Source organism: Aegilops tauschii, chromosome 7 (assembly GCF_002575655.3).
Source record: "Aegilops tauschii subsp. strangulata cultivar AL8/78 chromosome 7, Aet v6.0, whole genome shotgun sequence".
Classification (NCBI taxonomy): Eukaryota; Viridiplantae; Streptophyta; class Magnoliopsida; order Poales; family Poaceae; genus Aegilops; species Aegilops tauschii.
Genome location: NC_053041.3, coordinates 438,849,222 through 438,921,147, shown reverse-complemented (window position 1 = coordinate 438,921,147; position 71,926 = coordinate 438,849,222). Strand labels below are relative to the sequence as shown.

The following is a 71,926-nucleotide window of genomic DNA, read 5'->3' as shown; positions in this document are numbered from 1 at the left end:
TTAGAGTCATGCTAGTTGAGTAGTTGTGAATTTGAGAAATACTTGTGTTAAAGTTTGTGATTCCCGTAGCATGCACATATGGTGAACCGTTATGTGATGAAGTCGGAGCATGATTTATTTATTGATTGTCTTCCTTATGAGTGGCGGTCGGGGACGAGCGATGGTCTTTTCCTACCAATCTATCACCCTAGGAGCATGCGCGTAATACTTTGCTTTGATAACTTGTAGATTTTTGCAATAAGTATATGAGTTCTTTATGACTAATGTTGAGTCCATGGATTATACGCACTTTTCTTCCTTCCTTCCACCATTGCTAGCCTCTCTAATACCGCGCACTTTTCGCCGGTATCATACACCCACCATATATACCTTCCTCAAAATAGCCACCATACCTACCTACCATGGCATTTCCATAGCCATTTCGAGATATATTGCCATGCAAGTTTCCACCGTTCCATTTACTATGACACGCTCCATCATTGTCATATTGCTTTGCATGATCATGCAGTTGACATCGTATTTGTGGCAAAGCCACGTTCATAATTCTTTCATACATGTCACTCTTGATTCATTGCATATCCCGGTACACCGCCGGAGGCATTCACATAGAGTCATATTTTGTTCTAAGTATTGAGTTGTAATTGTTGAGTTGTAAGTAAATAAAAGTGTGATGATCATCATTTTTAGAGCATTGTTCCAAGTGAGGAAAGGATGATGGAGATTATGATTCCCCCACAAGTCGGGATGAGACTCCGGACTAAATAAATAAAAAAAGAGGCCATAAAAAAAGAGAAAAGACCCAAATAAAAAAAATAAAAAAATGAGAGAAAAAGAGAGAAGGGACAATGTTACTATCCTTTTACCACACTTGTGCTTCAAAGTGGCACCATGATCTTCATGATAGAGAGTCTCCTATGATATCACTTTCATATACTAGTGGGAAATTTTCATTATAGAACTTGGCTTGTATATTCCAATGATGGGCTTCCTCAAAATGCCCTAGGTCTTCGTGAGCAAGCGAGTTGGATGCACACCCACTTAGTTCCTGTTGTTGAGCTTTCATATACTTATAGCTCTAGTGCATCCGTTGCATGGCAATCCCTACTCACTCACATTGATATCTATTAATGGGCATCTCCATAAGCTCGTTGATACGCCTAGTTGATGTGAGACTAGCTTCTCCTTTTTTGTCTTCTCCACAACTACCATTCTATTCCACATATAGTGCTATGTCCATGGCTCACGCTCATGTATTGCGTGAAGAATGAAAAAGTTTGAGAACATCAAAAGTATGAAACAATTGCTTGGCTTGTCATCGGGGTTGTGCATGATTTAAATACTTTGTGTGGTGAAGATAGAGCATATCCAGACTATATGATTTTGTAGGGATGACTTTCTTTGCCCATGTTATTTTGAGAAGACATAATTGCTTAGTTAGTATGCTTGAAGTATTATTGTTTTTATGTCAATACTAAATTTTTGTCTTGAATCTTTCGGATCTGAATATTCATACCACAATTAAGAGAATTACATTGAAATTCTGCCAAGTAGCATTCCACATCAAAAATTCTGTTTTTATCATTTACCTACTCGAGGACGAGCAGGAATTAAGCTTGGGGATGCTTGATACGTCTCCAACGTATCTATAATTTTTTATTGTTCCATGCTATATTATATTCTGTTTTGGACATTAATGGGCTTTATTATACACTTTTATATTATTTTTGGGACTAACCTATTAACCGGAGGCCCAGCCCAGAATTGATGTTTTTTGCCTATTTCAGAGTTTCGCAGAAAAAGAATATCAAACGGAGTCCAAACGGAATGAAACCTTCGGGAACGTGATTTTCGGAACGAACGTGATCCAGAGGACTTGGACCCTACGTCAAGACATCAACCAGGAAGGCACGAGGTAGGGGGGCGCGCCTACCCCCCTGGGCGCGCCCTCCACCCTCTTGGGCCCCACGTTGCTCCACCGACGTACTTCTTCCTCCTATATATACCTACGTACCCCCAAACTACCAGATACGGAGCCAAAAACCTAATTCCACCGCCGCAACCTTCTGTACCCGTGAGATCCCATCTTGGGGCCTTTTCCGGAGCTCCGCCAGAGGGGGCATCGATCACGGAGGGCTTCTACATCAACACCATAGCCTCTCCGATGATGTGTGAGTAGTTTACCTCAGACCTTCGGGTCCATAGTTATTAGCTAGATGGCTTCTTCTCTCTTTTTGGATCTCAATACAATGTTCTCCCCCTCTCTTGTGGAGATCTATTCGATGTAATCTTCTTTTGTGGTGTGTTTCTTGAGACCGATGAATTGTGGGTTTATGATCAAGTTTATCTATGAAAAATATTTGAATCCTCTCTGAATTCTTTTATGTATGTTGGTTATCTTTGCAAGTCTCTTCGAATTATTAGTTTGGTTTGGCCTGCTAGATTGATCTTTCTTGCAATGGGAGAAGTGCTTAGCTTTGGGTTCAATCTTGCGGTGTCCTTTCCTAGTGACAGTAGGGGCAGCAAGGCACGTATTGTATTGTTGCCATCGAGGATAACAAGATGGGGTTTTTATCATATTGCATGAGTTTATCCCTCTACATCATGTCAACTTACATAAAGCATTACTCTGTTCTTATGAACTTAATACTCTAGATGCATGTTGGATAGCGGTCGATGTGTGGAGTAATAGTAGTAGATGCAGGCAGGAGTCGGTCTACTTGTCTCGGACGTGATGCCTAAATACATGATCATACCTAGATATTCTCATAACTATGCTCAATTCTGTCAATTTCTCAACAGTATTTTTTTCACCCACCATAATACTTATGATCTTCGCGCCTCTGGCTCGAGCGCTGCTCTGGTAGTCTTGTTATTTGCTTCTTCTGCCCCGCCAAGCATGGCCGCAGGCGTGGCTACAACCGCCCGTGCACAAGTAAAGAGGTACAGAAAAGGCCCCTTCTTTTGTACACCAACACAAAACTTGAAAACTTCACAACACAAAACTCAACACAAAACTCATAAGATCCGTTAGTATAATAAAAGAAATCACCACTTTAGGTACTGTTGTGAACTCATTATAAATTTATATTGGTGTTATATCTATTGTATTCCAACTTCTCCATGGTTCATACCCCCCGATACTACCCATAGATTCATCAAAATAAGCAAAGAACAAATAGAAAACAGAATAGTCTGTAGTAACTAGAATATTAATCATACTTCTGTAACTCCAAATATTCTGAAAAATTAGTACAACAGAGGCAATTCAATGATGAATCTTGTGTAAAACAATTCAGAATTTTTCCACGCTCCAGTGAATTTAAACAATTCTGTTACTGGACGCAAAAGTTTATGTTTTTCAGCAAACCAAATCAACGATATACCAAAGCATCCCAAAGGTCTTGCTTGGCTCAAACACTAATTAAAACACCAAAAACAAAAAGCATAAAAATAAAATTGGGTTGCCTCCCAACAAGGGCTATTGTGTAACGCCCTAGCTAGACATAAAACTTAGATCTAGGTATTGTCATCTTTGGCATGCAAAGTTGCAAACCATAAGTAGCCCTCATAATAGATTCATATGGCAACTTAATTTTCTTTCTTGGAAAGTGTTCCATGCCCTTCCTTAATGGAAATTGAAATCTAATGTTTCCTTCTTTCATATCAATAATTGCCCAATCGTTCTAAGGAAAGGTCTACCAATAATAATAGGACATGTAGGATTACAATCTATATCAAACATGATAAAATCTATGGGCACATAATTCCTATTTGCAACAATAAGAACATCATTAATCCTTCCCATAGGTTTCTTAATAGTAGAATCCGCTAGATGCAAATTCAAGGAACAATCATCAAATTTATGGAAACCTAGCCCATCACATAAAGTTTTCGGAATAGTGGAAACGCTAGCACCCAAATCACACAAAGCATTACACTCATAATCTTTAATTTAAATCTTAATAGTAGGTTCCCACTCATCATAAAGCTTTCTAGGGATAGAAACTTCCGACTCAAGTTTTTCTTCAAACAATTTCATCATAGTATGAAATTTATGTTTAGTAAAAGCTTTATTTTGATTATAAGCAGGAGGTGAATTAAGCATGGATTGCAACAAGGAAATACAATTTATCAAAGAACAATTATCATAATTAAAGTCCTTGAAATCCAAAAGAGTGGGTTCATCGCTACTTAAAGTTTTGACCTCTCCAATCCCACTTTTATCACTTTTTCATTAAGATCTTCACCCTCCAAATTATTGGGACCCCTTCTAGCTAAAGTTGACTCATCTCCAGTTCCATCTTTATCAAGATTTATTTTAGCAAACAAAGATTCAATAGGAGTCACACCAATCACTTTAAGATCTTCATCATTGTTTAAAGACTCCGGTTTAGCGGCCATCTTATTTACCAAAGTGGTTTGCTTATCGGAAATTTGGCCTACTAAATTTTCAATATGAGAAAATTGAGATTTGACACCATAAATTTCTTTAGTAACATCATCAAGCTCTTTATTAATATATTCCATCATGGTTTTTTGTTCCTTAAGTTCGTTCCTAAAGAAACTACTATGCTCAAATTGTAAGGACATAAAGATTTCTGCATTATTTTCAATATCTTCCAACTTCCTATAGTAAGGATCAAAACTCTTGGGTTGAGCCATAAGGGCAAGCAAGCAATCTAATACACAAGCAAATGAAAAGATGAATGAAAGAAGGGCGAACATAAAGGCAAATATTTTTATGTTTTTCTGAAAATGTTTTAGAAGTGGGGGAGAGCAAAACGAGAGGCAAATGGCAAATAATGTATGTGCAAGAGATGAGAGTTTGTAATGGCTACTTGGTAGGCTTGATGTAGAACCTCCCCGGCAATGGCGCCAGAAATTCTTCCTGCTACTTCTTGATCTTACGTTGATTTTTCCCTTGAAGATGAAAGGGTGATGCAGCAAAGTAGAGATAAGTATTTCCCTCAGTTAAGAACCAAGGTATCAATCCAGTAGGAGGCACAAGCAAGTCACCAATCTATGCACCTGCACAAACTAACAAACACTTGCACACAACACGAAAAGGGGGTTGTCAATCACTTCACAGTCACAAACAAGAGTGAGATCTAACAGAGACGAGTATAAAAGATAAATAAAAGAGCAAACTAAAGTAAATATAAATAAATTGCAGCAAGGTATTTTTGGGCTTTTTGGTTTATAGATCTGAAAATATATGATGGAAAATAGATCCGGGGGCCATAGCTTTCACTAGAGGCTTCTCCCTTGAAAGAAAAAATACGGAGGGTGAACAAATTACTGTTGAGCAATTGATAGAAAAGTGCATAGTTATGACGATATCTAAGGCAATGATCATGAATATAGGCATCACGTCCATGACAAGTAGACCAAAACGATTCTGCATCTACTACTATTCCTCCACACATTGACCGACTCCTGCCTGCATATAGCGTATTAAGTTCATAAGAACAGAGCAACGCTTTAAGTAAGATGACATGATGTAGAGGAATAAACTCAAGCAATATGACATAAACCCCATCTTTTTATCCTTGATGGCAACAATACAATACGTGCCTCGCTACCCCTTCTGTCACTGGGTGAGGACACCGCAAGATTGAACCCAAAACTAAGGACCTCTCCCATTGCAAGAAAAACCAATCTAGTTGGCCAAACCAAACCGATAGTTCGAAGAGAAATACAAAGATATCTTAATCATGCATAAAAGAGTTCAGAGAAGACTCAAATAAAATTCATTGATAATCTGATCATAAATCCACAATTCATTGGATCTCAACAAACACACCGCAAAATAAGATTACATCGGATAGAACTCCAAAAACATCGAGGAGAACATGGTATTGAAGATCAAAGAGAGAGAAGAAGCCATCTAGCTACTAGCTATGGACCCGTAGGTCTATGGTAAACTACTCACACTTCATCGGAAGGGCAGCAAGGTTGATGTAGAGGCCCTCCATGATCGAATCCCCCTCCGGCAGGGTGCCGGAAAAGGCCCCAAGATGGGATCTCATGGGAACATAGGCTTGCGGCGGCAGGAAAGTATTTTGGTGGACACTTCTGATGTTTGGGGAATATTTGAGAATTTATAGATGAGGTGGAACTAGGGTCAGGGGACTCCTAAGGGGCCCACAAGCCAGGGGCACGCCCTGAGGGCTTGTGGCCTCCTCAGGACTCTGCTGGCCCTCTCTCCAAGTCAGGTAGGTGTGTTCTGGTCCAAGAAAAATCATCATAAAGTTTTATTCTGTTTGGACTCCGTTTGATATTCCTTTTCTATAAAAGTCAAAAACAAGCAAAAAAACTGGCACTGGGCTCTAGGTTAATAGGTTAGTCCCAAAAATAATATAAAATAGCATATTAATGCATATCAAACATCCAAAACAGATAATATAATAGCACGGAACAATCAAAAATTATAGATACGTTGGAGACGTATCAGGCCCCACAAGACCAGAGGGCACATCGTGGGGGTAAGGCGCGCCCCCTAGGCTTGTGGCTGCTTGGTGGGTCCCCTGCTGATGTTTCTTTCGCCAATAATTTTTATATATTGCAAAATAATTCTCCGTCAATTTTTAGGTCAATTGGAGTTGTGCAGAATAAGTATATCTGATATAGCCCTTTCCGGTCCAGAATTCCAGCTGCCGGCAATCTCCCTCTTCATGTGAAACTTGCAAAATAAGAGAGAAAAGGCATAAGAATTATACCATAATGTGAAATAACAGTCCAAATTGCAATAAGTATCAATAGGAAAACATGATGCAAAATGGACGTATCACTACCTCTGTAACTTACTATAAGATGTTTTATCACACTACGATAGTGTCAAAAAACATCTTATACTATATGTATTGTATTAAGTTACTTAATATAAGATGTTTTATCACACTATGATAGTGTCAAAAACATCTTATACTGTATGTATTGTATTAGGGCATCTCCAAGGTGGACCCGTAAACCTCCCGCAACCGTCCGGACCGCGCTGTCTGGACCGCGGAGGCCATTCAACGCAGTCTTGTATTGGTCCGCGGGACGGTCCGGACGCGATTTCTCCCGCAAAAAGAAGACAAAAGTGCGGGAGGTTTGGGGGAGTCCGGACACGCGAAACGTACGAATCTGACACCCCAAGCCCACCCAAAACCCTTCCCGGACCCGCGACTCCATCCTCCCCATTTTCTCTCCTTCCTTCTTTCTCTCTTGCAAACACCATAGCTCCACCATCCCGGCCACCACGCCACACCCTTGCCAAAAATCAGCGTCTCCGTCACCTCCGGCGATCCAGCAGGGCTCCCTGCCGCTTCTCCTCCATCTTCATTCAACCCCCTGTACTCCGACCGCCCCACAAGGTACCATCCTCTACCATGCCCGGCAAGTGTTCGATGAATCACCGGAGCTGAAAACAGTTGTCCCTTCTTGTTTGTAGCAATGGATTCCGATTCGGAGTGCATATATGAGCAGTATGTTGAGTCCTCCGACGGCTCGTCGGACGAGGAGGAGTACTCCGATGAGATGGTGATGATGCAGGCGGTCCGTGAAGACGCGGAGCGTGCGGAGGAGCATGTTCTCAATTTCAAGGGCTCGGTCAAGGGTCATCGAGTGCTCAACCGCAACAGGGCGCACGGGAATTTAACACTGATGGCCGACTACTTTGCCCCCGATGCACTATTCGTTGACCATTTCCGCCGGTGTTTTCAGATGCGCAAGACTGTCTTCGATCGTTTGTACCATGGCGTCCGGTCCTACGATGACTACTTCATCCTGAAGAAGGACGGCATGGGAACAAGTGGCTTCTCTGGTTACCAAGTACACGGCCGCACTCCGGATGCTTGCATATGGCACGGCCGCTGATTCGTGGGACGAGTACCTACGGATGTCTGAGATCACATGCGGAGATGCCATGGTCAGGTTTGTAACTGTCGTGGTCGAGGTGTTCGGACCTCGATGCTTGTGAGAACCAACTGTGGCAAACACCGAGAGCCTCCTGATAATCTCAGAAGCAAGAGGGTGCCTAGGTTTGCTTGGATCTCTTGATGTGCATTGGAAATGGAAGAATTGCCTGAAGGCTTAACAAGGGCAATAACAGGGTCATGTTAAGAAGCCCACCTGTCGGGGGGATGGACCCCGGGCAGGCAACGGAACCTGGATCCTTTTTAAAAACATCGGGGCCAACAACGCCCCTCAATCCGGCACGCCCTGGTCGGCTTCCCAGCACAACCCGGCCAGCCGGCTGGTCCCAAGAAGCCAACTTCTATCGACAAGTATGCATGGGTACAGTGCGCCCCCTTTGCCACCGCCTGGGGCGGGCGGCGTCTCTAAGGCGCAGCCCTGTAGCAGGACGGCGAAGTTGTCCCATGACGTCCGGCAAGACATGCCGACAGTAACCAGCAGTCGGCCGTACCCGCGCCCGGCGGCCCCGGTATGGCCCGCACCCGATGGACCCGGCGCGACCCGCATCCAGCAGACCCGGCAGGCCCGGCGCCCTGGCGGCCCCCACTGTCGGCTCCTAGACGCTGACACCAGGGCCCCGCGCCCATGTATCTTTACCATTGTAACACTGGGAGGTCGGCCTATAAGACCCCCCAGGAGGCCTCCATGCACGGGGCGATCACTAGTCAACTCTCCAGCCACACACACACACTCACATCCATCCACTCGGAGAAGGACCAGCCTATGCACTGGCCTGCCTTCCTTCCTTCCCAAAACAGCTCTAGGAGCAAACTTGTACCATCTTCATATAAATCACACTCGGCAGGACTAGGGGTGTTACCTCTCCGGAGAGCCCCGAACCTGGGTACGACTTGTGTCTCACGCTCGCTCGTACCAACCTCTCCTCTGGAGCCCACCGGTTGCCTCTTGCCTATCCCTCTCTTTAGCCATCCCATGGCATTTGCCGTGAGCCCACCACGACGCCACCATCATTCTTGAAACAGTTGCATCACAGGATCTTTGGATTTGGCACGCTTTCTTTAGCATGCACGGGTCTCACAATGACATCAATGTGCTGCAACGATCGCCATTGTTTGCGAGGCTGACTAAAGGGAAAGCTCCTCCTTGCCACTATACTGTCAATCAACATGAGTACAATATGGGCTACTATTTGGTTGACAGTATCTATCCTCCATGGGTTACCTTTGTCAGCACCATCTCAAACCTAGTTGGCTAGAAAAAGGCTCACTTTGCCCAAACACAAGAAGCAGCTAGAAAGGATGTTGAGAGAGCATTTGGAGTTCTTGCCCATTTTGCGGTTGTTTGTGGACTTGCAAAACAATGGGATCCGGAGACCTCGTGGAAGGTGATGACATGTGTGATCATGCTCAACATGATCGTCGAGGATGAGGGTGATGATGCTGCCGCGGCTCTGGAATTTGAGAACCTGGGTGATCCTATCCAACTTCCGGACCAGAATCCGGCCACATTTGAGGAGTTTATTCAAATGCATCAACAAATTTGTTATCGACCACCTCACGAGCAACTCAAGGAATATCTGGTTGTGCATCAGTGGACGGTGAAAGGGGACAACAATGTTGGGATGTAAAATATTTAAACTTTCTTAAATTTAAACTAGTGCTACATGCGGTAATTTGAACTTATGTGCCCTTTGCATGCGGCTACTTGATCGTGCATACTGGGGGGGGGGGGGGGGGGGGGGGATCCGGAAGACCGGATGTATGCGGCTACGATTGGACGTCGATCTCCCGCATTCGTGTCCGCGGATGGTCCCGTATCAGCGAACGAATGCGGGAGGTTTTTTTCGGGTTGCCATTGAAGATGCACTTAAGTTAGAGTCCGAGCCAAACAGGGAGTGTAATTAAGCATTTTGCAACCACATGGCACGCGTGGTAAGCGATCTAAAGGGAAATCAAGCATTTTGCAGGCTTGCAGTGTATTCATTCCCGGCGACGACTGCAATGCTGTTTGTTTTGTACTCCTATGTGAAGTTCTTGTGAGGTACCTCGTATTACAGCACGAAGGTTCTGCCTCGAGTATGATCCACAAGAGATGCAATGTACAACGTATTTTTCAAACATCTCAGTTGCGAGGACTAATCAAGGATTAAGTTTTTTTTTAGGGGTAACTAATCAAGGATTAAGTGATGACACATCCTTCAGGCCATCCCAAGTATGGATCGGTTCCGTGGGCTGGGGGCGTGCGTGGCGAAGTCCATGGAGCGGTTCCTTGGGCTGGGCACGACGCCTCCGTGGCTCGCGAGGTCCACGGACCGGTTCCTGGGGCTGGGCGCCACCGGCGCGTGCCCGCCGATCTCCACCACGCGGTTCCTCGGGGTGGGCACCGCCAGCGCGTGCCCCGCGAGCTCCGCCGGTCGGTTCCTGGGGCTGGGCGCCACCGGCCCGTGCCCCGCGAGCTCCATCGCGCGGTTCCGCGGGCACGGCACGCTCACCGTGAAGTCCTGCGGCGGCTTGGGGCTCACCTTGGTGTCCCCCCGCGCCCACTTCTTGGTGCTCCCCCGGCGCATCAGCACCTTGATCAGCTCCCCGACCTGGTCCCGCGGCGCCTTGCCGGAGCTCGTGCTCGCCTTCTGGGCCGTCTCCGTCTTCTCCTGGTCACCGGCGACCTTCACGTGTATCTCCTGCGATACGTGGGCGTCGATGGGGTTGCTCATGGAGATGGCGGGCACGGACGCCTCGGTGTCCAGTGCCGCCTTCTCGTCGTGGTCGGCTTTTTTGAACCTCGCCGTCGTGGCCAGGGTTTCGACGGCGCCGATGACCAGCTCCGCCCTCGCGCAGACCTCCAGGAGCATGGAGGCGGCGCTAAAGAGCGGCAGCGCCTCGATGAGCGGCGGCGTCGGCAGCTCCGTCACGGCGTTCTGCTCGTGCTCTGCCTCTGATATTTCGTCCTCTCCTTCTTCCAGCACCGTGGCCAGGCACCTCAGCTTGTCCCTCAACTCCTGGGCGGTGGCGTTCATGTCCGCCACGACGAGCCCGAGGCGGTCGGACCGCGTCATCGACGTGACAGAGCCCGAGGCCTCGCGGAGCACGGTGGCCAAGTGTCGGCCCAGGGCGAGGCAGGTGCCGGCAAGGTGCTTCTTGACGTGTGCCGGCGTCTGGGCCTCGGAGCCGACGCAGGCGGCGAGGGCGTCGATGCAGTAGGCGCAGCAGCGCATGGCGGCGCCGACCTTCTGGTACTGCCCGTAGGGGTGCCGGAAACCGAACTTGCCGTGGCCGGGCTCCCATTTGGCCAGGTTGGCCAGCGAGTCCTCGGACGCCTTGGCGTTCAGCACTTGCTTGTACCCATTCGACTTAGCGGAGAGCGCCCGCCTAGCCGGCTTCTCTCCGGCGTCGGCGTCGGGGTCACAGAAGTAGTCCTCGACGCAGCCCTCAGCGGCGGCGGCGATCTTGTCCATGTTGCGCGCGACGAGGACGTGGAGCTCCTGCCCCGCCCAGACCGGGAAGACGAAGGTGCAGACGGCGAAGCAGATGAAGGCGCCGATGGCGATGGTGGTGAGGCGCTGCTGCGCCATGAACACCACCTCGTCGGCGCGGTACCCCGACACGGAGACGAGGCAGTAGGTGAGGATGAAGACGGTGACGCCGTAGTCGAACTTGGCCTTCATCGTCGGGATGAACCGGGAGAAGGTCGCCACCGCAGCTGCACGTACGTCGGTCAGATCCATGAAAACAGAGTGATACGTAGCAGTACAAAGGTCTTGTATTGCCGGTGAAGTTATACACATCAATCAAGCAAAGCAACGTACCCATGATGAACATGGAGCCGGTGAGGACATAAGGCTGGAACTCCTTGCCGGACTGGCTGGCGACCCAGTGCGCGCCGAGGGCCAGCGCGCCGCCGGCCACCGTCGCCATGGCCCTGTTGAGGCCTTTGTACAAGCAAGCGCCTGAAACAAACCCATCCACATTAAGTTAGCTCTTCCACTCCACACCTTACCATGGCACGCCGAGGACCGAGGAGGAGTGTTGCCCAGTTTACGTACCGACGGTGTACTCGAAGACGACGACGACGGTGAGCACGGCCCACATGGCGTTCCCGCCGGTGAAGTCATAGAGGGGGTGGACGTAGTAGAAGACGGAACAGAGGGCGAGCGCGAGGGCCACCTTGAGCCCGTGCACCACCCTCCTCGGGTCGTCCGCGCCGACCTTCCACACCATCCTGCCGAACCCGGCCACCCTGTCCCTCGGCGCGGCCATCCACGACAAGAGCCACGACCACGACCGCCCGCCCTTGACGCCATCGTCCTCGCCGGCCGCCGGCACGTCCACCCTCCACTCGGCACCGTCGCCGCCGCCGCCGTGGCCGGCCTCTCGCTCAGCTGTCGCCCCAGCTGCCATGCTCGGCTATCAGTCTATGCTTTGGTTCAAGTGTTGTTGGATCTTGCCTTGGATGATGGATGCAGCAGCATGGGTCGAGCGAGGGCTTATATACGCGACGGAGGAGGGTTATAAAATGCGGCGCCTGACGTGGCGCACATTGATGTGTGTCAGTGTCACGGTCACCACCACACTTAGGGATAATGCGCTCCGTTTATTGTAAACAAGTTCGTGTAAACCACTTGGTCACAAAGAAAACATGACGAGCCAAGGGGACCAGCGATGTACGCCTTTGTTAATACTCCCAGCCTTTGTTAATACTGCTGATGAGTTCTCATCTCATAAGAAAGTGCATGAGTTGAAGCCAACACAGGTCAAATGGTAAAGAACCAGCAAGTGTGTGTGTGTGTATGAGTTACCAAAGAGATGTACTAAGATCTGCCGCAAGAACACACACAAATGCAATGTTGAAGATGATGGCAGCGTCTAAAACGTGTGCATGTGTGGTATACACTTTAGGTCTGCTTCACCGGTTGTTCGTCACGTTATGTGGATGGATCGGCGACGACACCGGTTTAGATTTGGGGAATGAGAGCACTCCACATAATGGAGTTTTGTAGGGGTGAGTGATGGCTTCGAGTGGTTTGATGTATGTTCTTGTTAGACTTTGATGAAATAATAAATAAAGATGACCGCATGCATCACTTGATGCAGAAGCTAGGGGTTTAAACCTTGTTTTCCCAAAAAAAAAAGTTTTCCTCAGCACAAGTACCAGCAGAACACCAATGCATGAAAATTCAGTTATGGTAGAAAAAAGTCACTCAATCTCTGATCTTGCTTTGGAGTACATCGTTACCATGCACCATTGTCTCTTGTGCAACTAGTGAAAGTCTTCACATATGTAGAAACTGCATCCAGCATGCTATTTCGATCAAAGGCAACGACCAGCTGGCCAACCTACATCTGGACACGAGTATGCAACACCGCGAATAACGGATCTGCTGCACGCAGTCACTTTATACGGTAAGAGGCATTGTGTTGCAGCATCCTCAAGGAACTGAGCGTGTTCAGAAAAATGCAGCATTATGCACTGTATCGTCGTTACTGATATTTTTCACCAACTTGGATAGAGCCACACTTTTGGCAACACATGACAGGGATGTGCGCATGCGCTGTTTTAGTGTTAGGTGTGCATATATTTAGCTTCGATCCGTTTGCTTTACCACCGTTATTTCTCAAGGTGTAGCTGATTCAGACATTCAGTCAGAATAACATATGTACCAACACAATATTGAGTCGAGTAAAATGAGTCTATGCAACACGTGCCCGTTTCGATCCTCGATGCCTGTGAAAAATGACTCCATGCAACATTATTCTATTGACTCCTGCAGGCAAACATTGCATAGAGTGACCAACGCGGATTTCTCAGAAATCACGCGGTCTTGCCTGGTACTATAACAAGCAAAAACATCTTGGAGTGACACTGCTGATCGGATCCACGCGCTGACGCGCGTGACTGTGCTAGATATTCCAGATATGCAATTCCGGCACAGATACAGAGATACCATATCCTCCCGCGTCGTCGCAGAGATCTCGCAGGCCGAGACGGGGGGAGGCAGGAGGCAATGGCTGGTGGGGTTGGGTAGCCAAAGAGCTAGCAACAGCTTATATTTTTTGTTGTTGCCGTACGTCTCATCTCATCTCATCGTGGATCTCGTGCCTAATCTGAGGTTGACGAGAGCTGTGCGGTACCGCGACCACGCTGAAAGCTGAATAAAACTATTGCTTATTGATGATTTGGTGCGGCATACAAGAGTATATAAGAGGTTACAAACCGATTTGGGGTAGGGGTACAAAACTGACTTGGACTAGAAGTCGTATACCATAATGACTACTCTAACATCCCCCCGCAGTATCAACGGTAGGCTCGACGACGTTGAGACTGAAACAGATATCTTGAAACGGCTTAGTAGGCAGTGCCTTGGTGAAAATGTCAGCAAACTGAGCCGTAGAGGGAACATGAAGCACCCGAACCTGACCAAGAGCAACCTTTTCACGAACAAAATGAATATCAATCTCAATATGCTTTGTGCGTCGGTGTTGAACTGGATTGCTGGTCATGTAGACTGCTGATATGTTGTCACAGTAGACAATAGTGGCCTGCTCAATAGGTCTATGTAGCTCGGAGAGTAACTGCCGAATCCAGATTGTATCTGCAACGGCATGTGCCACAGCGCGATACTCAGCCTCGGCCGACGAACGTGAGACTGTAACCTGTCTTTTCGAAGACCAAGAAATCAAATTGTTACCAAGAAAAACACAAAAACCGGAAGTGGACCTTCGAGTGTCAGGACAACCAGCCCAGTCTGCATCAGAGTATGCGGTAAGCGAGTTTGGAGAAGAATTATTAAGGTGGAGACCATGATTGAGAGTTCCTTTTAAATACCGAAGAATGCGTTTAACATGATTATAGTGAGGAACCCGGGGATCATGCAATAGTGACATGCTTGTTGAACAGCAAAAGAGATTTCAGGACGAGTAATGGTGAGATATTGGAGAGCACCTGTTAGGCTACGATAGAGAGTAGGATCGGAAAAGGGTTCACCGGTAGCCGAAAGTTTAAAACTAGTATCGACAGGAGTGCAAGATGATTGACAGTCAAGCATACCAGCACGATTAAGAAGATTAAGAATATACTGGCGTTGGGAAAGAAAAAGGCTGGAGGAATCTCGAACAACAGCAATGCCTAAGAAATGATGAAGGAGTCCTAGGTCAGTCATAGAAAATTCATATCTAAGAAGAGAGACAATATGATCTAAGAACTTTTGAGAGGAGGCGGTAAGAATGATATCATCTACATAGAGAAGTAAATAGGCAGTGTCAGAAGTTTGATGATACACAAAAAGAGAGGTGTCGGAGAGAGATGGAGTGAAGCCTATTGTTTGAATGAAGGAGGAGAAGCGTTGAAACCAAGCTCGTGGGGCCTGTTTAAGACCGTAGAGAGATTTCTGAAGAAGACATACATGAGTTGGAAAGGATGGATTTTCAAAACCCAGAGGTTGCTGGCAGTAGACAGTTTCTTGAAGGGAACCATGGAGGAAAGCATTTTTCACATCAAGTTGGTGAATGGGCCATGAAGAGGAGACAACAACACTAAGAACGGTGCGAATGGTGCTAGGTTTAACAACAGGAGAGAAGGTTTCTTCGTAATCAATTCCTTGTTGCTGAGAAAAGCCACGACAAACCCACCTGGCTTTATATCGTGAGAGGCTCCCATCGGAGTGGAACTTTTGGCGAAAAATCCATTTGCCAGAAACAATATTTGTATTGGGAGGACGAGTAACAAGTTGCCAGGTGTTATTTTGAAGTAAAGCATTATATTCTTCTTGCATGGTAGCGGCCCAATTGGGATCAAGTAGAGCAGTTTTGTAATTCTTTGGAAGAGAAGTGAGAGATACGGAGGTATGAAGGTTTAGGCGGTCTTGGGGTTGATGAAATCCTGATTTGGCCCTAATACGCATGCGATGATCATTAATCGGGGCTGCTGTAGGAATAGCACGAGGGGGTAAGGTGGGTACTGGTGAGTCCGGCGCAGCGGAAGAGTCAGACGAAGGAGTAGGGCTGGGTGGTGGAGTGGGAGCAGGGCTGGGTGGTGGAGTGGGAGGAGGGGCTGGGGGTGTTGGGGAGGGAGCAGGGGTCGGGGGTGTTGGGGACGTCTCGGGTGGGGTGAGTGTATGGTTGGGATTGGCTATGGTGGGTGTTAATGGTGGTGGTGATAAGTTGTGTTCGGCAGGTAGGGGAGTATATAGTTGGAAAGGACGGGGGAGAGGGGGTGTTTGCGGAGCTAGGGGTGTTGGATGGTGTAGTAGTGCGTTGTGAGAAAGGAAAAATGTGCTCAGCAAACGTGACATGACGAGAGACATGAACATGTCCGGTGTGAAGGTCGAGACAGCGATAGCCTTTGTGCTCGTCAGAGAAGGCGAGAAAAGCACATGGGATAGAGCGTGGTGACAATTTATTTGCAGAAGTGGCGTAGGCATTGGGAAAATAGAGACAACCGAAAACACGAACCGCGGAGTAGTCGGGGTGGGAAAGAAAGAGGGAATAATAAGGAGTAGTGTTGGGTTTAGTTTTAGAAGGTCGAATATTTAGAAGGAAGGTGGCCATGTGTAGGGTTTCAGCCCAAAACTTGGGAGGCATAGATGATTGAATGAGGAGAGTGCGAACTATATCATTGAGGGTGCGAAGAGAGCGTTCTGCTTTACCATTTTGAGGGGAGGTGTAGGGACATGAGAACCTAAGCAGGATGCCATGTTGTAAGAAGAAAGTACGATTTTTAATGTTATCAAACTCGCGACCATTGTCACATTGGATAAAGCGAATTGGGAGGAAGAAGTGAACAGACACATAGCGTTGAAAATTAAGGAAAAGAGAATGGACCTCGGATTTGTTGCGTAGAGGAAAAGTCCAGACAAAGTGGGTGAAATCATCTAGGATAACAAGGTAGTATTTAAAACCCGAAACACTTGCAATGGGAGAGGTCCATAAATCACAATGTATTAATTCAAAGGGATAAGTGCTACAAGAACTAGAGGAACTAAAGGGAAGACGCACATGTTTGCCTAATTGACAAGACTCGTAAAACACAGAATTATGAGAGTCCCTATTACATGGTATGGTAAATTCACTAAGCATAGAAGCTAAGACGGCGGGGTTGGGATGGCCCAAGCGACGATGCCAGAGATCGATGGAGGCCAACATGGATGTTGGAGGGGTGGCGGCAGGAACTCCATTAAGAGAATAAAGATCACCGGAGCTATTGAAGCGAGCGATCTCGGCCTTGGTCAGTTAATCCTTCACAGATAGACCAAAAGGGTCAAATTCAGCCAAAACTAGATTGTCGCAAGTAAATTGACGAACAGAGATAAGATTTTTAATGAGGGCGGGTGCAACTAGAACATCGCGAAGTAAAAGAGGTTTGGTGGAAGAGGGAAGTTGAGCCTGACCAACAATATATAGGAATAGATGATCCATCTCCAAGGATAATGGAAGGGAAAGGAGATTTAGTGCAAGAAGATAACCAATTATTAGATGCAGACATATGACTAGAGGCCCCTGAATCAAAGATCCAATCCGTACCTGAGTTTCCTTGTGCAGCAAAGTTATTCATGGCCTGGAGAAAGGCAGCTTGATCCCAACTCGGCGTCGCAGGTGAGGGTGGCGTCGGAAGCAGTGCCGGCGGATACGATGGTGAAGGCAGTAGGGCCGGCTGGGGAGTGTAGTAGGCATTGGCCGGCTGTGGTGGGGGTGACGTCGGGAGCAGGGCTGGCTGAGGTGTGTAGTAGGCGCCGCCGTCGGTGCTGTAATGACCATAAGGAGCATACGTCGGGGCGGCGTGATAGGCATTGGCCGGCTGTCGGGGGTTGAGAACCCCGGGAGCACCAGTAGGCGGCCGAAGGCCGGGTTGCCAGGCACCTGAGTATGCCGGCGGAGCACCGAGGGTGGACGGAGCAGACCAGGGCATGGGCCATGCTTGAACAAGCCCCGTCCAAGGATCATGAGGAGGCCGCCATGCAACCGCAGATGGAGCACTGGTGGGTGGTGCAGGACTCGGTGCTGGTGATGTCGTAGGCGGAACCGAACGAGTCGGCGGCGGCCTGTAGATAGGGTTTTTGCCACGGTAGTTCGGACTAAGACGCCAGCCTGGGGGCGGTTCAACAGATGACAATGCAGACGGCCCGGCGGCAGGAGCCGGCCTGGAAGGCGGCGCTGGTGTAGACGACAGAGGAGGACGAGCCGCAGCATGAAAGACCTTGGGGCGAGAGTCCTTGCGAGCTTGTGTTTTCGCCGCGAGTTGTAGCAAGGAACGTACTTCAGCGAAGGTAGGAGGGGGCCGTATCATCGGTATGAACGAGGCTTGCTTGTCAAAGTCTTCGCTGAGGCTGACGACGACGATATTGATTAGCTGTGAGTCGTTAACTGTATCGCCGAGTTCGCGGAGCTCATCGCCAATGGTCTTAACGCGCTGGCAGAACAGGTTCACCGGGGCGTCTCCTTGCACCATATTGCGAAGCTCGGTGTGGAGAGCTTTTTTCCGAGCGTCGGTATTGCTTTGGAAGAGCTGACGGAGGGAGTGCCAGATGTTGGCAGCGATGGCGCCGTCGTGATCGAGCATGTTGAAGATCTCGGTGGTGATGCGGGTGTAGAACCACTGGACGATCGCGAGATCGTATTTCAACCATTGCGGATCGTCGGGGAGGGGAAGACAGTTGGCGGCGACATGCGAGCGCAGGTTGCAGCGGCTGAGGTGGAGATCGAAGAGATGTCTCCAATGGTAGTAGTTGTGGGCGGCGAGATCAAGAACTATGGGGATGTAGGGGCTGACGTCGGAGATTATGTCAGCAAGAGATATTGGTGCGGCGAGGATGGGTGCAGGGTAGTTTTGTGGAGCTATGGTGAGGGCCGAGAGAGAAGCGGCCGCGGCGTTGGCCGCCTTGGCGATGAGTGCGGCCCGGCGCTCGAAGTAGCCGGGCGGCGGCGGCGGCGGCGGTGGCGTTGGCGGAGCCATACCCTAAACCCTGGGATCGGTATCTGATACCATGAAAGCTGAATAAAACTGTTGCTTATTGATGATTTGGTGCGGCATACAAGAGTATATAAGAGGGTACAAACCGATTTGAGGTAGGGGTACAAAACTGACTTAGACTAGAAGTCGTATACCATAATGACTACTCGCGTGTCTAACACACGCGAGGAGGACTCGCTTTCTGTTTCTGAGCAAAGCGCGCGCGCGCGCGCGACCGTGGCCCGAGTGCGAGCAGTTGACGCGGATCATGGCGTGGGCGTGGAGTGGTTGGACCTGAACTTGTACCATGCCGCCCGATCGCGCTTCGGCCTGGTTTATTCTAGTCTCGTGGGATCCACCCTGCATGGGGTTGTTTTGGTGCGGTCTGGCTGGGTTTATCTCCCCGGAGAACCCCGGTCTCCACGACGCGAGATTTGTTTACAGCAGAAATGTTTGCTAAGATTCCCCGGCATTTTGGAGATACGGACGCCCAATACAGCTAGCTACTCCTGCAGCGTTGAAGCACGTTACGAAAGGGCGCGTGACTTTTAAGTTTTAATATACGCATTTATTATTATTATTACTAATAACACAGAATTATCTGGGTGATGTGCGCACCCACTGACAGAAATGAGTTAGTAGCTTGATTGGTGTTGTTTTCTGGCTAATCTGACGTCCGCCTTCCTTTAGTTAGTTAGTTAACATCTAACGATTAAATTCATTGACACGTCTATATTTTATTAAGAACTAAAAGGCCCATACAACATCCCGAATTCTCATGCTCACATTTTGCAATCAACCAAAGACTTCGTTATTCTTACAACATGCATTTCGCAGTCGGCCGACAGTACATTCCCTATATAGTTTCATTTCTTTTAGAGATATCAAGGCGTTCATTTCCTTGCATTTCGCTTCGTTTATGGTTTCCGCAACTTGTAATGAGGTTGCAAATGCCCTTGCAACGGTTGGTGTCAAAATTGCGGTCGAACCCTGATTGTGCACAGCGTTTTGGTTGATGGAACTGTTCAGTTTCTAGCTAAAAAGAAATCACTGTTTCTCAGCCAACTGAACTAAGTTTTATTATTTACAAAGGACTAGCCGTTTATCCAACTGAAAATAAGTAACATCATCTATAACACTAAGCTCCTTAATTTTAAAGGGCTCACAATCAATTGAGGTCTTCAATTGAAATTGGGTCACCCGATTTTGACCGGATCAACAATTTCTCAAAACTCTCCCATTCAATTCTTTTATACTATACACTATGCTTCATAATTTTTACGGTATCACAATTAATTGAGATCTTTAATTTAAATTGAGTCGCTCAATTTTGACTGGTTCAACAATTGCTCAAGGAGCTCTCCCATTCAAATATTTTAAGTTACTATTGTTTCCTAATTTTGAAGCTCTTCAATTCGATTGAGGTATTCAATTATTGAGCCAATCCTTTTCCAAATCAACCAGCAGCAACCGGCCTCTAAAAATATATCAATCCTACGCACTCTCTCACCACCTAGAGAAAAGAAACGTCATCATGTGATACTGTAGCACATATATAGTACATGCAACTATCGACGCAGAAATTTCCCCACATAAATATGAGTTTCTTACCAGATAACACAGAATCACATCGAGAAAGACCCATCAAATCATCAAATTATATAAAAAACACTATTATTTTTTGGAAATTCAAATTCCTTTAATTTTGACCAAGTTTAGAGCCAAAAATTGTCAACATCCACAATATTAAACAAAAAATGGAAATTCATTTCATGATGAATCTAATTATACCAATTTGGTATTATGGACTTTGATATATTTCTCTACAAATTTTATCAAACTTAAAAAGGTTTGACATTTTAAAAATGTAATACGTCTTATATTTTGAAAAAGAATGAGTAATGTTTTTAAGAAACCCAACAACACCAACGACGCAACAAAGCACGCCCAACCCTTCTAGTACATACTATGTTGGATTTTGTCTGCCAATCTTCGTGTTGCTCTCTTTTTCAACCGATATCTTGCGTGATTTCGTTCGTGGACTTTGCTGGGCTAACTTGGTTTGTTTCGGCCAGTTGGCAGCTTTGTGTGTCTGTGAGAAATAGGAAGATGCAATTAAAAAGAGAGATACAAAAAAGGAAGATGGAATTGGTCAAAAAAGGAGGAATTTGGGATGGATAAACACTCCTAGTACTTTCTCAAGAACATCACTGTGTCTCATATAGTAGTCTAACTTTGTTGTGAACGACATCATCTCTCAGGCGCCAAGGCCTTCACAGAACTAGCATAAATTTTTCCCTCATCTTACCTGAGCAAATACTTAAGCTTTGCAAGACCCAATCTAGGGAGAAGGGTGTGATAGATTTGTCTTCCGGCAATTTCCATATTTTACTTATTTCCTCTCGAAGAGCTCTCTTTTTGTTCAGACAACAATAGCATGATGTGCATTTTCAATAGCAGCTCCGCATAAGTTGCATATACCATTCAATTCAAGAGTCCTCTCGTGCTTGTTGTCCTTCGTAGGGAGAGGATCAGTGGTAGCCCTCCAGTTGAAGATACAGATTTTATGTGGGGCCTTAGCCTTCCAGACTAGATTTCACAAGCTCTCCCTACCATTACTGGGATTTTCTGAGGAGCCTTCTCTAGATCCATCCTGCAAAGAAACTCCAAGCTTATAAGCACTCCTAACCGTGAAGATATCGTTCTTCTCTTAATTCCAAGCCATAATGCCTACCATTGGTTTTGGGGGAAGTTTGATCTTGTATATTTCTTCTGCGTCAAAATTATAGAACAATTGGTCAATGATCTGCTTGTTCCACTCATTTGATTGTGGAAGCAACAATTGGTTTACCCATCTTAGACGACATATATTCTTCATGTAATGTATGGAAAGGCTGGACTGCCAAGGTATCCAATTGTCCCGAAGGATTTGTATACTCTTTCCATTTCCCGCTCTCCATACAACTCCTCTTTTCAGGACTTCAAGCCCATATTCAGTTCCTCGCCACATGGGTGATGCATCAGAAGTGAAGACCATGTCCAACAAATTTCCTTTTGGGTAACACTTTGCTTTTAGAACCCTAACATAAAGACTATCAGGTCTTTGGACAAGTCTCCATGCTTGTTTTGCGAAAAGAGCTTGGTTGCAAATATGCACAAACCTATCCTACCCACACGCTTTGGTTTTGTCATCTTCTCCCACCAGTGCACTCTTTTTTTTCTCTTCATCCCCCCACCAGAAGTCTCGCATGCACCAACTTCTCATATTTTTCACAAAAGCCCGCCCTCATTTTGAATATGCTCATGCTATGAGTAGGCAAGGCTTGAGCAATAGACTTGACCAAAATGTCTTTTGCCCCATAGGACATTAATCTTTCTGCCTAGTCCAAAAGTATTTTTATGAAACTCTCAAAGATGGGTTGGAAATGAGAATCCTTCATCTGGACTTTAGGGGTAGGAAGACCGAGGTACTTTTCCTCAAAGGTAATCCGGTTGCAAATGATGTTAAAGGGAAGTAGAAGTAGCATTAAGTTAATATGCAGTATACTAGCCCGACCCCCATGTTGATGTGGTTGGATGTACTAAGCCGCCTGAGAATCACATAAAGATCAATGTCGATGCTTCTTTCATTGCATCCACGAGATTGGCTGCGATGGGAGCGGTTGGCATGGATAGTTTTGGTGATATTGTCTTCTTAGTGGTTTTTCGTTTTCATGGATGTTCGGATGCAGAGGAAGCTGAAGTACACGCCCTATCTTTTGGCCTCAACCAGGCTCGTAAACTAGACTTGAACCAAGTGCAACTGGAGACCGATTGCATCGCTGTTGTGGCCACTGTGAATGATAGTAATGTTAGCAGGGCGAGCTGGTGGGCTTGTTAGGACAATTCTAAGGATATGACTAGGGAGTTTGGAGCTTGTTCTGTTTCCAAAGTCCATAGGGAGAGCAATGGACGCGCATGAGAATGTTGCCTATGCTAGAGTGTGATAGAGGCAAAGGTGTCCCGATGTTTCGATGAGATGGTGGCTATCGTTTTCTGTGGGAGTCGACCTTGACGATCCGACTACGAACGTGCGAGACGTCGCGCCTTAGCAATCGCTAAACCAACTTCCGAGGGTTATTGACCACGCCGGAGCACGATCAACCTGACCACGAGGGCCTGTTTCCTGCGAGCAAACGAAGAACAAGCAAGAAACTAAGATTGCAATCTGAATATTGCGAATATAAGAGGAAAGCTTTGTTGATGAAGGTGGGGTTCTGTGACGTCTTGGTCTGGTCGTTGAACACAAACGAAGTACGCGAAGTTGCAACTATGGCAAACTTTTGATCTAAACAAAACCCAAAGTCTAAACGATGCCCTAGGGGCTGTATATATGGAGGAAGAGGGGGGGATTTCGTGGCCCTTGGAGGAGGGGTCCGAAACCCACCCTAACTCTTGTTTCCCCACACATACGGACTCTAAAAACAGCCTATATTGAAGTATTTCGAAATTACATGGGCCTGGCCCAAAATAAGGTGACGCAGCACCTAGAATAGCCTCTGGACGAAAATTATGAAGTGGCATCTTGTATATTTCGTCCAAGGATTCATGCACTCATTATGGTGGCTTCAAAGTCCTGAAATCATCACTTGAAACTCTGTTCTTGTCTCCCTTGCGCATGCCATCCACTCCATGCTTGTTCTTGCTCCAATGTTCATCATTCTCCAAGCTGGGCCCTTCATTTGTAAGCAAAACAAATGTATCCAATTTAGGCAGCATCATACTCTCATGAACATTAGAATCATTACCAAGAAACGAAAGTACCTGGTAATTTAATTGGCGTGCGCGAGCTCTAGTAATCGGTCCAGTATGTATAGTAGCAGGGGTTGTAGGTGTAACAATGGTATTGATGTCCTCATCATCCTCCCCTTCTTGAAATGAAGTCGTCCTCGACGGAAGCTCATCTTCCTCACCTAAATAAGGCTTCAAATCTGCAATGTTAAAAGTGGGACTAACCCCAAAATCTGCAGGCAGCTCAAGTTTATATGCATTATCATTTATTTTCTCTAACACCTTGAAAGGACCATCAGCACGTGGCATTAGCTTTGATTTGCGCAAATTAGGAAATCTATCCTTATGCAAATGTAACCAAACAAGATCTCCATGTGCAAAGACAACATGTTTTCTACCCTTATCTCCAGCAAGTATATATTTAGCATTCATACGCTCAATGTTTTCCTTAGTTAACTCATGCATTTTTAAGATCAATTCAGCACGTTGTTTAGCATCAAAATTAACCTTCTCCGAAGATGGAAGAGGCAACAAATCAATGGGTGCACGAGGTATGAAACCATACACAATTTCAAAAGGGCAATTCTTAGTAGTAGAATGCAACGAACGATTATAAGCAAATTCAATATGAGGCAAGCATTCTTCCCACATTTTCTTATTATTCTTCAAAACAGCCCTAAGCATAGTAGACAATGTTCTATTGACTACTTCAGTTTGACCATCAGTTTGGGGGTGACAAGTAGTACTAAAAAGCAGTTTAGTCCCCAACTTAGCCCATAAACATCTCCAAAAGTGGCTAAGAAATTTAGTATCACGATCTGAAACAATAGTATTTGGCACACCATGCAAGCGAATAATTTCACAAAAGAACAAATCAGCAACATTAACAGCATCATCGCTTTTATGACATGGTATAAAGTGTGCCATTTTCGAGAACCTATCCATGACAACAAATATGCTATCCCTCCCCTTCTTTGTTCGAGGTAAACCTAAAACAAAGTCCATAGATATATCCTCCCAAGGAACACTAGGTACAGGCAAAGGCATATATAAACCATGAGGATTGAGTCGTGACTTAGCTTTTTGACATGTAGTGCAGCGAGCAACAAAACGCTCAACATCCCGTCTCATCTTTGGCCAAAAGAAATGTGTGGCAAGTATATCCTCCGTCTTCTTCACGCCAAAGTGTCCCATTAGTCCTCCTCCATGCGCCTCCTGCAACAACAAAAGACGAACGGAGCTAGCTGGAAGGCATAGCTTGTTAGCACGAAAAACAAATCCATCGTTAACGACGAACTTGTTCCGTGTTCTACCTTCTTTACAATTCTGCAATACATCTTTAAATTCAGCATCATGCACATATTGATCTTTGATGGTCTCCAAACCAAATATTTTAAAGTCAAGTTGTGAAAGCATAGTATAACGACGAGACAGAGCATCAGCAATAACATTTTCTTTACCCTTCTTGTGTTTAATGACATAAGGGAAAGTCTCAATGAATTCAACCCATTTAGCATGTCTACGGTTTAGTTTTGCTTGACTTTTAATGTGTTTCAAAGATTCATGATCAGAATGTATAACAAATTCTTTGGGCCATAAATAATGTTGCCATGTTTCTAAGGTCCGAGCAAGAGCGTATAATTCTTTATCATAAGTAGAATAGTTCAGACTAGGCCCACTCAATTTTTCAGAAAAATATGCAACAGGTTTGCCATCTTGTAATAACACACCTCCTAATCCAATTCCACTAGCATCACATTCAAGCTCAAAAGTCTTATTAAAATCAGGAAGTTGGAGTAAAGGAGCATGTGTCAACTTATCTTTCAATATCGTGAAGGCTTCTTCCTGTGCGGTACCCCAAACAAAAGGCACATCCTTCTTTGTAAGCTCATTGAGAGGTGCAGCAATGGTGCTAAAATCTCTCACAAAACGCCTATAGAAACCAGCGAGCCCAAGAAAACTCCTCACTTGTGTGACCGTTTTGGGCTGCGGCCAACTCTCAATAGCTTCAATCTTGGCTTTATCAACTTCAATTCCCTGTGGAGTAACAACATAGCCAAGAAAAGATACTCGGTCGGTGCAAAAGATGTACTTTCCAAGGTTACCAAACAAACGTACATCACGTAGAGCAATAAAAACAGGACGTAAATGTTCCAAATGTTCTTCCAAAGATTTGCTATAAATCGGTATATCATCAAAATAGACTACCACAAATCGTTCAATGAAAGCACGTAAAACTTCGTTCATGAGTCTCATGAAAGTACTAGGTGCATTAGTTAACCCAAAAGGCATGACTAACCACTCATATAAACCAAACTTAGTTTTAAATGCTGTTTTCCATTCATCTCACAATTTCATACGAATTTGACGGTATTCACTACGCAAATCAACTTTGGAGAATATTGTAGAGCCACTCAATTCATCAAGCATATCATCTAGCCTAGGAATAGGATGACGATAACAATAGTAATAGTATTAATGCCTCTACAATCAACACACATACGCGATGTACCATCCTTTTTAGGCACTAGTATAATAGGAACAGCACAAGGACTAAGAGATTCGCGTATATAACCTTTGTCGAGCAGCTCCTGTACTTGACGCATAATCTCCTTCGTCCCCTCTGGTTTGGTACGGTATGGTGCACGGTTGGGTAGCGATGCACCGGGAATTAAGTCAATTTGATGCTCAATCCCTCGAATAGGTGGTAATCCCGGTGGCATGTCTTGTGGGAAGACGTCAGCGAACTCCTGCAAAATGTTAGTGACAGCAGGGGGCAAAGAGGAAGGCACGTCCTCGAATGAAAATAATGCCTCTTTGCACACAAAAGCATAGCAAACAGATTTACTAAAATCTAGCTCATCAATATCAGATTTGGTGGCAAGTAAACATGCACTTTTCAATTTAATTTCAGAAGCAACACCAGATGGTTTATTATTAGGCTTCATTTGTTGCTCAAATTCTTTTGCCACAATCTGATTTTCACTCTTATTTTTCTCCTGTTTTGCTTTATTAGCTCTATTAATATCATCTTTCAAAATGGAATCAGGAGTCATAGGAAGCAAAGTAATATTTTTATCCTTATGAACAAGAGTATACTGATTGTTTCTACCATGGTGTACAGAATTTTTATCAAATTGCCATGGTCTACCAAGTAATAAGGAACATGCTTGCATAGGTACCACATCACAATCAACATAATCAGCATATGTAGAGATACTAAAATGCACACGAACAGTACGTGTTACCTTAACCTTGCCGCTGTTGTTTAACCATTGGATGTAGTAAGGATGTGGATGTGGTCTTATGGTGAGAGATAGCTTCTCCACCATCTCCATGCTAGCCAAGTTGTTGCAGCTCCCTCCATCTATGATGACGCGAATAGAACGTTCCTTCACAACTCCCTTTGTATGGAACAAATTATGCCTCTAATTTTGCTCAGCTTGTGTAACCTGCACACTCAAAACACGTTGACCAACTAAGCATTCATACCTGTCAGCATCTTCAGCAGCCATGTATTGTGTCTCATGATCAGAATCATCTCCACGGTGTTCTTCATGTGCAATAAGAGCCAAAGTCTCCTCATCATAGTCACTAGCGGACTCATACCCACCATCCTCAGTAGCAATCATCACACGCTGAGATTTGCATTCTCTCGCAAAATGTCCTCTTCCCTTACAACGACGACAAATAATATCACTTGTGTGCCCTGTTGACGCCATGGAAGAAGAAGAGCTCTGCGCAAGCCCGGCAGGTGTGCTCTTGGCAGAGAGTGGTGGTTGTGCATGCTTTCTTGTATCACGGCTGGAGGTGGCACCTGATGGAGGTGATGGTGCAGTGGAAGTAGAGGATGCACGTGGTGTCCATGATGAAGGTCGACCTGCAGAAAAGTTAGTTCGCGCCAATGCCTGTCGATCCTGCACTTCACGTTCAGCTTTACAAGCAAGATGGAATAAACGAGTGATATTATTATACTCCTTATACTCCAGAATGGTCTGAATCTCTCTATTTAATCCACCCATAAAACGTGCAAGCATAGCTTTATTCTCCTCAACAATACCACATCTAATCATGCCAGTTTGTAATTCCTGATAATATTTTTCTACAGAATTTTTTCCTTGTCGTAAACGCTGCAATTTTGAATTAATTCACGTTGATAATATGGTGGAACCCAACGAGTACGCATAGCAGTTTTCAAAGCAGCCCAAGTAGCTGGAACAGGATATAATCTACAATGTTCAGACCACCAAACACATGCAAAGCTAGTGAAAGCACAAACAGCAGCAGGAACACGTCTCTCCTCAGGATATTGTAAACATGTAAATTGTTGTTCAGTTTCTAACTCCCAAGTAAGATATATATCAGGAACATATCTACCCTCAAATGGTGGAATATTCAATTTCAGTTTAGGGAGATGGTCATGATCTCGTACCTGAGGGGGAGCCCTAACATTGCCATTATTTGCATGTGGACGACCTGGTGGTTGTGGTGCTGGTGGTTGCACGTAGTTCTGATTTTGATCAACCTCATCCTCGTAATCTCCTGCGTAATCATCCTCCGCATCAGCAGCAGGAGCCACAGAAGTATCAACAGCAACACCAACAGTTTGGCCAGGCTGAAGAAGGACACGGCTCGCTCGGCGGAGGGCTGTTTCGCGACGTGGAGGTAGTAGTAGTAGTTGTTGTTGTTGCAGAGGTGCGGCAGGTGCAGGCGGTGGTGGAAGACGCACAAGCAGTTCATTAAATCTGTTATCGAGCTTTGTTTCGAACGTCTTCTCAAGGCCAGTGATCTTCTCCATGGCCTCTTCAAAATTGTTCAGCACATCTTGCACCTGTTCAGTCATCATTTGCTGAAACTTATCATGAAGCTCCTTGTTCGTTAAGTTCTCCCAGTCAATCTCGTCAGCTTATGATCCTGGCATGGTTAGCAGCAATAGAAACACACAAGAATATGATCCTACAGACTACTAACAAGTGGTGGTGGTGGTGGGTGTCACAAATTCGTCAAGCAAATCTCAAATTCTTACCAGTTCTTACCCAGCAGCAGGCGGTGATCGGCAACCGCTGTAGTCAAAACTCTCAAAGCTTGGATAGAGCGATTACCAGGGAGAGTCAAACACACGACGTAGATGTATGTGGAGCTGGGAAGGCTTATAATATGGTAGCAAAAAGGGTCAGCAATAATCAATTCAGAGATGCAAAGTTGAATAAACGCTCAACGACGGTACTGTGCTGGTCCTAGGCTAGACCGTGCTAGAGACGCGAGCTTAGAACACTAACAAAATCACGGCGCTGCACGTAAACAAGGGAAAAGCACACTCTGGAATTTTTTTTCGCTCTATTTTTTTTGGCGCTCTTTTTTTTGCGCTCTTATGTTTTTTTTGCGAAAAATCAATATAATGGCGAGTGTCTCAAAACTCTTCCCAAGTCAAACTAACAGGATGGGCATGAAATTTTTTTGACTTTTTTTCCCGGAAATCAGGGCAGCGACGACGAAAAAGTGTGATAAAAATCACTATGATGGCACGTGGCTCAAAAGACTCAGAAAAGCCTAAAAATAGGATAGAAAAAAATATTTTTGGTCGCCGAAATTTTGGCCTAAAAACTGCCCGGGGGTCTCCAGACTTTTTCTTTTCTTTCGAGACCTACTCAGGCAAGGAAACACGAAACAGAAAAGAGATGGATCTCAAAAACAAACCTAATATGAAAAGAACTCGGATTGGTGGTGGATATATGGTGGTAGGATATGGCAGCGGTGGTGGTATATGGTAGCGGTGGTGGTATATGGATACGGATTGGTGGTAGTATATGGATACGGATTCAGAGCGGTGGCGGATAAGCGGTGGTGGTAGCTGGCAGGGCCGATGATGATGGTGCGGCGGCGACGTGACAACTTATGACCAGAACTCGAAACTATAAAAGACTAGACTCTAAGACCAGCAACTTGACACGACGATGCAACCGCAAATTCAACAAAGCAAAAACCCTAAAAAGATTATGCAAAGGCTCAGATTGGTTCGGATATGATGAATTAACCCTAATTTTTTTGTGGCTTTTTCGTGGATTGTAGGTATGAAGAACAGACTCGGCCTAAACTACGAAAAACTGTAAAATCTCATCGAGCAACCTGAAAATCGGATACCACTTGATAGAGGCAAAGCTGTCCCGATGTTTCGATGAGATGGTGGCTATCGTTTTCTGTGGGAGTCGACCTTGACGATCCGACTACGAACGTGCGAGATGTCGCGCCTTAGCAATCGCTAAACCGACTTCCGAGGGTTATTGACCACGCCGGAGCACGATCAACCTGACCACGAGGGCCTGTTTCCTGTGAGCAAACGAAGAACAAGTAAGAAACTAAGATTGCAATCTGAATATTGCGAATATAAGAGCAAAGCTTTATTAATGAAGGTGGGGTTTGTTAGAAATATGCCCTAGAGGCAATAATAAATTGGTTATTATTATATTTCCTTGTTCATGATAATCGTTTATTATCCATGCTAAAATTGTATTGATAGGAAACTCAGATACATGTGTGGATACATAGACAACACCATGTCCCTAGTAAGCCTCTAGTTGACTAGCTCGTTGATCAATAGATGGTTACGGTTTCCTGACCATGGACATTGGATGTCATTGATAATGGGATCACATCATTAGGAGAATGATGTGATGGACAAGACCCAATCCTAAGCCTAGCACAAGATCGTGTAGTTCGTTTGCTAAGAGCTTTTCTAATGTCAAGTATCATTTCCTTAGACCATGAGTTTGTGCAACTCCCGGATACCGTAGGAATGCTTTGGGTGTACCAAACGTCACAACGTAACTGGGTGGCTATAAAGGTGCACTACAGGTATCTCCGAAAGTGTCTGTTGGGTTGGCACCAATCGAGACTGGGATTTGTCACTCCGTGTAAACGGAGAGGTATCTCTGGGCCCACTCGATAGGACATCATCATAATGTGCACAATGTGACCAAGGAGTTGATCACGGGATGATGTGTTATGGAACGAGTAAAGAGACTTGCCGGTAACGAGATTGAACAAGGTATCGGGATACCGACGATCGAATCTCGGGCAAGTACTATACCGGTAGACAAAGGGAATTGTATACGGGATTGATTGAATCCTTGACATCGTGGTTCATCCGATGAGATCATCGTGGAACATGTGGGAGCCAACATGGGTATCCAGATCCCGCTGTTGGTTATTGGCCAGAGAGTTGTCTCGGTCATGTCTGCATGGTTCCCGAACCCGTAGGGTCTACACACTTAAGGTTCGATGACACTAGGGTTATAAAGGAAGTATGTATGTGGTTACCGAATGTTGTTCGGAGTCCCGGATGAGATCCCGGACGTCACGAGGAGTTCCGGAATGGTCCAGAGGTAAATATTGATATATAGGAAGTGAGGATTTGGCCACCGGAAGTGTTCCAGGCATCACCGGTAATGTACCGGGACCACCGGAAGGGTCCGGGGGTCCACCGGGAGGGGCCACCAGCCCCAAAGACCTACGTGGGCCAATAGTGGGAAGGGACCAGCCCCTAGGTGGGCTGGGGAGCCTCCCACCAAGGCCCAAGGCGCCCTCAAGAGGAGAGGGGGCAAACCCTAGGAGCAGATGGGCCCTAAGGCCCACCCTAGGTGCGCCCCCCTCTCTCCCCCTTGGCCGCCACCCAGATGGGATCTGGGGGCTGCCGCCACCCCTAGGGAGGGAACCCTAGGTGGGGGCGCAGCCCCTCCTCTTCCCCTATATATACTTGAGGTATGGGGGCTGCCCAACACATGATTTGCTCTCCCTCTTGGCACAGCCCTACCTCTCTCCCTCCTCGTCTCTCGTAGTGCTTGGCGAAGCCCTGCTGGAGTACCGCGCTCCTCCACCACCACCACGCCGTCGTGCTGCTGCTGGACAGAGTCTTCCCCAACCTCTCCCTCTCTCCTTGCTGGATCAAGGCGTGGGAGACATCACCGGGCTGCACGTGTGTTGAACGCGGAGGCGCCGTGGTTCGGCGCTTAGATCGGAATCAACTGCGATCTGAATCGCTACGAGTACGACTCCTTCATCCGCGTTCTTGCAACGCTTCCGCTTAGCGATCTACAATGGTATGTAGATGCACTCCCCTTCCCCTCGGTGCTAGATTACTCCATAGATTGATCTTGGTGATGCGTAGAAAATTTTGAATTTCTGCTACGTTCCCCAACAGTGGCATCATGAGCTAGGTCTATGCGTAGTTTCTATGCACGAGTAGAACACAAAGTAGTTGTGGGCGTCGATTTTGTCAATTTACTTGTCGTTACTAGTCTTATCTTGATTCGGCGGCATCGTGGGATGAAGCGGCCCGGACCGACCTTACACGTACACTTACGTGAGACAGGTTCCACCGACTGACATGCACTAGTTGCATAAGGTGGCTAGCGGGTGTCTGTCTCTCCCACTTTAGTCGGATCGGATTCGATGAAAAGGGTCCTTATGAAGGGTAAATAGAAATTGGCATATCACGTTGTAGTTTTTGCGTAGGTAAGAAACGTTCTTGCTAGAAACCCATAGCAGCCACGTAAAACATGCAACAACAATTAGAGGGCGTCTAACTTGTTTTTGCAGGGTATGCTATGTGATGTGATATGGCCAAAAGGATGTGATGAATGATATATGTGATGTATGAGATTGATCATGTTCTTGTAATAGGAATCACGACTTGCATGTCGATGAGTATGACAACCGGCAGGAGCCATAGGAGTTGTCTTAATTTATTGTATGACCTGCGTGTCAATGAAAATGCCATGTAATTACTTTACTTTATTGCTAACCGTTAGCCATAGTAGTAGAAGTAATAGTTGGCGAGACAACTTCATGAAGACACGATGATGGAGATCATGATGATGGAGATCATGGTGTCATGCCGGTGACGAAGGTGATCATGCCGCGCCTCGAAGATGGAGATCAAAGGCGCAAGATGATATTGGCCATATCACGTCACTTTATGATTTGCATGTGATGTTTGTCATGTTTACATCTTATTTGCTTAGAACAACGGTAGCATAAATAAGATGATCCCTCACTAAAATTTCAAGAGACGTGTTCCCCCTAACTGTGCACCGTTGCGAAGGTTCATTGTTTCGAAGCACCACATGATGATCGGGTGTGATAGATTCTAAGGTTCGCATACAACGGGTGTTGACGAGCCTAGCATGTACAGGCATGGCCTCGGAACACATGCGAAACACTTAGGTTGACTTGACGAGCCTAGCATGTACAGACATGGCCTCGGAACACAAGAGATCGAAAGGTCGAACATGAGTCGTATAGTAGATGCGATCAACATGGAGATGTTCACCGATGATGACTAGTCCGTCTCACGTGATGATCGGACACGGCCTAGTTTGACTCGGATCATGTATCACTTAGATGACTAGAGGGATGTCTATCTGAGTGGGAGTTCATTAAATAATCAGATGAACTTAATTATCATGAACATAGTCAAAAGGTCTTTGCAAATTATGTCATAGCTTACGCTTTAGTTCTACTGTTTAAGATATGTTCCTAGAGAAAATTTAGTTGAAAGTTGATAGTAGCAATTATGCAGACTGGGTCCGTGAACTGAGGATTGTCCTCATTGCTGCACAGAAGGCTTATGTCCTTAATGCACCGCTCGGTGTGCTGAACCTCAGCGTCGTCTGTAGATGTTGCGAAACATCTGGCATACACGTTTTGATGACTACGTGATAGTTCAGTGTGTGATGCTAATGTTTTAAAATTGTGGCGACAAGACGGTTTTGAAACGCCGCAAAACATATGAGATGTTTCAAAGACTGAAATTGGGATTTCAGACTAATGCCCACGTCAAGAGGTATGAGACCTCTGACAAGTTTCTTAAGCCTGCAAACTAAGGGAGAAAAGCTCAATCGTTGAGCATGTGCTCAGATTGTCTGAGTACTACAATCACTTGAATCGAGTGGGAGTTAATCTTCCAGATGAGATGGTGATGGTTCTCCATAGTCACTGCCACCAAGCTATTAGAGCTTCGTGATGAACTATAACATATCAGGGATAGACATGATGATCCATGAGCAACTCGCGATGTTTGACACCGCGAAAGTAGAAATCAAGAAGGAGCATCAATTGTTGAAGGTTAGTAAAACCACTAGTTTCTAGAAGGGCAAGGGCAAGGGCAAAAGGGATACTTCATGAAACAACAAATCATTTGCTGCTCTAGTGAAGAATCCCAAGGTTGAACCCAAACCCGAGACTAAGTGCTTCTGTAATGAGGGGAACGGTCACTGAAGCAGAACTACCCTAGATACTTGGTAGATGAGAAGGCAGGCAAGGTCGACAGAAGTATATTGGATATACATTATATGAATGTGTACTTTACTAGTACTCCTAGCAGCACCAGGGTATTAGATACCGGTTCGGTTGCTAAGTGTTAGTAACTCGAAATAAAAGCTACGGAATAAACGGAGACTAGCTAAAGGTGAGATGACGATATGTGTTGGAAGTGTTTCCAAGGTTGATGTGATCAAGCGTCGCATGCTCCCTCTACCATCGAGATTGGTGTTAAACCTAAATAATTGTTATTTGGTGTTTGCGTTGAGCATAAACATGATTGGATTATGTTTATCGCAATACAGTTATTCATTTAAGGAGAATAATGGTTACTCTGTTTATTTGAATAATACCTTCAATGGTCTTGCACCTAAAATGAATCTCGATCGCAGTGATACACATGTTCGTGCCAAAAAGATATAAAATAGTAATGATAGTACCACATACTTGTGGCACTGCCATTTGAGTCATATTGGTATAGAACGCATGAAGAAGCTCCATGTAGATGGATCTTTGGACTCACTCATTTTTGAAAAGATTGAGACATGCGAACCATGTCTGTTGGTATATATGCATGAAGAAACTCCATGCAGATGGATCGTTTGGACTCACTTGATTTTGAATCACTTGAGACATGCAAATCATACCACATGGGCAAGATGACTGAAAGGTCTCGTTTTCAGTAAGATGAAACAAGAGAGCAACTTGTTGGAAGTAATACATTTGATGTGTGCAGTCCAATGAGTGCTGAGGCACACAGTGGATATCGATATGTTCTTACTTCACAGATGATTTGAGTAGATGCTGAGAATATTTACTTGATGAAACACAAGTCTGAATTATTGAAAGGTTCAAGTAATTTCAGAGTGAAGTTGAAGATCGTCGTGACAAGAGGATAAAATGTCTATGATATGATCATAGAGATATTTGAGTTACGAATTTGGCACACAATTAAGACATTGTGGAAAGTGTTTCACAATTAATACCGCCTGGAACACCACAATGTGATGGTGTGTCCGAACATCATAACTACACCCTATTGGATATGGTGCATACCATGATGTCTCTTATCGAATTACCACTATCGTTTATGGGTTAGGCATTAGAGACAAACGCATTCACTTTAAAAGGGGCACCACGCAATTCCGTTGAGACGACACCGTTTAGAGAAACCTAAGTTGTCGTTTCTTAAAAGTTTGGGGCTGCGATGCTTATGTGAAAAAGTTTCAGGCTGATAAGCTCGAACCCAAAGGGGATAAATGCATCTTCATAGAATACGCAAAACAGTTGGGTATACCTCCTATTTCAGATCTGGAAGCAAAAGTAATTGCTTCTAGAAACGGGTCCTTTCTCGAGGAAAAGTTTCTCTCGAAAGAATTGAGTGGGAGGATGGTAGAGACTTGATGAGGTTATTGAACCGTCACTTCAACTAGTGTGTAGCAGGGCACAAGAAGTTGTTCCTGTGGCACCTACACCAATTGAAGTGGAAGCTTATGATAGTGATCATGAAACTTCGGATCAAGTCACTACCAAACCTCGTAGGTCGATAAGGATGCGTATTACTTCAGAGTGGTACGTAATCCTGTCTTGGAAGTCATGTTGCTAGACAACAATGAACCTACGAGCTACGGAGAAGCGATGGTGGGCCCGGATTCCGACGAATGGCTCGAGGCCATGAAATCTGAGAGAGGATCCATGTATAAAAGCAAAGTATAGACTTTGGAAGAAATACTTGATAGTCGTAAGGCTGTTGGGTGCAGATGGATTTTAAAAGGAAGACAGACAATGATGGTACGTGTCACCATTAAGAAAGCTCGGCTTGTCGTTAAGATGTTTTCCGACAAGTTCAAGGAGTTGACTACGATGAGATTTTCTCACTCGTAGCGATGCTAAGAGTCTGTTGGAATTGTATTAGCAGTTACTGCATTATTTATGAAATCTTGTAGATAGGATGTCAAAACATTGTTTCCTCGACGATTTTCTTGAGGAAAGGTTGTATGTGATACAACCAGAAGGTTTTGTCAATCCTGAAAGATGCTAACAAGTATGGAATGCTCCAGCAATCATTCTAAGGACTGGAGTAAGCATCTCGGAGTTGGAATATACGCTTTGATGAGATGATCAAAGATTTTGGGTTTATACAAAGTTTATGAGAAACTTGTATTTCCAAAGAAGTGAGTGGGAGCACTATAGAATTTTTGATGAGTATATGTTGTTAACATATTGTTGATCAGAAATGATGTAGAATTTCTAGAAAGCATACAGGGTTATTTGAAAAGTGTTTTTAATGGAAAAACTGGATTAAGCTACTTGAACATTGAGCAATAAGATCTATAAGGATAGATAAAAAACACTTAATAGTACTTTCAAATGAATACATACCGTGACAAGTTTTTGAAGGAGTTCAAAATAGATCAGCAAAGAAGGAGTTCTTGGCTGTGTTACAAGGTGTGAGTATTGAGTAGGACTCAAGACCTGACCACAACAGAAGAGAGAGAAAGGACGAAGGTCGTCCCCTATGCTTTAGACGTAGGCTCTACAGTATGCTATGCTGTGTACCGCACATGAAGTGTGCCTTGCCATGAGTTAGTCAAGGGGTACAATAGTGATCCGGGAATGGATCACATGACAGCAGTCGAACTTATCCTTAGTATCTAGTGGACTAAGGAAATTTTCTCGATTATGGAGGTGGAAAAGGAGTTCGTCGTAAAGGGTTACGTCGATGCAAACTTTGACACTAATCCGGATGACTCTGAGTAGTAAACCGGATTCGTATAGTAGAGCAGTTATTTGGAATAGCTCCAAGTAGCGCGTGGTAGCTGCATCTACAAGATGACATGGATATTCATAAAGCACACACGGATCTGAAAGGTTCAGACCCGTTGACTAATAACCTCTCTCACAAGCGAGATATGAACAAACCCCATGGGTGTTGGATTCATTACAATCACATGGTGATGTGAACTAGATTATTGACTCTGGTAAACTCTTGGGTATTAATCACATGGCGATGTGAACTAGATTATTGACTCTAGTGCAAGTGGGAGACTATTAGAAATATGCCCTAGAGGCAATAATAAATTGGTTATTATTATATTTCCTTGTTCATGATAATCGTTTATTATCCATACTAAAATTGTATTGATAGGAAACTCAGATACATGTGTGGATACATAGACAACACCATGTCCCTAGTAAGCCTCTAGTTGACTAGCTCGTTGATCAATAGATGGTTACGGTTTCCTGACCATGGACATTGGATGTCATTGATAACGGGATCACATCATTAGGAGAATGATGTGATGGACAAGACCCAATCCTAAGCCTAGCACAAGATCGTGTAGTTCGTTTGCTAAGAGCTTTTCTAATGTCAAGTATCATTTCCTTAGACCATGAGATTGTGCAACTCCCGGATACCGTAGGAATGCTTTGGGTGTACCAAACGTCACAACGTAACTGGGTGGCTATAAAGGTGCACTACAGGTATCTCCGAAAGTGTCTGTTGGGTTGGCACCAATCGAGACTGGGATTTGTCACTCCGTGTAAACGGAGAGGTATCTCTGGGCCCACTCGGTAGGACATCATCATAATGTGCACAATGTGACCAAGGAGTTGATCACGGGATGATGTGTTACGGAACGAGTAAAGAGACTTGCCGGTAACGAGATTGAACAAGGTATCGGGATACCGACGATCGAATCTCGGGCAAGTACTATACCGGTAGACAAAGGGAATTGTATACGGGATTGATTGAATCCTTGACATCGTGGTTCATCCGATGAGATCATCGTGGAACATGTGGGAGCCAACATGGGTATCCAGATCCCGCTGTTGGTTATTGGCCGGAGAGTTGTCTCGGTCATGTCTGCATGGTTCCCGAACCCGTAGGGTCTACACACTTAAGGTTCGATGACGCTAGGGTTATAAAGGAAGTATGTACGTGGTTACCGAATGTTGTTCGGAGTCCCGGACGTCACGAGGAGTTCCAGAATGGTCCGGAGGTAAATATTGATATATAGGAAGTGAGGATTTGGCCACCGGAAGTGTTCCGGGCATCACCGGTAATGTACCGGGACCACCGGAAGGGTTCGGGGGTCCACCGGGAGGGGCCACCAGCCCCAGAGACCTACGTGGGCCAATAGTGGGAAGGGACCAGCCCCTAGGTGGGCTGGGGCGCCTCCCACCAAGGCTCAAGGCGCCCTCAAGAGGAGAGGGGGCAAACCCTAGGAGCAGATGGGCCCTAAGGCCCACCCTAGGTGCGCCCCCCCTCTCTCCCCCTTGGCCGCCACCCAGATGGGATCTGGGGGCTGCCGCCACCCCTAGGGAGGGAACCCTAGGTGGGGGCGCAGCCCCTCCTCTTCCCCTATATATACTTGAGGTATGGGGGCTGCCCAACACATGATTTGCTCTCCCTCTTGGCGCAGCCCTACCTCTCTCCCTCCTCGTCTCTCGTAGTGCTTGGCGAAGCCCTGCTGGAGTACCGCGCTCCTCCACCACCACCACGCCGTCGTGCTGCTGCTGGACGGAGTCTTCCCCAACCTCTCCCTCTCTCCTTGCTGGATCAAGGCGTGGGAGACGTCACCGGGCTGCACGTGTGTTGAACGCGGAGGCGCCGTGGTTCGGCGCTTAGATCGGAATCAACTGCGATCTGAATCGCTACGAGTACGACTCCTTCATCCGCGTTCTTGCAACGCTTCCGCTTAGCGATCTACAATGGTATGTAGATGCACTCCCCTTCCCCTCGGTGCTAGATTACTCCATAGATTGAGCTTGGTGATGCGTAGAAAATTTTGAATTTCTGCTACGTTCCCCAACATGGTTCTGTGACGTCTTGGTCTGGTCGTTGAACACAAACGAAGTACGCGAAGTTGCAACTATGGCGAACTTTTGATCTAAACAAAACCCAAAGTCTAAACGATGCCCTAGGGGCTGTATATATGGAGGAAGGGGGGGATTTCGTGACCCTTGGAGGAGGGGTCCGAAACCCACCCTAACTCTTGTTTCCCCACACATACGGACTCTAAAAACAGCCTATATTGAAGTATTTTGAAATTACATGGGCCTGGCCCAAAAATAAGGTGATGCAGCACCTAGAATAGCCTTTGGACGAAAATTATGAAGTGGCATCTTGTATATTTCGTCCAAGGCTTCATGCACTCATTATGGTGGCTTCAAAGTCCTGAAATCATCACTTGAAACTCTGTTCTTGTCTCCCTTGCGCATGCCATCCACTCCATGCTTGTTCTTGCTCCAATGTTCATCATTCTCCAAGCTAGGCCCTTCATTTGTAAGCAAAACAAATGTATCCAATTTAGGCAGCATCATATTCTCATGAACATTAGAATCATCACCAAGAAACGAAAGTACCTGGTAATTTAATTGGCGTGCGTGAGCTCTAGTAATCGGTCCAGTATGTATAGTAGCAGGGGTTGTGGGTGTAACAATGGTATTGATGTCCTCATCAGTATGTATAGTAATGGGGATTTTTTTGTGTTAGCTGCCACAAGTTCTGAAGCATGTCATTGCTTTGTTTATTGATATAAATAAAGCTCTCCCTTATCCTAAAAAAAGGAGGATCTTTTTTTAGGAAGATGCGAAGTGGAAAGCACCAGGGTTATATACTACATGTACCAATAAGTAACTCAGTCTCCCCTCTGGGTGGTGCGAGGAGGTGGGCTGGCTCAGTACTACTGGCTCGAGGTATTTTTCCCTGTGTTTCTCTTATTGGTTTTCACTATTTGCATCGGTTTTCTTTGAGGGTTTTTCCTTTTTGTTTTTCCATTTCCCCTTTTCGTTTTTTTGGTTTCCTTATTTTTTCCTTCAGTTTTCACCTGTATTTGGTTTTCTTCCGGGTTTTTTCCAACACATGTCTATTTTTTCATACATATTGTACATTTTTTATACATCAAAAACATTTTTATACATGTTTAAGATTTTTCAAATACATGATTAAATTTTTCTTTCAAATATATGTTTTAATGTCTACTTTTTTCATACACATCGTATTTCTCATATACATCTAAAATATTTTTCAAATACATGTTTTCAACATTTTTTGAATACGTGCTAACCAGATTTCAAATACACGTTCAAATATTTTTTGGAGGAAGCATTTTCTTAAACTATGCAACCCTTTTTTAAAAATTGTACATAGCATTCTTTTAGAATATTAGAATTTTTTTGAAAGGTGTGAACATTTTTACCAAATGCATCATACATTTTGTTTGGATGGTACAGTTTTTTTTGTGAATTACACGAACTTTTTTTACAATGTTTTTAAAATGTCACATGCAATCTTTCAAATTGGGTGAACACTTTTAAAATGGCACAAACACATTTTTTAAAGTACGCTAACAATGCTTTTAAACCGTGTTAAAAAATTGAACTCGATGGTTTTTGATTTATTTGAAGTAATTTTAAGTATTAGCATATGTATTTAGAATTTTTTGTTTCAAAATATGAAAATAAAATAAAAACAAAGCAAAATGAACAAGGTGCTACCTGGGCCGATCCAATAATAGCGCCGGGAGGGCGCCCTTGAGCCGAGTCCTCCTTCGGCCTTGCAACAGCGAAATCACTAATTAAGGAGTACTCGTTGGAAGGAACACTCCACTTTCCCTGGTCGCGACAAGTGGCGTACATGCAGCGCGCCACTTGTCGCAACCTGGAAGTTTTCCCTTTTTTCGTAGATCCGTTTATTCAAAACGTTTTATCTCTTAAACCGTGTGTCCAAATCTCGAACTGTTTTCACCATTGGATTCCTCGCGTCGAGATCTTGAAAACTAGATCCCATGTTGATAGGTTTTGACAAACTTTTTTTTCCACGAAAAAAACCGGACAAAAAACCGGGCGAAAAAACCGAACCGGGAGCACGGTTTTTTTCCCTTTCCGAAAGAGGCACGCCCGTGCCTCTTGCGAAATCACAACCGTACCTCTCGTGGAAGCAAAACCATGACTTTCGTGGAAGGAAAAAAACAGAAAACGCGTTTTTTTTTTGTTTCTGAGAGGCACGGCCGTGACTCTCGCGAAAGCACAACCGTGCCTCTCCCGAAAGCAAAACCGTGACTCTCGCGAAAAAAAAACAGAAAACGCGTATTTTTTCCCTTTCCGAGAGGCACGACCGTGACTTTCGCGTAAGCACAACCGTGCCTCTCGCGAAAGCAAAACCGTGACTCTCATGAAAAAAAAATAGAAAACGCGTTTTGTTTTTCCCTTTCCGAGAGGCACGGCCGTGACTCTTGCGAAAGCACAACCGTGCCTCTCGCGGGAAGCAAAACCGTGACTCTCGCGAAAGGAAAAAACAGAAAACGCGTTTTTTTTCGTTTCCGAAAGGCACGGCCGTGACTCTCGCTAAAGCACAACCGTGCCTCTCGCGGAAGAAAAACCGTGACTTTCGCGAATGGGAAAAAAAGAAAACGCGTTTTTTCGCGGAAAAAAATTTCAATTTTTTTTATCGAAAAGCTAAGAAGGACCAGGGGAAAACCAAAATGTCGAAAAAACCCGGAAAAAAACCGTTTAAAAGCCGAAAACGCGTGCGAAAAAACAAAAAAAAATCCGAAGGAAGCGTCCAGAGCGCGACACGTGGCGAATGGCTGAGAGCGCGCCAAGTGACGCTGATCGTTGCGAGGCTCCCGAAGGAGCGCTCGTTAACTAGTTGCTCCCTTGCAACAGTCAATACATAGCTGCTCTCAATGCAAAGAGACCTGAATCCTATTTGACGCCTTCTGCGCCAGTTAACGTGTACTTGGTACACGGCGCCTGCAGACCTGTGAAATCGGCCGGCCCATCTATGCTTTGTACCGGGAGAAGCTGGTCCCGGTTTTGGGAAGCATCCAGAAGCTTCAGGCTTTCGGAAGCTTTAAACATTTGTGGATTATGAAGTAGGAAATTTTATTTTTTGGCCAGACGGAAGTAAGGACGTTTCATATGAGGATGGTTGTTAATGATAGATTTTCTAAGGAATCTTGGAATCTAGTCCATGTATATGGTGCAACCAGTCAAGAGGCAGGCAAAAAGCTAAGAACACTAGAAGAAGGTGATCGCTCAGCTAAAGACCTAGTTCAACTAGAACAACAGTAGGGAAAGCGGGAGAGGCCACACTCCGTAGCTTTGGTCGTCGCACTCTTAATCCGCTGAAAGTAAATGATGAAATTAGACAAGCTGAAAATGCAAATAAAAGACGGGCATTTTTTTTTTTTTACTTGAGGCGGCAGAGACTTGGAGATCCCTACTACCGTTAGAGATTAAGGAGAAAACAAGTGTTGGGTAGGCTTGAACTGAATTTCGAGTCCTTAGTAAAGTTGATGCCATGCAATGGACAAACAACTCTGGCACAAGGATAACAAGATAAGAGGACACATGCCAGGATTGTTCAACTACACATGCACGGAGATAAGGTAATAAAATTATCAAACATTTGCTCATGCCATAGCTGTGGAAATAAGATAGCGGTAGATAATTAATAGTAGCAGTAGCAGGGTACAACAGCTAAGGGGAAGGACAAAGCTTGGAAACCTGATGAGAGCAACCGGTAGATTGAATGAACATGATCAACGAGGCTAGTAAGTCCCAGCCATCATGAATATCCTCTGTAATTGCTCCATGAATTCACATGATGCAAAATGATCAGTTCAGTTCGATATTTATACCTTTTTTATTTTGAAAGATGTAGTCACAGAAAACTTGGCACCATTCCTTATTCCAAGCAAACTGTTCTTGACAGACAGTATTCATTTCACTGTTTTCACATAGCCTACTACTGCTCGATCCCATTTGTCCCAATGGCATGGCATAATGGCATGTGACAAGCGGAAAGTGTTTTGCAGAGGTGCCGCTCTGATTTTTCATGCCATCGGTGACTCCCATGCTCCTGTTATCATCCAACCTGTCATGCAAACTGGGATTGTCGCTGCAGACAGTTAATACTGCTGTGCAAATATGTAACTGAAAACAATGCTTGAGATGACAGCCCGGGAGATACTTCAACACAAACTTTAGTGCCACAATCGTGTCCTTTAGCGTGCCTAAGCACTAGGCGACAAAAGAACGCCTAGCCTAAATCATGGTAGGCATGCGCTAGGCAGTGGCAAAATGCACAATTAACACCCCTAGCGCCTTTTTTCCTTGCTAACGAGTATATACCTAGATAACATTCAAATTTCAAATAAAGAAAGAATGTAAGGCAATATAAACAATGTAGAGACGGTATGTACATATAGAACATTCAGTTTCCAGATAATGTAAGAAAGCTAAAGAAGAAGAAATCATGTTGGCAGATGCTGCCACTCAGACACAAGGAAAAAATACACAATCAGCGGACCACTGTTCCTGTGGGAAAAAAAAGTAGAATCACAAGAGCACAATGGACAGATAACGATCCAGGTATTTAGTCATCGTATGAAGAGTGAGGAGCAGCAGTACAACCAACATCAAATGGATCCTCTGACCCACAACAATGCCAGTACTGGAGCACTTTGCCTGCACCCGGAGTATCCATGGTCCCACCAGAATGGACACTTTCAAATTTTCTCTTTGTTTCCCCTGGAGTGGCAGAAATGAACCATTTAGTTCTATGTAGGTCTCGAGGACAAAACAACTCAACTTGTATGCCTCTCCAATCGAAATGGTAAAAGGGTGCTCATGACAACTTCGGCGATAATCACAATCCACAAGTCATAAAGTTTTCTAAGCAAAATGCTAGTATCTCAAGACGATAGAAGGCCAGCTAAAGCTACAAGAATCGAACAAAACAAGATCGACATTGTGTGCAAAATGAGGCCCAACTTAACCCTTATGCTAGCAGTTCTAACAAAAGAACAAGTACTGCTAGATAAATTTGAAAACTCTTCGCGAAAGATGTCACATTTAGTCCGGATCATATGGACGGCTACTGATTACTCGCGAATCATGGTTTCGAACTCACTGGGCAGTACAATTCATTTACAAAGACAGGGCTATCTGGTGTAGATGAATCCTCACCAACTACTGTGTCTGAAGATAAGCAGATAGCTATGGGAGAGACGATTTCTCACCTCCAAAGTGGGCCGTGTGGTAGCGGCATGATGAAGGGTGATTCGCAGCCGGGTCGTACTGCTTCTTGCAATTCTTGCAGGTGCGGAGCACGGGGCCGCTGACGCCTCCTACGGCGACCGACACCGACGGCCGGAAGTGGCGGCGGGGGTTGATCCGGGAGGTGGGGAAGGGCCGGCTGGGCGCACGAAGCAGCGGCACACGCGCGAGTGGCGCGGCCATGGGCGGCGCCGGCGCAGCGACCCGGGCTCTGGGGAGGGACGGTGGAGGCGGAGATAGAGGAAAGACCTGGAAAGTGATGGCCCGGACGCCGACTGAATTTGTTTTTCTGTTTTGTACAGTGTGTTAAGCTCCATGGAGCTCGGTTTTGAAAAATTCGAATTTCATCAAATTTCATACTTTCTACGTTTCAAAAAATTCTAAAAAAAATACAGATATACATGGAGGCATAACACACATGTGTGTAAATTTTCAGGGCAAAATACATTGAAACTAGGGCTGTGCAAAAAAGACAAATCTGGGTCTTTTTAACACATGATACTATTCATGCTCTCAGACCATGAATTTGTTTTTTTACATGTCACATTTCAGCGTTTTTCATCCTGAAATTTTACACACAACACATAACATCCTTGTTTACTTTCACAATTTTTTTCGGTTTTTTTTAATCAAAAGGTTTGATTTTGAATATTCTTTTTTAAAAAAAAGGCCTCCATGGAGGCCGAGAGCCAAACGTCTGTTCTCGTGTTACAAACTAGTACTACTCGCCTGAGTCCCCTCCGTTCCAAAATACTTTCTGTTTTAGTTATAATCTGTGGAGTGCTCATTTTTTATATTTTGAGACAAAGTACTCTTCCGTTCATAAATATAAACGTTTTAGATATTACAACATAAATTACATACGGACTGAAATAAATGAAGAAATATACTAAAACGTGTCTACAATACCTGGTTCAAAAAAAGTTATGATATCTTATATTTGTGAAAGGAGGGAGTAAATAATAGGCAATATTGATGAAAAATTGCTTCCCCGGCGTGCTGCTCTGATCTAGGGCACTAAAACCAACCGTGTTTACGGCCCTTGACCCCTCTGCACCACAAAATGAAAGGGGGAGGTCTTGATGGCCCAAGGTTGAAACGAATAGGTTAGGACATCTCACTACCTTTGTTATCAAGTGTCATAAAATGTCCGTAAATGTATATACCGATGTGTTTGGACCTTTTTTGCCATCCAACACAGTACTGCATACGTCCGCGGATGAGTTTTGTGCGCCTGAGTTCCTGCAAACCGGCCACAAAGTAGGGAAAGGTTTGGGGGAGTCCAGACCTCCGCCAAGGACTCCGACAACCTGTACCCACTCAAATCCCCTCTCCCGGACTAATCATCCACGCTAGATCGTTTTTTGCGTCAAACATAATGCCCAAACTTTAACATGCCCATCTTAACAATGAAAGCTGTGAGATGCCCCTTGGGTGATCATCGTGCCCCCTGCTGCTACTCACAAGACCACAACCGCCCCACTCTGCCTCTACTATCAGTGGCAATGAGAATGATGAACCCATCGTTACCCCTTCCCCTCAACGTTCCGTTCCGTCCAGTCATCCCCTCAGGTGGTACATGTGTTCAGGCGACAATGCCGCTGCAAGCAAAATGCATGGCGACGAACAGGAAAAGACTTACATTTAGACCATCTTACTATCTTAACAGGTAAAATGGCAGAAACTGGTCTAATGCTACCATTAGACAAGCATAGTTGGAACTCCGCTTCAAAGTTGTTTATTTACTGCTATCATTCAGGACAGCTTATTTGCAAATGTCTTCACAAACTGAAGCAAGAAGCTACAATAAGCCTGGGGCGTCTAAATAGAGACCTCGTCGGGAACTTAAGGATTGCACGCTTCTCATGAAGGACGATATCCTCTTCGGGTCCTTGCTTATACCGTCAGGAGAGCATATTCCACTGCTAACATCCACACCATTTGGTTTTAGAGCGGAAGCAGCTTGGCAAACATTGTCCGCATGAAGGCCTCCTGCTAGCAGCCAGCCGTTCTTGCTTTTCACCGATGGCATTCGAAAATTGTCCCAGTTGAATCCTTTGCCGCTGCAAGCAAATACGGAACGATTTAATCAGACCTATAGATTCCACATCAGTATATGTTTTTGGTTCCAGGCAATAAAAATTTACATAGCGGTAACTATTCATTCCAAGTGTGAAGGAAAAAATATTTTTGAGAGTATATCGAGGAAGCATACACATGAGTGCGCATCCAACACGCGCATTAGTACTTTTTGCAGAGGCACGAGGACCTTACTTGTCACGGGTCACACGCTTTGCCATTCAACACACAACAGTGTGAAATATGTTTAAGCTTTAAAGATATCACACAATATCTGCCCTATAAACCAAATCCCCGCTACTTGAACTACTAAAACACAAGAGAAATTATCGTAAAAGAAAATATTGCCATTGTTTGGTGAGTAACTGGCATGTTAGATAAGAGCTTCACTAGTCTCCGTTGTTAACTAGTACAACAACAAACATCAGGATACCAGAGAGTACGACAACCCAATGAGCAACATTATGTACCTTCCACCCTCTGCACTGTCCACCAAAAACCAGTCAATGTCGTATTCTTCACTGGGGGGGGAATTGATAAGTTTTCCGTCCGCGTCAGCATTAAGAACATACACAATTCGGTTGTTCTTGGCAAGAGCAGGAACTAGTGCCCGAGAACTATCTCCATGAAGCTGTGTCAAAGCAACTGATCGGTAAAGACTAGCACAACAAGTCACCATCGTACTACCAAGTAGTAGAGAGTAGCAGCAGGGGAAATGTACCTGAATAAGTTGAAGGTTGCATGAATCGGCTACTCTTAAGATGGTCTCTTCGTCATCATCGACAAACACACCAACAGCTTCAGCCCCATATGACTTTGCTACTCTGGATATTTCCTTCGCTTCTGACCGTTGGACAGATCGTTTGGACTTGGGCCAAAGAATCATCCCGATAAGTTTAGCTCCAGCCTTTGCAGCGAATTCTGCATCTCTAGCAGATGTGATGCCACACATTTTGACTATGGGCTCGTTTCTCTCCACACCCTCGGCACTGGATGGCAATGAAATGGAAGCACTGGCTCGTTTGTTGGACGAATATTGCATTTTAATTAGCGGCAACCTTGGACGCCCTAAACAATAAAATGAATGTGAGAATTGGGCGCCGCCGATAATCCTGGTGGCGCTGCTGGAAGTTCCAATTTCTAATGCTACAACCAACAAGTGCTAAAGTTGCAGTAACCCAAAAGCACCCAACAAGGCAGGATGAATGAATGAATGAACAGCGAAGGGCCGGAAAAGGCTCACATTTGTTTGTAGGCGTAGCGACCCGCAGCGGCTGCTTCGTTGAGAACGCTGTCGCCATCGCTGCTGCACAGCACAATCAAAGGAAAGTGAAAGGTTTTGGGTCAGACAAACGGCGTGCAGCGGGCAGAACGCAGCGGCAGAAGCATTTCAACGAACAGGTGGCGTGCACCGTGGATGGCCAGAGGTTTCTGGCAGAAACAAGGGGACGAACGAACGGACCTGAGGAGGGCCAGGAGCCGCGGGCGAGCAGGAACGCTCGAGCACCTGGCTGGGCAAGCTGCAATGGCGGTGCGAACGGCTCTGGTCTGCGGTCTCTCCACGGCGTGGACGAGCGACGAAACGGGGAAAAGAGGATGAGGAAGGAAGGAACAGAGCGGCCCGGTGCAGCCGCCGCCCACCTACCGCTCTCTTGGTTGAAAACTTGAAATTGTCCAACGATCAAAAATACACTTATTACGTACTACTAGAATCACGTGGCTGAACTTGTCTCTGTTCCAAAAACATGTACAGCAGACATATCTTATCTCAACAAACACGTACAATTATCCAGTGTGGGCTAGCCTATTTCTTTTCTTAGAAGAAAAGGGAGGCACCTCCCCGGTTTCATTACTCGAATGAAATCCCAAAGTCGTGCCATACGTCAGCTCACTAAGAGGAGCAGTTTAGCGGGGAAACGAAAATGAAAAGAGTGCAACGACGCCATTACAATAAAACGCTACAGACTTATGAATGTCCATCAGCATAAGAACCTAGGCACAGATCAACTCCTGGGAGGCCTTGCGAGTCTTCAGCGGAGGGTGAAAGTGCAATCATGCCCGTACCTCATGTTTTGATGTTGATGACAATATACATATAAGGGACTAACTATGTTTGTCAAGTAAATCTCAGGTGTTAGTTTTCGGTTCATCAAAGGTGTGTGGATCATGAGCATACGAAGTGGTTTTACTCAAGGATGAAGTATTAAAATGATTTTATATTTTGTTTTTTTGAGTATAGGATCCCACACTATTAAGAGGAGATCGATAGGGTTAGTAAAAGACTTGCTCTTGCCAAAAAAAACTCCTACCCAAAGCTCATTTGATCTATCACTACTCTCTGGCTCATTCTGCCCTTGGGAGTGGCGGATGTCCAGGCTTCGGGCCGGATGTCCGGGTTGCTCCCTGGATATCCGGCTCATGCCCCGGATATCCGGCTTTAACCCTCTTCATGTCCAGAAGGTTTCTGGTTCCACGCCGGATGTCCGGGTTTTCGTCGGATGTCTGGGCCCTCCATGCCGCGCCGGATGTCCGGGCCCTATCCCGGATGTCCGGCCTCTGCTACCTGTGGAACAACTGAGGTTCTGTAACCTTCACTACTGGAATCAGCTAATTTGCCATCTGCCAGCTCTTTGTCGTCTGCTAGCTGACGACAAAGAAGCTCTTTGCCATCAGCTACCCAAAAGCAGACGGCAAAGAAATGGCAGACGGCAAAGAAGCTCTTTGCCATCTGTGAGCTCTTTGCCGTCCGCCAGCAGACGGCAAAGAATCTTTGCCGTCCGCTGGCAGACGGCAAAGAGAGAGGTGGCCCTCACCCCCCGCCCGTTTGGAAAAAACTTAACGGCCCAGCAGACGGCAAAGAGGCAAAAGGGCGGACGACAAAGAGAGGCGGACGACAAAGAGGACACTACCTAACGGCCCGTACCCCCCCCCCCCCGCCCGTTACTCTGTTCTCTCCTCGCCGACGCGCCCCGCCACCACTTCCCACCCCACCGCCGCCGCCGCCCGCCGCGCGCCGCCGCCCCCACCACTCGCCGCCGCCCGGTCGCCCCACCGGCCCCCCGCCCCGTCGCCACTGCCGCCCGGCGCCGTCGCCCCACCACCCGTCGCCCCCGCCGCCCCGCCGCCCCCGCCGCCCCGGGGCCCCGCCGCCCCACCGCCCCGTCGCCCCCCGCCGCCCCGGCCCCCCGCCGCCCCGGCGCCCCGCCGCCCCGCGCCCCACCTCCCCGGGCCCGGCCCCCCGCCGCCCCAGGCCGCCCCCGCGCCCCGGCCACCTCCTCCACCGGCCACCTCCTCCACCGCCCCGCCCCCCTCCTCCACCGGCCACCTCCTCCACCGGCCCTGCCCCAGGTGAGCCCCCCTCCTTTTTTCTGTTTTTTTCCTTTTTAGTTTTAGTTTTAGTTTAGATTTAGATTTAGTTTTAGTTTTAGGTTTAGTTTTAGTTTAGTTTTAGGTTTAGATTTAGTTTTTTTTTCCTTTTTTTCTGTTTTATTAGTTTTAGGTTTATGTTTAGTTTAGATTTAGTTTTAGTTTTAGGTTTAGTTTTAGGTTTAGTTTAGTTTGAGGAAAGAAGAAGAAGAAGAGAAAAAGAGGAGAGGAGGAGAAGAAGAAGAGGAAAAAGGAAAGGAAGAAGAAGAAGAGGAGGAGAAGAAAAAAGAAGAAGAGGAAGAAGAAGAAGAAAAAAGAGGAGAGGAGGAGAAGAAGAAGATGAAAAAGGAAAGGAGGAAGAAGAAGAAGAAGAAGGAAAAAAAGGAAGAAAAGGAAGAATAGGAAGAAGAAGAAAAGGAAAAAAGAGGAAAAAAACCCGACCCGACACGGCACCCCGACCCGACACGGCACCCCGACCCCAACCCCGACCCGGCACCCCGACACGACACCCCGACCCCTAGACCCCGACCCCGACACCCCGACCCCGACCCCGACACCCCGACCCCGAGCCTGACCCGACACCCCGACCCCGACACCGACACGGCACCCCGACCCCGACCAGGCACCCCGACCCCGACACCCCGACCCCGAGCCTGACCCGACACCCCTACCCCGACACCGACACGGCACCCCGACCCCGACCCGACACCCCGACCCCGAGACCCCGACCCCGACACCGACACGACACCTCGACACCGACACCCTGACACCACACCCACCCTTACCCCGACACCGACACGGCACCCCGACCCCGACCCGGCACCCCGACCCGACACCCCGACCCCGAGACCCCGACCCCGAGCCTGACCTGACACCCCGACCCCGACCCCAACTCCGTCCTTGGAGTTCTTTGCTGGCAAAACTTCCCGGGGTTTGTCACGTTGCCTGGTGAGGGTCGGCTTCCAGAGCTTGGATTGAGCTGGGAGCACTACGTGGCTGCCCCGGCCCCGCCGGATGAGATTATCGACGGTGTCGTGTGCGACACGAGGGCAGACATGGTGATCAGAAAGTTCTGGGTAATTTCTCCTTTACACATTTAAAAATCTTCAACTAGCTAGTTATTAATTGTACTAATCAATATTGTCTCATTTGATTGCAGACATTCTACAGGTGTGAGGAGGGATACGAGGAGGACGCGGCACATGTTATCGAGAACGTCTGCAAGCGCCTACTCCAGAACTTACGGCACGAGGCTCGGGTGCAGGCTGTTCGAGACTACTACGCCTTGCGTGGTATCAAGAAGACCAAGCCGGCGTGCCGCGATAAGTTCCTGAGTAAGGAGCAGTACATGAAGGTAATTCTTAAGGCCTTCTACTTAAGTTCCTTCATTTAGTAATTCTTAGCCGTAGCGCTCAAGTTTCTATTTGCTAACTTAGGCGCCTCCGAGATGGTGTGCGGATTGGATGGATTGTTGGGAGGTGTTGGTCGATGAGTGGTGCTCAAAAGAATGGCTAGCCCTCCACAACGAGGCCAAGGACAAACGTGCCCAAATGGAAGGTGTGCCACACCATCAAGGCAGCTCCAACTTATATCAGTTCGGGCGCAACTGGGTATGTGGTTTGCTTCATGATTCATGCAATTCATTCATCATGCTAGCTTGAGCCCTTTAATTACTAATTTTCATTGTTTCTCTCTTTCAGGCACGCCACAATAAGGTGGATAAGGTGCCAGAGGTGTATGACCTGTATGCCATGGCCCACACTGCCTCTTTCAAGAAAGTCAAGGCTTTCTCTCAGTCTGACCTCGATGATGCAAACAACTTCACCAACATCTCCTCCCACAACAAGCTCGTGAGATATAGAGATGAGGGGAAGGCGAGGAAAGGGGAGGACTTTAACCCGAGCCAGGGTCCCATTGATCCAGAGCTGGTGATGATATCTGGTGGCGGGAGGTCCCATGGCTCCATAGCCATTGGAGATGGACTTATCCGTTGTCCTAGCACTCTCCCGGAGATCAAGGCGCGCCAGTCGAGCTCCGCTCCTAAGATAAGGCCTCGTGAACGGCCAGTGCAACTCGCCATCAAGGTTAGTGATACGTACTCAGTTATCTTTCTCCATTACATTGTGTGCGCCATCAATGATTACAAATGGTCATGTGAGTGGTGTTGCAGGCTGCTATACAGAGTGAGAGAGATAGAACGGAGAAACTTCTGGCGGAGGCGGCGGAGAGGCAGCGGGAGTTGGAGGAGAGGACGACAAAGATGATGGAGGAGGAGAGGGCACGGAATGACATGCAGGCAAGGGCCATGTACGAGCTCCTTGTGGTAAGTTTCTTCTGCAGATTAGCCAAAACATTCATGTAGTGTTTGTCTCATTACTAACTAGTATGACTGAGTCGTCAAAACCAAATGTGCAGTCTGTGTGCGAGAAGACAGGTCAGACCGCTCCGCCGATGCCAGTGATTGCTCTTGGGACCACGGTGAGTTTTATTTGAATGGACATTACTTTCTAGTCTTAACATTTGAGTGTCATCATGCTAACAAGACATTGGAAATGATCTTTGGTGCAGCGTAACTCCAGACAAGCATCGACACGAGCCACCCCGCTCCTACACCTCCTGGATCTTGGTAAGTTTATCTAGTGTTTTGCTTAACACATGCATAAAGACCTAGACTTAGCTTTAATTAGCTTAGTTAGCTCATAGACGATCCATTTTACTTAAGTTAGCTCTAAAATGACCCATTTTACCTACGTTAGCTTATAAATGATCCAGTTCATCCAAGTTAGCTCAAAAATGACCCATTTTACCTAGATTAGCTCCTAAATGATCCATTTTACCTACGTTAGCTTTAAAATGACCCATTTCAACTAGGTTAACTCCAAAATGACCCATCTTACCTAGGTTATCTCATAAACGATCCATTTCAACTAATTTAGCTCATAAACGATCCATTTCACCAAGTTAGCTAAAAAACGATCCATTTCACCTAAATTAGCTCTTAAATGATCCATTTCACCTAAGTTAGCTCAAAAAGATCCATTTCAACTAAATTAGCTCATAAATGATCCATTTCACCTAAGTTAGCTAAAAAACGATCCATTTCAACTAAGTTAGCTCATAAATGATCCATTTCACCTAAGTTAGCTAAAAAACGATCCATTTCACCTTAGTTAGCTAAAAAACGATCCATTTCACCTTAGTTAGCTCAAAAACGATCCATTTGACCTTAGTTAGCTCATAAACGACCCATTTCAACTAAGTTAGCTCATAAATGATCCATTTCACCTTAGCTAGCTCATAAACGACCCATTTCAACTTAGTTAGCTCATATATGATCCATTTCACATAAGTTAGCTCATAAATGACATACTCTTCTTGTTCTAGTCTTCTTCTTGTTCTACTCTTCTTGTTCTAGTCTTCTTCTTGTTCTACTCTTCTTGTTCTAGTCTTCTTATTCTAGTCACCTATTTCTAACTTTCTTATTTTTCATTTTGCAGATTTCATTCACTTGACGAAAGCTTGCATAGATGGAGTGCTCCTTATCCCTTTCTCTGTTTCTTTTGTATCGTTGAACTATGCATGTATCTTGGTAGTTGGATGAACTATGCTATGTATAATGGAACTATGCATGGAACTTGGTAGTTGGATGGAACTATGCATGGAACTTGGTAGTTGGATGGAACATATGTGATGAAGTTATGTGATGGAACTATGCATGTTGGATATCTTATATGTTTGCTCTGTAATTGCCTTGTGAAATATATCTATATATGTCATATATATTTTCTGTGAAAATTGTTGGATTTAATAAAAAACAGAAAAAAGACCCAATATGCAGGCTCTTTGCCGTCTGCCACCGACGGCAACGGGCTCTTTGCCGTCTGCCGCAGACGGCAAAGAAGACACGTGGCATCCAACTGTGCTTCCTGGGAGCTGACCCATTTGGTCAGTTTGCCTACAGTGGCAGACGGCAAAGAGTTTGCCGTCAGCGGCGGACGGCAAAGGCCTGCCATGTAGTGACGTGTAGATGACATCATACGGCGGACGGCAAAGGCAGTAGAAAGTTTGCCGTCCGCTGGCAGACGGCAAAGGCACTAGAAAGTTTGCCGTCCGCGGCGGACGGCAAAGGCCTGCCGTTAGCCACTTAACGGACTGAGAGCACAATTATTGCCGTCCGCCCTCTTTGCCGTCCGCGGTAGACGGCAAAGGGCCTTTGCTGTCAGCCGCCAGGAAGCAGACGGCAAAGTAGCTGTTTACCGTAGCCTACTTTGCCAGAGCCTTTTGCCGTCCGCGGCTGACGGCAAAGGCCTTTGCCGTCCGCCGTTCATGCCTTTGCCGTCCGCCATGGCAGACGGCAAAATAGCTGATTCCTGTAGTGCTTTTAGTGATCGCGCCGGATGTCCGACCATCTGTCGGATGTCCGGGCCTTCCTGATATGCCGAATGTCCGGGCTTGGCCCCCGGATGTCCGGCCCCTCTGTTTTCTGCTCTGCTTCTGCCTTGTTCTTCGAGTGCCTTGCCAGGCCGGATGTCTGGCCCTAGCCCGGATGTCCGGCCTGCTCGTTCACTTACACTACAACGGCCACATTTGTGCTCACACTATATATAGCCCTTCTCCCCCACGGGAGAGGGTTGACCATTCACTTTGAACAAACCCTAGAACACATTTCACTCTCTCTCTCTCACTCCTCCACACCACATCTTAGATCCCCAAGGGATTTGAGAGCATTTGAGAGAAGTTGTCCGATCAAGTGATAGATCCACTCCTTCCCCTTATTTGCACCAAAGGAATTTGTGATTTGAGCAAGTCTTGAGCTTTTCCCCATCGTTCTTGTTACTCTTGGAGGTTGGGGACTCCTAGGCGGTAGGAGTCTTTCGGAGAGGAATCGACCATTGTGATTACCCCCGGAAAAGTTTGTGAGGGTTTGGAGACCACCCCAAGGTCTACCACTAGTGGTTGAGAAATGCCTTCGTGGTGTTGTCTCAAAGGGAGAATAGGGTGAGCCTTCGTGGCATTGGTGTGCCTTCGTGGTAACATCCACCTCTCTAACGATGACGTAGCTTCCCTCCAAGGAAGTGAACATCGGCATACATCCTCGTCTCCCGGAGTTGCGGTTATTCCTAACCCTAACTCTCTACTTGTGGTTACTTGTCTCTTAGCACTTACTTATATCATATTGTGCTTACTTACTCACATACTTGTGTTACTTGTTTATCTTGCTTAGCTCTTAGCATCACACTTGCAATTGTTAGGCTCACTTTCATATTCCGCATTATTGCCTAAAATTGCTAAGTAATAATTAAAATGTGTAATTGTACCTATTCACCACCTCTAGGTCCATCTCGATCCTTTCAATTGGTATTAGAGCCTCGTGCTCTATTCTTGTGGCTTAACCGCCCTAGAGCGAGATGAACCCCGATGGGACTCCCCTTGTGGCGGATCCGAAGAATACGGGCACGGCTTCCACGGAAGTCAAGTCCTTCACTTCTGAGGATCTGGAACGGGCGCTTGCTAAGCAAAAGGAGGAGCGTGATGCTTCTCTAGAGGCCTTGGTCCAAATGAGACTAGCCACACTAACCATGATGCTTGCACCACTTTCTGGTGGTGCAGCCTCGAGGCCAGCTGTGCCTACTCTTTCACTTGGCCAACAAGCTCCTAGTAATGAACACTTCAGTGTTCCTTGGCTTTATGCAAGACCCCAAATAGAGAAACCAAAGTATAACCCTCAAGGCAAACCTCCTTTACTTTATGACACTACCGATTTTGCTTTGTGGAGAGTTGCTATGCAGGATCATCTTCGATATAGAAATGATGAGATGCTGGAGATCTTGGAGTATGGCTACCAAGCGGTTGACCCGAAGAATCTTACCCCAAGAGAGGTGTATGAAAAGAATCTCAACGACACAGCAACTATGTGCATAAGGAGAGGTATGACTGACAAGCAAAGGAGACTATACATACATATCACAAGTGCCAAGGAATTATGGGATAGCATTGTGAGAACCAAGACCGGTACCTCCACTCTCCGGCTTGCTCAATATGAAATTGCCAAGGGTCAATTGCAAAAAATTTGTATGGAGAAAGGTGAATCTCCCAAGCAACTTCTTGAGAGTCTCATGACTCTCACCATCGACATCGAGTCGTGTGAATGTGACAAGACACAAGATGGATTCAACTTGACTAAGCGATTTCTCGTGGATAAGTTGCTTCACGCTCTTGCTCCGTATCATCACCAAATGGTGTGGGACATACACCATGGGTTCAAGGAAATGACTCCGGATGACATCATATCCACCTTCCAACTATTTTAAGAGTCAAAGGCAAATGCTACAAAACATCTTGCCATGCATGGTACCTCAACATCAAAGATCAATCTTGCATTGAAGGCCAAGCATGTATGTGAAGAAGAGCAAAGTGAAGAAGAAGAAGATGATTATGATGAGGATGGTGATGAGATTGACTCAGATGAGAGCCCATCATATGAAGACATTGCTATTTTTGTCAAGAAGTTTAGTGCGAGAAATTTCAAGGGAAGATTCCAGAAGAAGAAAGTGAGAAAATGCTACAACTGTGAAGAAACCAACCACTTCTCCAACGAGTTCCCTTATGAGAAGAGAGAAGATAAACCAAGGTTTTGTTGGAAATATGCCCTAGAGGCAATAATAAATGGTTATTATTATATTTCTTTGTTCATGATAATTGTCTATTGTTCATGCTATAATTGTGTTATCCGAAAATCGTAATACATGTGTGAATACATAGACCACAACGTGTCCCTAGTAAGCCTCTAGTTGACTAGCTCGTTGATCAACAGATAGTCATGGTTTCCTGACTATGGACATTGGATGTCATTGATAACGGGATCACATCATTAGGAGAATGATGTGATGGACAAGACCCAATCCTAAGCATAGCATAAAAGATCGTGTAGTTCGTTTGCTAGAGCTTTTCCAATGTCAAGTATCTTTTCCTTAGACCATGAGATCGTGTAACTCCCGGATGCCGTAGGAGTGCTTTGGGTGTACCCAACGTCACAACGTAACTGGGTGACTATAAAGGTACACTACGGGTATCTCTGAAAGTGTCTGTTGGGTTGACACGGATCGAGACTGGGATTTGTCACTCCGTATCAAGGAGAGGTATCTCTGGTGTTGGAAATATGCCCTAGAGGCAATAATAAATGGTTATTATTATATTTCTTTGTTCATGGTAATTGTCTATTATTCATGCTATAATTGTATTGTCCGGAAATCGTAATACATGTGTGAATACATAGACCACAACCTGTCCCTAGTAAGCCTCTAGTTGACTAGCTCGTTGATCAACAGATAGTCATGGTTTCCTGACTATGGACATTGGATGTCATTGATAACGGGATCACATCATTAGGAGAATGATGTGATGGACAAGACCCAACTTAAGCATAGCATAAAAGATCGTGTAGTTTCGTTTGCTAGAGCTTTTCCAATGTCAAGTATCTTTTCCTTAGACCATGAGATCGTGCAACTCCCGGATACCGTAGGAGTGCTTTGGGTGTGCCAAACGTCACAACGTAACTGGGTGACTATAAAGGTGCATTACGGGTATCTCCGAAAGTGTCTGTTGGGTTGGCACGGATCGAGACTGGGATTTGTCACTCCGTGTAAACGGAGAGGTATCTCTGGGCCCACTCGGTAATGCATCATCATGAGCTCAATGTGACTAAGGCGTTAGTCACGGGATCATGCATTGCGGTACGAGTAAAGAGACTTGCCGGTAACGAGATTGAACAAGGTATTGGGATACCGACGATCGAATCTCGGGCAAGTAACATACCGATTGACAAAGGGAATTGCATACGGATTGATTGAATCCTCGACACCGTGGTTCATCCGATGATATCATCGTGGAACATGTGGGAGCCAACATGGGTATCCAGATCCCGCTGTTGGTTATTGACCGGAGAGGTGTCTCGGTCATGTCTGCATGTCTCCCGAACCCGTAGGGTCTACACACTTAAGGTCCGGTGACGCTAGGGTTGTAGAGATATATGTATGCGGAAACCCGAAAATTGTTCGGAGTCCCGGATGAGATCCCGGACATCACGAGAGGTTCCGGAATGGTCCGGAGGTAAAGATTTATATATGGGAAGTCTTATTTTGGTCGCCGGAAAAGTTTCGCACTTTATCGGTATTGTACCGGGAGTGCCGAAAGGGGTCCGGGGGTCCACCAAGGGGGTCCACCAGCCCCGGGGGGCCACATGGGCTGTAAGGGGTGCGCCTTGGCCTATATGGGCCAAGGGAACCAGCCCCAAGAGGCCCATGCGCAAGAGATAAGAAAAAAGGGAGAGTCCTAAAGGGGGAAGGCACCTCCGAGGTGCCTTGGGGGGGGAAGGACTCCCCCCTGGCCGCACCCTTCCTTGGAGGAAGGGGCAAGGCTGCGCCCCCCCCTCTCCCTTGGCCCTATATATAGTGGGGGGAAGGGAGGGCAGCAACATCTAAGCCTTGGGCGCCTCCCTCCTCCCCTGCAACACCTCTCTCTCTCTCGCAGAAGCTTGCGAAGCCCTGCCGGAGAGCCGCTACATCCACCACCACGCCGTCGTGCTGTTGGATCTCCATCAACCTCTCCTTCCCCCTTGCTGGATCAAGAAGGAGGAGACGTCGCTGCACCGTACGTGTGTTGAACGCGGAGGTGCCGTACGTTCGGCACTCGGTCATCGGTGATTTGGATCACGGCGAGTACGACTCCGTCATCCACGTTCATTGGAACGCTTCCGCTCGCGATCTACAAGGGTATGTAGATCCACTCCTTTCCCCTTGTTGCTAGTAGACTCCATAGATGCATCTTGGTGAGCGTAGGAAAATTTTAAATTATGCTACGATTCCCAACAGTGGCATCATGAGCCAGGCCTATGCGTAGTTACTATGCACGAGTAGAACACAAAGTAGTTGTGGGCGTTGAGTTTGCCAATTCTTCTTGCCGCTACTAGTCTTTTCTTGTTTCGGCGGCATTGTAGGATGAAGCGGCCCGGACCGACCTTACACGTACTCTTACGTGAGACAGGTTCCACCGACTGACATGCACTAGATGCATAAGGTGGCTAGCGAGTGTCTGTCTCTCCTACTTTAGTCGGAACGGATTCGATGAAAAGGGTCCTTATGAAGGGTAAATAGAAATGGGCAAATCACGTTGTGGTCATACGTAGGTAAGAAACGTTCTTGCTAGAAACCTACAAACCACGTAAAAACTTGCAACAACAATTAGAGGACGTCTAACTTGTTTTTGCAGCAAGTGCTATGTGATATGATATGGCCAGAAGATGTGATGAATGATATATGTGATGTATGAGATTGATCATATTCTTGTAATAGGAATCACGACTTGCATGTCGATGAGTATGACAACCGGCAGGAGCCATAGGAGTTGTCTTTATTATTTTGCATGACCTGCGAGTCATTGAATAACGCCATGTAAATTACTTTACTTTGTTGCTAAACGAGTTGGCCATAGAAGTAGAAGTAATCGTTGGCGTGATGACTTCATGAAGACACAATGATGGAGATCATGATGATGGAGATCATGGTGTCATGCCGGTGACAAAGATGATCATGGTGCCCCGAAGATGGAGATCAAAGGAGCATAATGATATTGGCCATATCATGTCACTATTTGATTGCATGTGATGTTTATCATGTTTTTGCATCTTATTTGCTTAGAACGACGGTAGCAAGTAGGATGATCCCTTATAATAATTTCAAGAAAGTGTTCACCCTAACTGTGCACCGTTGCGAAGGTTCGTCGTTTCGAAGCACCACGTGATGATCGGGTGTGATAGATTCTTACGTTCGAATACAACGGGTGTTGACGAGCCTAGCATGTACAGACATGGCCTCGGAACATATGCAATACACTTAGGTTGACTTGACGAGCCTAGCATGTACAGACATGGCCTCGGAACACGGAGGACCGAAAGGTCGAGCATGAGTCGTATAGAAGATACGATCAACATGGAGATGTTCACCGATCTTGACTAGTCCGTCTCACGTGATGATCGGACACGGCCTAGTTGAACTCGGATCATGTTTCACTTAGATGACTAGAGGGATGTCTATCTGAGTGGGAGTTCATAATCAGATGAACTTCATTATCATGAACATAGTCAAAAAGTATTTGCAAATTATGTCATGGCTTGCGCTTTAGTTCTACTGGTTAAGATATGTTCCTAGAGAAAATTTAGTTGAAAGTTGGTAGTAGCAATTATGCGGACTGGGTCCGTAAACTGAGGATTGTCCTCATTGCTGCACAGAAGGCTTATGTCCTTAATGCACCGCTCGGTGTGCTGAACCTCAGCGTCGTCTGTAGATGTTACAAAACATCTGACATACATGTTTTGATAACTACGTGATAGTTCGGTGCGGTTTAAAATTGTGGCACCAAAGACGTTTCTGAAACGTCGCAGAACATGTGAGATGTTCCGAAGACTGAAATTGGGATTTCAGACTAGTGCCCACGTCAAGAGGTATGAGACCTCTGACAAGTTTCTTAAGCCTGCAAACTAAGGGAGAAAAGCTCAATCGTTGAGCGTGTGCTCAGATTGTCTGAGTGCCGCAATCGCTTGAATCGAGTGGGAGTTAATCTCCCAGATGAGATAGTGATAGTTCTCCATAGTCATTGCCACCAAGCTAGTAGAGCTTCGTGATGAACTATAACATATCAAGGATAGTTATGATGATCCTTGAGCTATTCGCGATGTTCGACACCGCGAGAGTAGAAATCAAGAAGGAGCATCAATTGTTGATGGTTAGTAAAACCACTAGTTTAAGAAGGGCAAGGGCAAAAGGGATACTTCATGAAATAGCAAGTCGTTTGCTGCTCTAGTGAAGAATCCCAAGGTTGAACCCAAACCCGAGACTAAGTGCTTCTGTAATGAGAGGAACGGTCACTGAAGCAGTACTACCCTAGATACTTGGTAGATGAGAAGGCAGGCAAGGTCGATAGAAGTATATTGGATATACGTTATATGAATGTGTACTTTACTAGTACTCCTAGCAGCACCAGGGTATTAGATACCGGTTCGGTTGCTAAGTGTTAGTAACCCGAAATAAAAGCTGCGGAATAAACGGAGACTAGCTAAAGGTGAGATGACGATATGTGTTGGAGGTGTTTCCAAGGTTGATGTGATCAAGCATCGCATGCTCCCTCTACCATCGAGATTTGGTGTTTGCGTTGAACATGATTGGATTATGTTTACCGCAAAACGGTTATTCATTTAAGGAGAATAATGGTTACTCTGTTTATTTGAATAATACCTTCAATGGTCTTGCACCTAAAATGAATCTCGATCGTAGTGATACACATGTTCATGCCAAAAGATATAAGATAGTAATGATAGTACCACATACTTGTGGCACTGCCACTTGAGTCATATTGGTGTAGAACGCATGAAGAAGCTCCATGTAGGTGGATCTTTGGACTCACTCATTTTTTAAAAGATTGAGACATGCGAACCATGTCTATTGGTATATATGCATGAAGAAACTCCATACAGATGGATCGTTTGGACTCACTTGATTATGAATCACTTGAGACATGCAAATCATACCACATGGGCAAGATGACTGAAAGGCCTCATTTTCAGTGAGATGGAACAAGAGAGCAATTTATTGGAAGTAATACATTTTGATGTATGCAGTCCAATGAATGCTGAGGCATGCAGTGGATATCGTTATGTTCTTACTTCACAGATGATTTGAGTAGATGCTGAGTGTATTTACTTGATGAAACACTAGTCTGAATTATTGAAAGGTTCAAGCAATTTCAGAGTGAAGTTGAAGATCGTCGTGACAAGAGGATAAAATGTCTGTGATATGATCATAGAGATGAGTATCTGAGATACGAGTTTGGCACACAATTGAGACATTGTGGAAAGTGTTTCACAATTAATACCGCCTGGAACACCATAGTGTGATGGTGTGTCCGAACATCATAACTGCACCCTATTGGATATGGTGCATACCATGATGTTTCTTATCAAATTACCACTATCATTTATGGGTTAGGCATTAGAGACAACCGCATTCACTTTAAAAGGGGCTCCACGCAATTCCGTTGAGACGACACCGTTTATAGAAACCTAAGTTGTCGTTTCTTAAAAGTTTGGGGCTGCGATGCTTATGTGAAAAAGTTTCAGGCTAATAAGCTCGAACCCAAAGCGGATAAATGCATCTTCATAGAATACCCAAAAACAGTTGGGTATACCTCCTATCTGGAAGCAAAAGTAATTGCTTCTAGAAACGAGTCCTTTCTCGAGGAAAAGTTTCTCTCGAAAGAATTGAGTGAGAGGATGGTGGAGACTTGATAAGGTTATTGAACCGTCGCTTCAACTAGTGTGTAGCAGGGCACAGGAAGTTGTTCCTGTGGCACCTACACCAATTGAAGTGGAAGCTTATGATAGTGATCATGAAACTTCGGATCAAGTCACTACCAAACCTCGTAGGACGACGAGGATGCGCACTACTTCAGAGTAATGCGTGATCCTGTCTTGGAAGTCATGTTGCTAGACAACAATGAACCTACGAGCTATGGAGAAGCAATGGTGGGCCCATATTCCGACGAATGGCTCGAGGCCATGAAATCCGAGATAGAATCCATGTATCAGAACAAAGCATGGACTTTGGTGAGCTTGCCCAGATGATCGGCAAGCCATTGAGATAAATGGATCTTTAAGAAGAAGACGGACATGGACGGTAATGTTACCGTCTATGAAGCTCGACTTGTGGCAAAGAGTATTTTCACAAGTTCAAGGAGTTGACTACGATGAGTTTTTCTCATCCGTAGCGATGCTTAGGTCCGTCGAAATCATGTTAGCATTAGCTGCATTTATGAAATCTGGCAGATGGATGTCAAAACAAGTTTCCTTACCAGTTTTCGTAAGGAAAGGTTGTATGTGATACAATCAGAAAGGTTTTGTCGATCCTAAGGATGCTAAAAGGTATGCTAGCTCCAGCGATCCTTCCATGGATTAGAGCAAGCATCTCGGAGTCAGAATATACGCTTTGATGGAGTGATCAAAGTTTTTGGGTTTATACAAAGTTTGTTAGAAACTTGTATTTACAATAAAGTGAGTGGGAGCGCTACAACATTTCTGATAAAGTATATGTGAATGACATATTGTTGATCCGAAATGATGTAAAATTTCTGGAAAGCATAAATGGTTGTTTGAAAGGAGTTTTTCAAAGGAAGACCTGGATAAAGCTGTTTACATATTGGGCATCAAGATCCATAGAGATAGATCAAGACGCCTGATGATACTTTCAAAAGACAGCACACCTTGACATGATTTTGAAAGAGTTCAAAATAGATCAGCAAAGAAGGAGTTCTTGGCTGTGTTACAAGGTGTGAGTATTGAGTGAGACTCAAGACCTGACCACAGCAGAAGATAGAGAAAGGACGAAGGTCGTCCCCTATGCTTTAGACGTAGGCTCTATAGTATGCTATGCTGTGTACCGCACATGTAGTGTGCCTTGCCATGAGTTGGTCAAGGGGGGTACAATGGTGATCCGGAAAGGATCTCATGACAGCGGTCGAACTTATCCTTAGTACCTAGTGGATTAAGGAATTTTTCTCGATTATGGAGGTGGAAAGGAGTTCGTCGTAAAGGGTTACGTCGATGCGAACTTTGACACTAATCCGGATAACTCTGAGTAGTAAACCGGATTCGTATAGTAGAGCAATTATTTGAAATGGCTCCAAATAGCGCGTGGTAGCATCCACAAGATGACATAGATATTCGTAAAGCACACGGTTCTGAAAGGTTCAGACCCGTTGACTAATAACCTCTCTCACAAGCATAACATGACCAAACCAGAACACATTGAGTGATAATCACATAATGATGTGAACTAGATTGATGACTCTAGTAAACTCTTTAGATGTTGGTCACATGGTGATGTGACCAGTGAGTGTTAATCACATGGTGATGTGAACTAGATTATTGACTCTAGTGCAAGTGGGAGACTGTTGGAAATATGCCCTAGAGGCAATAATAAATGGTTATTATTATATTTCTTTGTTCATGGTAATTGTCTATTATTCATGCTATAATTGTATTGTCCGGAAATCGTAATACATGTGTGAATACATAGACCACAACCTGTCCCTAGTAAGCCTCTAGTTGACTAGCTCGTTGATCAACAGATAGTCATGGTTTCCTGACTATGGACATTGGATGTCATTGATAACGGGATCACATCATTAGGAGAATGATGTGATGGACAAGACCCAACTTAAGCATAGCATAAAAGATCGTGTAGTTTCGTTTGCTAGAGCTTTTCCAATGTCAAGTATCTTTTCCTTAGACCATGAGATCGTGCAACTCCCGGATACCGTAGGAGTGCTTTGGGTGTGCCAAACGTCACAACGTAACTGGGTGACTATAAAGGTGCATTACGGGTATCTCCGAAAGTGTCTGTTGGGTTGGCACGGATCGAGACTGGGATTTGTCACTCCGTGTAAACGGAGAGGTATCTCTGGGCCCACTCGGTAATGCATCATCATGAGCTCAATGTGACTAAGGCGTTAGTCACGGGATCATGCATTGCGGTACGAGTAAAGAGACTTGCCGGTAACGAGATTGAACAAGGTATTGGGATACCGACGATCGAATCTCGGGCAAGTAACATACCGATTGACAAAGGGAATTGCATACGGATTGATTGAATCCTCGACACCGTGGTTCATCCGATGATATCATCGTGGAACATGTGGGAGCCAACATGGGTATCCAGATCCCGCTGTTGGTTATTGACCGGAGAGGTGTCTCGGTCATGTCTGCATGTCTCCCGAACCCGTAGGGTCTACACACTTAAGGTCCGGTGACGCTAGGGTTGTAGAGATATATGTATGCGGAAACCCGAAAATTGTTCGGAGTCCCGGATGAGATCCCGGACATCACGAGAGGTTCCGGAATGGTCCGGAGGTAAAGATTTATATATGGGAAGTCTTATTTTGGTCGCCGGAAAAGTTTCGCACTTTATCGGTATTGTACCGGGAGTGCCGAAAGGGGTCCGGGGGTCCACCAAGGGGGTCCACCAGCCCCGGGGGGCCACATGGGCTGTAAGGGGTGCGCCTTGGCCTATATGGGCCAAGGGAACCAGCCCCAAGAGGCCCATGCGCAAGAGATAAGAAAAAAGGGAGAGTCCTAAAGGGGGAAGGCACCTCCGAGGTGCCTTGGGGGGGAAGGACTCCCCCCTGGCCGCACCCTTCCTTGGAGGAAGGGGCAAGGCTGCGCCCCCCCTCTCCCTTGGCCCTATATATAGTGGGGGGAAGGGAGGGCAGCAACATCTAAGCCTTGGGCGCCTCCCTCCTCCCCTGCAACACCTCTCTCTCTCTCGCAGAAGCTTGCGAAGCCCTGCCGGAGAGCCGCTACATCCACCACCACGCCGTCGTGCTGTTGGATCTCCATCAACCTCTCCTTCCCCCTTGCTGGATCAAGAAGGAGGAGACGTCGCTGCACCGTACGTGTGTTGAACGCAGAGGTGCCGTACGTTCGGCACTCGGTCATCGGTGATTTGGATCACGGCGAGTACGACTCCGTCATCCACGTTCATTGGAACGCTTCCGCTCGCGATCTACAAGGGTATGTAGATCCACTCCTTTCCCCTTGTTGCTAGTAGACTCCATAGATGCATCTTGGTGAGCGTAGGAAAATTTTAAATTATGCTACGATTCCCAACATCTGGGCCCACTCGGTAATGCATCATCATAATGAGCTCAAGGTGACTAAGGAGTTAGCCACGGGATCATGCATTACGGTACGAGTAAAGAGACTTGCCGGTAACGAGATTGAACAAGGTATTGGGATACCGACGATCGAATCTCGGGCAAGTAACATACCGATTGACAAAGGGAGTTCTATACGGGATTGATTGAATCCTCGACATCGTGGTTCATCCGATGAGATCATCGTGGAACATGTGGGAGCCAACATGGGTATCCAGATCCCGCTGTTGGTTATTGACCGGAGAGGCGTCTCGATCATGTCTGCATGTCTCCCGAACCCGTAGGGTCTACACACTTAAGGTTCGGTGACGCTAGGGTTGTAGAGATATTAGTATGCGGAAACTCGAAAGTTGTTCGGAGTCCCGGATGAGATCCCGGACGTCACGAGGAGTTCCGAATGGTCCGGAGGTGAAGAATTATATATAGGAAGTCCAGTTTCGGCCATCGGGAAAGTTTCGGGGGTTATCGGTATTGTACCGGGACCACCGGAAGGGTCCCGGGGGTCCACCGGGTGGGGCCACCTATCCCGGAGGGCCCCATGGGCTGAAGTGGGAAGGGAACCAGCCCTTAGTGGGCTGGGGCGCCCCCCTTGGGCCTCCCCTGCGCCTAGGGTTGGAAACCCTAGGGGTGGGGGCGCCCCACTTGGCTTGGGGGGGAAGCCACCCCCCTTCCCCCTTGGCCGCCGCCCCCCCCCCCCCCCCTTGGAGATCTGATCTTCCAGGGCCGGCGCTCCCCAGGGGTCCTATATATAGTGGGGGGAGGGAGGGCAGCAACACCACAGCCCCTGGCGCCTCCCTCTCCCCCTGCAACACCTCTCCCTCTCGCAGAAGCTTGGCGAAGCCCTGCCGAGATCCCCGCTACATCCACCACCACGCCGTCGTGCTGCTGGATCTCCATCAACCTCTCCTTCCCCCTTGCTGGATCAAGAAGGAGGAGACGTCGCTGCTCCGTACGTGTGTAGAACGCGGAGGTGCCGTCCACTCGGTCATCGGTGATTTGGATCACGGCGAGTACGACTCCATCATCCCCGTTCACTTGAACGCTTCCGCTCGCGATCTACAAGGGTATGTAGATGCACTCCTTTCCCCTCGTTGCTAGTATACTCCATAGATGGATCTTGGTGATGCGTAGGAAATTTTAAAATTCTGCTACGATCCCCAACAGTGGTATCAGAGCCAGGCCTATGCGTAGTTACTATGCACGAGTAGAACACAAAGCAGTTGTGGACGTAGATGTTGCCAATTCTTCTTGCCACTACTAGTCTTATCTTGTTTCGGCGATATTGTGGGATGAAGCAGCCCGAACCGACCTTACACGTACGCTTACGTGAGACAGGTTCCACCGACTGACATGCACTAGTTGCATAAGGTGGCTGGCGTGTGTCTGTCTCTCCCACTTTAGTCGGAACGGATTCGATGAAAAGGGTCCTTATGAAGGGTAAATAGAAATTGGCATATCACGTTGTGGTTTTACGTAGGTAAAAAACGTTCTTGCTAGAAAACTATACAAGCCACGTAAAAACTTGCAACAACAATTAGAGGACGTCTAACTTGTTTTTGTAGCATGTGCCTTGTGATGTGATATGGCCAGAAGATGTGATGAATGATATATGTGATGTATGAGATTGATCATATTCTTGTAATAGGAATCACGACTTGCATGTCGATGAGTATGACAACCGGCAGGAGCCATTGGAGTTGTCTTTATTTTTTGTATGACCTGCGTGTCATTGAAGAACGCCATGTAAATTACTTTACTTTATTGCTAAACGCGTTAGCCATAGAAGTAGAAGTAATCGTTGGCGTGACAACTTCATGAAGACACAATGATGGAGATCATGATGATGGAGATCATGGTGTCATGCCGGTGACGAAGATGATCATGACGCCCCGAAGATGGAGATCAAAGGAGCAGAATGATATTGGCCATATCATGTCACTATTTGATTGCATGTGATGTTTATCATGTTTTGCATCTTATTTGCTTAGAACGACGGTAGTAAGTAAGATGATCCCTTATAATAATTTCAAGAAAGTGTTCCCCCTAACTGTGCACCGTTGCGAAGGTTCGTTGTTTCGAAGCACCACGTGATGATCGGGTGTGATAGATTCTAACGTTCGCATACAACGGGTGTTGACGAGCCTAGCATGTACGGACATGGCCTCGGAACACACGCAATACACTTAGGTTGACTTGACGAGCCTAGCATGTACAGACATGGCCTCGGAACACGGAGGACCGAAAGGTCGATCATGAGTCGTATAGAAGATACGATCAACATGGAGATGTTCACCGATCTTGACTAGTCCGTCTCACGTGATGATCGGACATGGCCTAGTTAACTCGGATCATGTTTCACTTAGATGACTAGAGGGATGTCTATCTGAGTGGGAGTTCATTGAATAATTTGATTAGATGAACTTAATTATCATGAACTTAGTCTAAAATCTTTACAATATGTCTTGTAGATCAAATGGCTCACGTTGTCCTCAACTTCAACGCGTTCCTAGAGAAAACCAAGCTGAAAGATGATGGCAGCAACTATACGGACTGGGTCCGGAACCTGAGGATCATCCTCATAGCTGCCAAGAAAGATTATGTCTTAGAAGCACCGCTAGGTGAAGCACCAATCCCAGAGAACCAAGACGTTATGAACGCTTGGCAATCACGTGCTGATGATTACTCCCTCGTTCAGTGCGGCATGCTTTACAGCTTAGAACCGGGTCTCCAAAAGCGTTTTGAGAAGCATGGAGCATATGAGATGTTTGAAGAGCTGAAAATGGTTTTCCAAGCTCATGCCTGGGTCGAGAGATATGAAGTCTCCGACAAGTTCTTCAGCTGTAAAATGGAGGAGAATAGTTCTGTTAGTGAGCACATACTCAGAATGTCTGGGTTGCACAACCTCTTGTCTCAGCTGGGAGTTAATCTCCCGGATGACGCGGTCATTGACAGAATCCTTCAGTCGCTTCCACCAAGCTACAAGAGCTTTGTGATGAACTTCAATATGCAGGAGATGGAAAAGATCATTCCTGAGGTTTATTCAATGCTGAAATCAGCGGAGGTGGAGATCAGAAAGGAACATCAAGTGTTGATGGTGAATAAAACCACTAAGTTCAAGAAAGGCAAGGGTAAGAAGAACTTCAAGAAGGACGGCAAGGGAGTTGCCGCGCCCGGTAAGCCAGTTGCTGGGAAGAAGTCAAGGAATGGACCCAAGCCTGAGACTGAGTGCTTTTATTGCAAGGGAAGTGGTCACTGGAAGCGGAACTGCCCCAAATACTTAGCGGACAAGAAGGCCGGCAACACCAAAGGTATATGTGATATACATGTAATTGATGTGTACCTTACCAGTACTCGTAGTAGCTCCTGGGTATTTGATACCGGTGCGGTTGCTCATATTTGTAACTCAAAACAGGAACTGCGGAATAAGCGGAGACTGGCAAAGGACGAGGTGACGATGCGCGTCGGGAATGGTTCCAAGGTCGATGTGATCGCCGTCGGCACGCTGCCTCTACATTTACCTACGGGATTAGTTTTAAACCTCAATAATTGTTATTTAGTGCCAGCTTTGAGCATGAACATTGTATCTGGATCTCGTTTAATTCGAGATGGCTACTCATTTAAATCCGAGAATAATGGTTGTTCTATTTATTTGAGAGATATGTTTTATGGTCATGCCCCGCTGGTCAATGGTTTATTCTTGATGAATCTCGAACGTGATGTTACACATATTCATAGTGTGAATACCAAAAGATGTAAAGTTGATAACGATAGTCCCACATACTTGTGGCACTGCTGCCTTGGTCACATTGGTGTCAAACGCATGAAGAAGCTCCATGCAGATGGACTTTTGGAGTCTCTTGATTACGAATCATTTGACACGTGCGAACCATGCCTCATGGGTAAGATGACCAAGACTCCGTTCTCCGGAACAATGGAGCGAGCAACCAACTTATTGGAAATCATACATACCGATGTGTGCGGTCCAATGAGTGTTGAGGCTCGCGGAGGATATCGTTATGTTCTCACTCTCACTGATGACTTAAGTAGATATGGGTATGTCTACCTAATGGAACACAAGTCTGAAACCTTTGAAAAGTTCAAGGAATTTCAGAGTGAGGTTGAGAATCAACGTGACAGGAAAATAAAGTTCTTACGATCAGATCGTGGTGGAGAATATTTAAGTCACGAATTTGGTACGCACTTAAAGAAATGTGGAATCGTTTCACAACTCACGCCGCCTGGAACACCTCAGCAAAACAGTGTGTCCGAACGTCGTAATCCCACTCTATTGGATATGGTGCGATCTATGATGTCTCTTACCGATCTACCGCTCTCATTTTGGGGCTATGCTTTAGAGACTGCCGCATTCATTTTAAATAGGGCTCCATCGAAATCCGTTGAGACGACACCGTATGAATTATGGTTTGGGAAGAAACCTAAGCTGTCGTTTCTAAAAGTTTGGGGATGCGATGCTTATGTCAAGAAACTTCAACCTGAAAAGCTCGAACCCAAGTCGGAAAAATGCGTCTTCATAGGATACCCTAAGGAAACCATTGGGTATACCTTCTACCTCAGATCCGAAGGCAAGATCTTTGTTGCCAAGAATGGGTCCTTTCTGGAGAAAGAGTTTCTCTCGAAAGAATTAAGTGGGAGGAAAGTGGAACTTGATGAGGTGATAGTCACCCCTTCCGAACATCAAAGTAGCGCAGCGCAGGAAGATGTTCCTGTGGTGCCTACACCAACTGGGGAGGAAGTTAATGATGATGATCATGAAGCTTCAGATCAAGTTACTGCTGAACTTCGTAGGTCCACAAGGACACGTTCCGCACCAGAGTGGTACGGCAACCCTGTCCTGGAAATCATGTTGTTAGACAACGGTGAACCTTCGAACTATGAAGAAGCGATGGCGGGCCCGGATTCCGACAAATGGCTAGAAGCCATGAAATCCGAGATAGGATCCATGTATGAAAACAAAGTATGGACTTTGACTGACTTGCCCGATGATCGGCGAGCCATAGAAAACAAATGGATCTTTAAGAAAAAGACAGACGCGGATGGTAATGTGACCATCTATAAGGCTCGACTTGTCGCTAAGGGTTATCGACAAGTTCAAGGGGTTGACTACGATGAGACTTTCTCACCCGTAGCGAAGCTGAAGTCCGCCCGAATCATGTTAGCAATTGCCGCATACTATGATTATGAGATATGGCAGATGGACGTCAAAACGGCATTCCTTAACGGCTTTCTTAAGGAAGAATTGTATATGATGCAGCCGGAAGGTTTTGTCGATCCTAAGAATGCTAACAAGGTATACAAGCTCCAGCGCTCCATCTATGGACTGGTGCAAGCATCTCGGAGTTGGAACATTCGTTTTGATGAGATGATCAAAGCGTTTGGGTTTACACAGACTTATGGAGAAGCCTGTGTTTACAAGAAAGTGAGTGGGAGCTCTTTAGCATTTCTCTTATTATATGTGGATGACATACTATTGATGGGAAATGATATAGAATTCTTGGAAAGTATAAAGGCCTATTTGAATAAGTGTTTTTCAATGAAGGACCTTGGAGAAGCTGCTTATATATTAGGCATCAAGATCTATAGAGATAGATCAAGACGCCTCATTGGTCTTTCACAGAGTACGTACCTTGACAAGATATTGAAAAAGTTCAATATGGATCAGTCCAAGAAGGGGTTCTTGCCTGTATTGCAAGGTGTGCAATTGAGCACGGCTCAATGCCCGACCACGGCAGAAGATAGAGAAAAGATGAGTGTCATCCCCTATGCCTCGGCCATAGGGTCTATTATGTATGCCATGCTGTGTACCAGACCTGATGTAAACCTTGCCGTAAGTTTGGTAGGAAGGTACCAAAGTAATCCCGGCATGGAACACTGGACAGTGGTCAAGAATATCCTGAAGTACCTGAAAAGGACTAAGGATATGTTTCTCGTGTATGGAGGTGACGAAGAGCTCGTCGTAAAGGGTTACGTCGACGCTAGCTTCGACACAGATCAGGATGACTCGAAGTAAGCTGGTGCAGTTGCAAGCAAAGCGTCGTGGCGGGATCTACATGTGAAGCGGAGTACATGGCAGCCTCGGAGGCAGCGCAAGAAGCAATCTGGATGAAGGAGTTGATTACCGACCTAGGGGTGATTCCCAATGCGTTGGGCCCGATGACTCTCTTCTGTGACAACACTGGAGCTATTGCCCTTGCGAAGGAGCCCAAGGTTTCACAGGAAGACCAGGCATATCAAGCGTCGCTTCAACTCCATTCGTGAAAGTGTTCAAAATGGAGACATAGAAATTTGTAAAGTACATACGGACGTGAATGTAGCAGATCCGTTGACTAAACCTCTCCCTAGAGCAAAACATGATCAACACCAGAACGCTATGGGTTTTCGATTCATCACAATGTAACTAGATTATTGACTCTAGTGCAAGTGGGAGACTGTTGGAAATATGCCCTAGAGGCAATAATAAATGGTTATTATTATATTTCTTTGTTCATGATAATTGTCTATTGTTCATGCTATAATTGTGTTATCCGGAAATCGTAATACATGTGTGAATACATAGACCACAACGTGTCCCTAGTAAGCCTCTAGTTGACTAGCTCGTTGATCAACAGATAGTCATGGTTTCCTGACTATGGACATTGGATGTCATTGATAACGGGATCACATCATTAGGAGAATGATGTGATGGACA

The 71,926-nt window shown here is 45.8% G+C and overlaps 3 protein-coding genes across 4 annotated transcripts; all 3 read right to left on the bottom strand.

Moving 5' to 3' along the window:
* Nucleotides 1-9,863: 9,863 nt before the first annotated feature.
* Nucleotides 9,864-12,365, bottom strand: LOC109779411 (aluminum-activated malate transporter 10). Its single transcript, XM_020338029.3, has 3 exons — nucleotides 11,963-12,365; nucleotides 11,726-11,866; nucleotides 9,864-11,619 (listed from the first exon to the last, which is right to left on the bottom strand). The coding sequence occupies exons 1-3, from the start codon at nucleotides 12,315-12,317 to the stop codon at nucleotides 10,118-10,120; spliced, it is 1,998 nt and encodes a 665-aa protein (XP_020193618.1). The 5' UTR covers nucleotides 12,318-12,365; the 3' UTR covers nucleotides 9,864-10,117.
* A 30,760-nt stretch (nucleotides 12,366-43,125) lies between these two features.
* Nucleotides 43,126-44,299, bottom strand: LOC109764756 (uncharacterized). Its single transcript, XM_020323543.4, has 2 exons — nucleotides 43,980-44,299; nucleotides 43,126-43,488 (listed from the first exon to the last, which is right to left on the bottom strand). Exons 1-2 carry the CDS (start codon nucleotides 44,197-44,199, stop codon nucleotides 43,334-43,336), a joined length of 375 nt encoding a protein of 124 aa, XP_020179132.1. The 5' UTR covers nucleotides 44,200-44,299; the 3' UTR covers nucleotides 43,126-43,333.
* A 1,342-nt stretch (nucleotides 44,300-45,641) lies between these two features.
* LOC109782776 (N-(5'-phosphoribosyl)anthranilate isomerase 1, chloroplastic) lies at nucleotides 45,642-47,816 on the bottom strand. 2 transcript variants are annotated; one of them, XM_020341391.4, is made up of 5 exons: nucleotides 47,558-47,816; nucleotides 47,339-47,401; nucleotides 46,817-47,163; nucleotides 46,566-46,726; nucleotides 45,642-46,079 (listed from the first exon to the last, which is right to left on the bottom strand). In XM_020341391.4, the coding sequence occupies exons 2-5, from the start codon at nucleotides 47,394-47,396 to the stop codon at nucleotides 45,818-45,820; spliced, it is 828 nt and encodes a 275-aa protein (XP_020196980.1). In that variant the 5' UTR covers nucleotides 47,397-47,401; nucleotides 47,558-47,816; the 3' UTR covers nucleotides 45,642-45,817. The 2 variants fall into 2 exon arrangements, with proteins under 2 accessions (XP_020196980.1, XP_020196981.1); XM_020341392.4 differs by having other exon boundaries at nucleotides 47,339-47,398; nucleotides 47,558-47,805.
* Nucleotides 47,817-71,926: the final 24,110 nt, after the last annotated feature.

Excerpts from the sequence above, each read along its gene's own strand:
- LOC109779411 (XM_020338029.3), bottom strand. The coding sequence starts at position 12,317 with ATGGCAGCTGGGGCGACAGCTGAGCGAGAGGCCGGCCACGGCGGCGGC. Across the intron at positions 11,867-11,962 it reads CGTCTTCGAGTACACCGTCG|GCGCTTGCTTGTACAAAGGC; the intron begins GTACGTAAACTG and ends GGTTTGTTTCAG. Across the intron at positions 11,620-11,725 it reads CGGCTCCATGTTCATCATGG|CTGCGGTGGCGACCTTCTCC; the intron begins GTACGTTGCTTT and ends ACGTACGTGCAG.
- LOC109782776 (XM_020341391.4), bottom strand. The coding sequence starts at position 47,396 with ATGGCGACAGCGTTCTCAACGAAGCAGCCGCTGCGGGTCGCTACGCCT. Across the intron at positions 47,164-47,338 it reads CGCTACGCCTACAAACAAAT|GGCGTCCAAGGTTGCCGCTA; the intron begins GTGAGCCTTTTC and ends TTTATTGTTTAG. Across the intron at positions 46,080-46,565 it reads GACAGTGCAGAGGGTGGAAG|CGGCAAAGGATTCAACTGGG; the intron begins GTACATAATGTT and ends ATTTGCTTGCAG.
- LOC109764756 (XM_020323543.4), bottom strand. The coding sequence starts at position 44,199 with ATGGCCGCGCCACTCGCGCGTGTGCCGCTGCTTCGTGCGCCCAGCCGG. Across the intron at positions 43,489-43,979 it reads CCACACGGCCCACTTTGGAG|GGGAAACAAAGAGAAAATTT; the intron begins GTGAGAAATCGT and ends CTGCCACTCCAG.